Here is a 72,089-nt window from a genome sequence, read left to right on the forward strand (position 1 = left end):
GTCTACTATAGATGTCCATGTCGATGTTCTTGGAAAATCATTTAGGGCATAAGAGAGTTTTGATTCGTTACCATTTCTCCGAGGTTGGTCGGTCCGGTGATCAACTCTTTAAGCTTCGAATGCAGTTAAGCAACTGACTCTCCTTTTTCTAGTCGTAGATTGTTGAGCTTGCTATGAAACACATCTCTTTTTGCCAACTTGGTCTGTGAGGTTCTTTCATGTAACTCTAGGAAGTTTTCCCAGAGTTCTTTCACTAAATTGTAAGTACCGATTCGGTTGACATCTTGAGGTGATAGCACACTCAGGAGGTGGAATTCAACCTTACCATTTGCCAATAACTTGTTTTGTTGCTTTTTGTTCCAGTGATGCTCTTCCTTTTCTTCTCCATTCTCATCTATAGACACTTCAAAACCATATTTTATAGTTAGTAAAATATCAAATTCAGTTTTAAAGTATACTTTCATTTTTTGTTTCCATAGCGCAAATTTTTCCTTAAATTTTGGCAAGTAGATACTAGATCTGGCAATCGATTATATATTAAAAAAAATTGTTCTGTAGGTTTGAATGTGCAGATCCTACGAGGCAATCGATTGAGAGGTGACAAAAAACCTTAGAATAGGATTTTTGTAGACATTACGAACAATAATGATTCACACTAGTTCTTGAGTTTTGGGCAGCAAGTGTTGTTATACTTTCCAATCATCAATAGGCTAACCAAAGAAAGAAAAGAGCAAGCAGAGCAAGGTTCATGTTGTAAAGTTATTTTTGATTTCTTTATAACCTAATTTACATTTCTTGTTTATATTTCTCGTGTTTGAGCTTGTACGAGGCATATCCACCTCCTGAAAGAAGGTTTTAGGTACTACAAATCCGTATTTAATTATTAATAATAAATCAAAATATATTTTAAAAAATACCTCTATTTTTTCCATGTAACAAACTCCCCCTCGAACTTTGACGGGTAGATACTTGATCAGACCATTGTCTCGTTGCTTCAGTTGGCAGTTAGTTATTCTGAGATAGTTATGCTCTGATACCACTCGTTAGACCCTATAGGAGGGGGGGGGGGGGGGGGGGGGGGAATAGCCGATGAACAGAGTTAGCCAAAATCTCTTGTTAGGAACTTGACAATGATAGATAATTAATTAAGCATAAACAGTTAATATTCAAATAATAACAACTTTAAAAAGAATAAGTAAGAAAGCAGAAATTACTTGGTTATAACCTAGGTGACTGTTAATCCAAGGCAGATGAAAACACACTAAAATTTTCCTTCGTTGAAGGCGGAGAAGTTTCTTACACATTTTGAGAGCTCAGAATAATATTAGAAATTGAATATAGAAGTTGTTTTAGATTTCTAACTCCATGGGCTTTTTATAGCATCCGGAAATATGTTACCGTTGGTTGGAGGTGCCTCCAAGAATAGGCATGTTCAACCGGTCGGTTAACTGGTTTACCGGTTTATCGGTTCTGGTTAATTCCGGTTTACCATGATTTATTTAAAACTGGTTAACCAACCGGTATCTTACCGGTTCCGGTTGAACCGGTTCCGGTCGGTTAACCGGTTCCAACCGAGAATCGATAAAGACTATTGGGCTATTAGGCTATTGGGCTTGGGTAAGTGTACTTAGTGAAGATCCATGCAACTTGTTTCAAACACCACTTTATTTACACCAGTCTCCTCCCTCTGAAACTCCTGATGCTTTCTTCAATCGTATTATATATTTTTAACCTTTTTTTTATGCTTCAGCCATCATCATTGGCATACATTGTTGAAGTGGGCAAAGATTCTCTTCAAATTAGTCCAATCTCTTTTATAGTGGCGAGAAAAAGGCTACATTTCCTATAATATGAAATCAAACTTAGCAATAAATAAATCCTCATTTCCGTTTATACTTGCTACACTGAGTCAAATCTTTGATGCATGAATCAAAAGTTAGATCGTGTCGTTTCTTTTCCCCTACAAATCATATGAAATTGTTGTTCTTATTTCCACTAGCAAAAGGAAAACTTAGACTAGTTTGTCTACCTTTTTGAAAATCATAATTTGACTTGTTCTCCTCGTTGCCTGCTGCTGTGAACTGGAGACATTAACTAAATGCGGCTTCATACGCATTTAGAGATATTGCTGATGTTTAGTTTTACACATGCAAATTTAAATTATTATTATCACTGTATAGTTGAAATCATATAACTAGATAATATCAATTGTGTGATTAATGTTGAAAACAATGATTACTGCTGTTATCTCATACTGAGTAACCAACGTAATGTTGATTCGCATCCATGTTGACACATAGTAGTGTGTCTGATGACTAAGGTTGAGGCTATGGACAATATTGCACATAGTTTAGTTCATGGCTCATCAAGTAATCCTCACGAGTATTCCAGTTTTATCGGTTTACCGGTTAGACCGGTAAAAAAAATCCAAAACTGGGAACCAACCGGTAAACCAGTTAAAATCGGTTAACCGGAACCGTTTAAAACCGGTAAACCTGAATCGGTAAGCTACTGGTTCCGGTTCAATTTTCAGTTTGCCGATTTTTTTTGCATAGCCCTATCCAAGAGGGTCTAGGGCACCTCCAATAAGGGCAGAGTTTTATCCGAACTTCAACGATCATCCAACGGTAACCAACAACTTAAGGTGCCTCTAATGGAGGCATGAGGAGGCGCCTTCCACAACAAGGTGCGAGGGTGCCTCCAACCTTATTGGAGGCGCCTTCCACAACAAGGCTCGAGGGTGCTTCCAACTTTATTAGAGGCGTCTTCCACAAGACAACACTCCCAGTTAACTCTTCCTCGCTTGCTTGGGTGATACTCTGACCTTCCGGAATTGAGCTCATCTAAATCCAACTTTGACTTTCTTGAGCAGACTTCCTCCCTAGCTTCTTGTCCTTCGGATATGTCATGCGCATCCTTCTCATCCATCAGTGTATTCTTCCGTAATTTCTCGTCTCTCGAATACACCGAGCCCGTTGACTCATTTCTCGTACCATCTTTCTTGTTCACTGTGTGTTCTGCTTGACTTCTTGTATTTCTAAGTTTCTGCACACTTAGATACAAGACATCAAACACAACAAGACCTAATTTGACCTGGTTGACCATATCAAAAGCAACCCGGTACTTACAATCTCCCTTTTTGATGTGCATCAATCCAAGTTAAATTAAGAAAAAAAATTTAAAAAAAATAATTTATTATAAGTAACAAATTTGAAATAAGTGAAATCATAATTTTATAAAAATTATACAATTACCTTTCCCTTAATTTATCCTCCCCTTTGATTACGTAAAAAAATTAGGGATAATTAGTGAAAAATTTTGAAAAAAAAATATTCTAAGGTTGAATGAATAAACAGGTTAGAATAATTTTCAGAGTTTTATTTCTCAAATATTCAAATTTTGGAAATTAAAATATCAATTTATGCCAAAAATAATTTGAAAATTAGTTTTAAGTTTCTAAAAATACTTAAATTTTTTATTATGGTGGAATAGAAAATTTTAGATTAGAGAAAAAATTTTCATGAAAAATATATTTTTATTTTGATCAAAATAAATATTTTAACTAGAACTAATAATTTTTAAATTTAAATATTTTAAAAATAGATTTAAAATTGAAAAAATATTGTTGATTTTTCTCAACATTTAAAATATAACGGTAATCTCGGGGAAAAAAATCAAAATTTTCAAAATTGATTTCTGAAAAAAAATGTAAAATTTAAATTATATATGTTATTTAAAAATTTATAAAAAATTAGATAATTACCAGAAACTTTTTTAAAAATTTAATCTAACATAAAATGAATTTCATTATCACAAAAAAAAAAATTGAATAAAAACCATGAACCATAGGTATATAAAATAATTAAGTTTCCTAAACAATAACCAGATTAATATTTTAGCATGCATAAAAATTAATCAAATTAAGCTAAACATGATTTGGGCACCCAATATAAGTTTCTACCTACTGGATTAACAAGATAAATTTTTGGAATAATTTTTTGAGTCACTTTTATAATTTGATTCTTGTGATATCTAAAATATAAGTTTAGTTCTATATTGTTTGAAACATATGAAACATTTGAACATGTATGATCCTTTTTCTTTTTTCTATTTGAGTCTTCAAATTTTCATTTTCAACCTTTGTTTTATCAAAATCTTCCAATGGGCATGATTTTACTAAGGTGACTCTTAATTCTAAATTCTCCTTTTTTTTTTATTTGATATTTTTAGTTTTAAGCTTACATAAGGATTTAGGCATTAACTTAATACCTTCGCATAATTGATAAGGAGGTAGAAAACATACCTCACTTATCATGTCAGATTTGAAGTTGGATGCTTCCCCTTTCTTGCTGCTTTCCTCTAAAGTAGTTCCCCCTTTATCGATGCTTTTATCTTGGTAGTTGGTTGTAAGCACGATTCTAGTGTGGACCTCGATTACATATTCAGATGATGATGATTCGTCTCACATCACCTTAAGATAATTCTGGTGCTTTGTCTGTCTTGACCCCTTTTCCCTTTTCTTCATCTTCGGGCAATTATCCTTTATATGCCCTTCTTCTTGACAATTGTAACATCACACTTTTCTTCTTTCAAAGAGAAACTTCTTAGCCTATGTCTTATTAAATTTATTAGTCTTAAAAAAATTTATTTAACTTTCTTATCACGTATGTTTGCTCATCTTTATTCACTAATAAGTCTGAATCCGGTCCATTATTTTAGGCTTGTAGTGTTAGATTCTGAGTTGACTCCTTTTCTTTTCTTTTCTTGAGTCTGAACAATGAGATTAATGTAATTCGAATGTAGAAAAAAGATTTTCTAGTATACTTACCTCTAAGTCCTTTAAGATGTAGTAGGAGTCGACAATCAATGTTCACTCCGGTATTCTCGGAAAGGAGTTTAGCGCGTATCGGAGAGAGTCCCGATTTGTTACCATTTCATCGAGGTTTGTCAGATCGATGATCAGCTCCTTGATTCTTATGTATAGATGAGATACCGTTTCTTTCTTTTCCTTCCATAGGTTCGTCAGTTGATTCTGGAATAGGTCTCGTTTCACTAGTTTCGCCTCCGAGGTTCCTTCGTGCAACTCTAGGTATTTTTTTTTCCAGAGTTCTTTGGATGGATTATAGGCTCCGACCCGATTGACTTCCTGGGGTGGAAGTATGCTCAGCAGGTGGAATTCAGCTCGTCTGTTCATTACGAAGTCGACTTATTCCTTTTTGGTCCATAAGTATTCTTCTTTTTCAGCTCCGTACTGATCTTTAGGTGCTACAAATCGTATTTAGTTATTAATAATAAATTAAAATTTATTTTTAAAAATACCTTCATTTTCTTTTTCCATGTAATGAACTCCCCCTTGAACTTTGACGAGTAGATACTTGGTTCGGTCATTGTTTCGTTGCTTCAGTTGGTAGTTAGTCCTGAGCCGATTGAGCTTTGATACCACTTGTTAGACCCGGTAGGCCAGCTAGAGGGGGAGAGGGTGAATAGTCTGCGATCAGAGTTAGCCAAAATCTCTTGCTAGGAACTTGGCGAGGATAGATAATTAATTAAGCATAAATAGTTAATATTAAAAGAATAACAACTTTAAAAAGAATAAGTAAGAAAGCAGAAATTACTTGGTTACAATTTATGTGGTTGTTAATCCAAAGCAGATGAAAGCTCAATAAAATTCTTCTTTGTTGAAGGCAGAGAGTTTTTTTATACACTTTAAAAGCTCAGAATAATACTAACATTTGAATACAGAAGTTGTTGTTAGATTCCTAACTCCATGGGACTTTTTATAGTATTCTGAAATATATTACCATTGATTGGAGGCGCCTCCAAGAGGGTCCAGGGCACCTCCAATGAGGATAGAGTTTTATCCGAACTCCAACAGTCATCCAACGGTAACTGGCAACTCAAGGTACCTCCATTGGAGGCTCCAGGGTGCCTCCAATGGAGGCACGAGGACGCCTCTAACAAGGTTGGAGGCGCCTTCCACAACAAGGCGCGAGGGCACCTCCAACCTTGTTGGCGGCGCTTTCCACAAGGCAACTCACCCAATCAACTCTTCCTTACTTGGATGATGCTCCCGCCATCCGGAATTGAGTTCACCCTAGCTAAACTTTGACATTCTCCTCGTGCAGACTTCCTCCTCGGCTTATTGTCCCTCGGATATGTCGCGCACATCATTTTCGTCCACCTGTGTACTTTTTCACAGCTTTTCATCCCTCGGATGCACTGAGCTCTTCGACTCATTTCCCGTGTCATCCTTCTTGTTCGTTGCGTCTTCTGCTCGACTTCTTGTGCTCTTAAGTTCTTGCATAGTTAGATACAAGATATTAAATACAACATGACCTAACTTTACTTGATTAACCACATCAAAATCAACCCGAGGTACTTATAAATTGTGTGTCTAATGGGTGACGTCGGCGATTGTAGAGAGAGGACAGAGATTAGTGAGATAGGGAAAATATCGAACCAAGAAACCCTAAATTTACTAAATTAGTGAAAAAAATTTTATCACTACTTTAGCGACAGAATTAAAATTTCGGCACAAATTTAAATAGATTAAATATAATTTTTATTAATAACGGTCGACATTGCAGATGGAATTATAATTCCATTACTAATTTACGGCCATAATAATATTCGGCGGAATTATAATTTGGTCGCTAATTGGGTTCTTATAGCAAAAACATTTCATCATTATTTTTTTCCATTTTAATTATTTTTTATTTTAATTATTAGCGATTTGATTTTAAATATTGATCGTTGTTTTATGTTTGAATTTTAAAATCGACTGGAAATTACTGAGTAGACTGATTAGTAAATTCGATCATTATTTTTTTTATGATTGAACGATTAAAATAAAATTGGATTAGCAACGGATTTTTAAAATCGATAGCAAAATAACATTCAATAATTTGGGACGTTAATTTTTCACATTACAAATCGAATTAACAAACAAAATAAAATTTAGTTGTTAAATAAATATCCATTAAAATTTTACTAACGAATTAAAGATATTTGTTGTTGCTTTTGAAAAAAAAAATTATCGGGATCGATTTTAAAAATATCATTATTTGTGATTGATTTTTAATTTTTTGTCATTACCTTTCACTTCCACTGCCTTGTGTGTTTTTACTGCAGTATTGTGTTTTTCTAGCATTGACGTATATTCCGATCTTGTATCTCCTGCAATAACCTAGATCCTCCTCTTCTGTGGTAACCTCCCCTTCCCCTCGCCCTCGCCCTCGACAAAGATAGGCCCCGGCAGTACTGCAAGGCAGCCAACTGTGGATGCATCAGGCGGCGGCCTCCCTTATCCTCTATAATGAAGATATTGTGAAAGTACATATAAGTAAATATAATTTTGTTTCAAATAATTACAATTGGTACCATCACACAGTCTTATTTGCATGAGCCAATTGAGCATTATGCTAGTTCATCGTCCACCCCTATTGCTCAAGAGGAACCACCTAAAGATAATAAAATGTAATCAATGATTCACGACATGACAAGTACATTTGATCATTCGAACATAGGTGAGATTTTAACACATGCCGTCAAGAAATTATATGATATGTTAAAGACTAATATAATGAAAGAGAAGTATGAAAAGATTTTAGTTCTTGTCATTCTCAATTATCTATTGTTACGAGGTTGTTAAACATCAAAGATAGAACATCACTTATCCAAATTATCTACCATAGGTGTATGTATCAATACTTTATTACCTCTCAAATTAATAATAATATTTTCTTCTACATAAGATGATATGACTACGAGATTTAACTTCGTCAGGCAAATGAGTTTTAAAGTCTTCCCAAGCCACTCTGGTTATATCTCCTAAATAATTTTCTCCTACTCTAATCATGGCTTCGCCTATTTCAATATTCATTTCATACTTCGCTTGATAATCTCTTTTTACAGAGACTATCCATTGTTCTAAATATGTGTCATATAATTGTGGGTCGCATTCTGTAATGTTAAGTAGTACAACATCTTTTCCAAAGAAAGTCATTTCTGGTGGTCTATATTTTCCGGTTGTTCTGACTAAAGGGTTATTGTTTGTATATGATACTATCCTGGTTCTAGGTGGATGTCCTTGACCATAGTCCATAGTTTTCATAGTACTTTTTTGTAGTCTTACCTCATATGGCTTAAAGGTTGCAGATGGTTCTGCGGAATTCATCAAATTAGTTCCAACCATTCTCTGTTTTGTTGGAAGTTGTAAATATTTATTACCTAATAGTTTAAGTACTTGTTGTTGCCTTTTTAACTATGTTTGGTAAGTGATCGCTTGATTCATGAGATTTACATGAGGTACTAAGTCTTCTTCTGTTTCTATTTCAGGTACTGTTGAAGTTGGTTGATATCCAGAGAATCTAACCGAAAGTTGGTTATTTCTATCTTTATACACAAGTGAAGTAGTGGGTTTTAGAGTGGAATCATAGTTTTGTAAATTAATATTCCATTATAATCCTGATAAGGTATCTGAAGTGTATTCTCTTGGTTTTAAAAAGTGTATGTCTTTTGTTGTTAAGGCTTCAATCATGTCTGTAACAGAAATTTTAAAATGATTATGCATATGATTCATTATTTTTCCTAAAAAGATAATATCTAATTGAAGGTTATCTCCTTGGAAGTGGCCATACCCTTTTGGCTTGGATGTGAATTTGTATATGTTTTCAAAATCATGTATAGTCATATTAAAATTAGGGCATCAGTACGTAATGCCTAAATTAACATTCATATCTACCTCAATAAGTCCTATGATGGCTTTTTCAGTGCCAAAAAAGTGAGTATCATGTAATACTACTAAAACTTTTCCTCCTAATTTAGCTCGAGTTAAGTCTCTGAGGCCAAATACAATTAATCCAAGATGTATATTATTATGTTTTCTTAGATACAAACTTTTAGCGGCCTCCTTAGTCATAAGACCTAGTTTTACTTCTCCTCCATCTGGAAGATGAAGAGCTTCTTGTCTATGATGTCTATAGACAGAGGTGGAGAAATTTAAGATTCCTTGACTGTAAACTTTTTTTAGATTTAAAGCATTTAATTATTCATTTAAGAAAATTGTCATATCTTTGTCCATATCTATAACTTCCTCTAGACGAAGAGGGCCTAAAGTAGAAGTTCTATTTCTTCTAGTTAGGGTATCTAACCAAGAAGAAGAAGTATTTGCTTCTATGGATCTAATAGCTCTAGATGATCCGGAGAAAGGCTCAGTTTTTGTCAGACTCATTGACTTTGTATGTTAAAAATTCAGAAGTGACTGGTGGTGTTTTAGGAAGAGGTTTTCCTAAGGATAGGTTACTAAGATCTCTATTAATTTTACAAATGCTTCTTTTACCTCGCTAGCTCCAAAGTTACCAGCAAGTTGATTGTCTATTTGAAGTAGTTTTGATTCAATCAAAGTTAAACGATAATAAATAGAAGTAAGAAGGGCTAAAATGGTATTATTTTGTTGTATCTGAATTTGATCTCCTTTATCGGGCAGAGTAATCTGACAATAACCGTCTTCTTTAGTGGTGAAAAATTGTCTTGTATAATCTACAACATCATCATAATATGTATTTTCATATTTCAATTTGTTCATTTATATTTTAGTTCTTCTAATAAATGAGTAATTTTATCTAATTGTTCATTTAATTATGTTTTGTTGTAGTCTTTTGATTGTAATAAAAGTTGACGAGTAACTAGTTTTGTTACTGGTTTTACAATTTTTGAGCTTTTTAAGTAGTCAAGATTTTTTAAAACTTCGGCTGTTAATTTTTGTTGTTGCAAAGCAAGTGTAAGTAGATGCTCAAGTTTATATCTTAATGTTTGACAATGATTTTCTACAAAGAGACCAAGACTTAGTACTAAATTTGTTAATGTGTTTAAGTGGGGTTGATCAAAATGTAAGAGATGATCAAATTACTTACTTCTAATATATATAACAAGTATGTTCACCCCATCAGCTAATGCAATAAACGACATGTAAAAAAACTTACTTTTTGATTCCCAAGTTACAACTGTTTAATTATTTTGGATTTTTGAAATTGTACGACGGTATTAAACTTTCTAAAATGTGTGATGTGATTATAATTGCTTGACATTTGGCTGTGTTTTAGAACATAACTCTTTATGAATATTTTGGATAAATATTTGTATTATGACGTTGACTATTATAACGTTGATGTAAATGTTATTCGGTTTGGTGTAAATTTTGCAAATTTGTACATGTGCAATAAAAATCAAAGATGTATTGTAGTGTTTACAGGTTCAACAACTAGAGAGGATATATATATATATATATATATATTTTTCCATAGCAAATGATTAATTTTTTTTTATTTTCATGGTTAATTTTATGATCGATATAAAAAAAATGGGTGAGTGAGGATGGGATGAGTGAGGATATAAAATTGGATGCCCCCTGGCCCCTTCCGTTATTATGTTTCAATATTTCACCATAAAATGACCTAACTCGCCCAAGTCGAGACTAAAGTTTTTGCTAGTCTTGTTTATCATGTCGGTTCCTTTGGACGTAAGGCTCATCAAGGCAGACCCATCGGAACAACTAGATAAACATTTGACCTCACTAGGTCCATTGGAACCACCTATATATTGCATGCCATGCATGCTACATATACATTTACAAATTGCCCCTGATTACTTCCCTAAAACAAATTGATCATCTTCAAGATTAATTAGTTAATTCAAAAAGTTAAATATCTTTTATATATATATTCAAACCCAAGGTGATTAGTTATAGGGTTGTGAGAGTTTGGATGCATATTGGAACATGATCGAGCTCGACAAGTAGTGCTTACCCAGTGGTCACCCAAGTGCACAACACAATGAACTCAGTCAATCGATTAACACAACCATAGTGACATTCAAAGCCTCGTAACAAAATTACTTGGTGATGCTTTAGTTCCATCCGATAAAGGAACATGCATATATTCTACGTGCAAGGACCCCAAGTAGGTATACAAGAATGCAAATCTTAAGCACACCATTTAAAGCAGTTTTAGCTATTATGTGACACCATAGGAGCATACACAGTGCACCATCTTAGCCACAGTAAACAATAAGCACACTCCATGAACAGCAACTAAATCTTGCATTTTGACATGTTTGTAGATGATATTGCACAAAACTATATATGACATTGCGAGTGTCCAGGCAGACGAAGATGTGCTTTCATACTCCAGACAAGGATTCGGGCAGCTACTTATTTGGTCAGGAAATAGATGAGCAAGAAGAGAGCCACAAAAGAGGCGATGAGGGTCGCCGTTCGACGGCTTGATTTAGTCTCAAAAACCTAACACACAAAAAGGAGCTTGGAATTTTGGATACTGAAGTCACTGAAGATAATAAATTTTTGTGCTTCCTTACCAGCTTGAAGCGATCCACTGTTCCAGAAAGAATTCCCCTTGACGAATCCATGTCACTGCCCTGAAATATTGACATACATTAGCGGTGATAAAAATGAATTGAGGGAGGGAGGGAAATTACACGAATGATTATATACCATGTGATCCAGGACTCTGTTGTGATTCTCAACCTCTTCATGTATATCACCTGTCAACTGTAAAAGAGCATCGAATGATATCATAAGCAGTTGCTAAGCGTCAACATGAATCTAGGCACAAGAATCAAATTGAGACAAGGTATGGCTAACTTTGTCTTATGGTCCAGTCATCTAATGGGTCAAATAGTAGAGAAAGATTTATGTGTCATCCACTTAAATTGTGCATAGGACTGTAAATGAACCAAGCATTTGTAAACAAACTTGATGTTCGTTCAATATACACAAGATTAACTAAACAAACAAACTTGAACAACTCGTTAAACTAAACAAACAAACTTGAACAACTCGTTAAACTAAACAAACAAGCTTGAATACATATGTGTTCAACTCATTAACATTCGTGAACAACGTTCATGAATAATATTCACGAACCATATTCATTAATAAAACTCTTTTCAATATGTTAAATAAATAATAAAATAAACTAAATAAATAAGTTTAAATTATCAAGCTCAATAACCAATCAAACAATTAAAAGTTTCAAACAATCAAACAAGCTTGAATTGAGAGTTCGATAACATCTAAACGAACCAAGCTCGAACCAAGCTCAAGCCAAGCTTGAATTGAAAATTCGATAACATTTAAACGAACCAAACTCAAGCCAAGCTTCAAACAAACTCAAGCTCATAAAAAATAAACTAAACCAAGCTTGAACAATCATTTCAAAAGCTTGGTTCATTTTAAACTTGGCTCGGCTCGGTTACCTTATCAAACAAGCTTGAACACCCCAAAGCTCAGCTCAACTCGGCTTGTTTACAACTCTAATTGTGCATGGACCAGTTTTCGTGTTAGTGTAAGGTTAGAAGTTAAGAAAGTTGAATTCTGATCTGTATGGTCGTTGAAAGAGTACCACATTAAAAGCTTTTGAAGCCCAATGCCACCTTGGTAGTAGAGAGGCTTGGCATTCCTGCCAATCATCCATGTTTCCAACCCTGATCAGCTGATCCTACACCTAAGTGTATATTATCATGCCTAATGACATAATTTTGAAAATTTATACTAAAAGCTTCATGTTTGACAACTTTCCAAAGCTATTCTGATGCCCATTTCAAAATGTAGGTATCTATCATATCAGCTCAATTTTCAGCAGTCCTAAATAAACTCAGAAACTAGGTCAATTCATAGCCAGAGAAATTTCTCAGTTGGAAGAAAGATTTTTTCGATGTTGCAGAGATATAAGATAAACAAGGCTGTTACACCTTCTCAAACCATCATTTATCGATTCTTCAATTTAAGCAGTCCTAAAGGATCATGAAAACTCAGTTAATATATTGCTCGAGAAACTTCTCTTGCTTCTGTCTGTATGATTCGTATCTACCACTTACCATCAGTTACCTATCATTCAGTAGTCTCACTTGTTGTTCTAATAGTTCACTAGACGCACCTTGAAAAGAGTAACCAACTTAGCAACTATTTGATAACCAAAAAGATCAGCCTCAAATTTTCTTTTGCATCATTTGTCTGCTTATTACACTTGAATTACTATCTTGTACTTACCCTCTTCAATATGCTGACTCTATCTTGTAGACCTTCAATAGCCACATCATTATCATGCTCAGAAATTTCATGAGAAGAAAATTGTGAAGCTCGGATGCCACCTTCTTCAATTCCATCAAAAAGCGCAGCTCTAGTACCTCGATAGTCCCTATAATTGGCTGAGTGTCAGAATAATCAAATATGATGAACATAATATAAAAGACATCAGATACTTTTAAGGTTCAAGAAAAATTTTATAATACAAAAATAGTAACTAGTACTTGAACAAACATAGCTTATGTCCTAGAAATATAATGATTAGTAGGTTTGCAACACAACAGATGGCATGAATATGCAATAATGCAATCAAAGGAATTATGTAACAAGGAACCTCAAAACATATTGAGAACTGCAGAAGCAATTCAAATCAAACAAAAGCAACACAAATGTTAAAATTTCCAGGACTTATCCTCATAATTTTGAAGCTGTAGCTGGTACATGAAATAAACCCTGCATACAGTTCAATCAAGGGGTAAAATCCATGAAACTGACCCCAAATATTTGGCACAAACATGGTTTGCTATCGTTTTTTTTCTATTTGTTTCTTCTCTTCCCAGAAAAAAGGATCGTGTGCTCATGCAACACTAAAACACACTTGAGCGACTAAAAGAACAAATCAGAGGAATGAAACAAAAGCTAATTTCTCGTGTTGATCATAAGCAGGCACAGAGACAGGTCATGACTAACCTTCTGGAGTTCATGGCTACGCTAGATTACGACGATCTTTTTTTCCACAGTCTTCCCTCAGAATTCTCCTCTGCACAGTATTTCAGAAAGCGTATGTATTCAGTAAGGGTTCCAAAACAGAATGAAAATCGATCCAAATATCCAATCACACAACAAATTTTACAAATCTCACCACAGAATCAGCGAATGCAGAACCCGAAAGAAAGATTAGCACAAGAAAAATAGAGGACGGAATCAAATCGAACATTTTGAAAGAATACAATATTGCCAAAAAAACAAAAAAGAGCAGCGCACAGAAACATACGAAAATTGACGCCATTTAACTGATAAAATGCAGGAGAAACGAGAAACATCTTCGGATCTCACAACAATTCGCCCAATCAAAAACCCTAGGTCGATTCAAATTCAAAAGCGTTCGAATTGGGTGAATATAACCTAAATTGATAGAAAGGAACGGATCTTACTCGATCGCGTCGGCAATCTTCGTGTCACGATTCTTTCAAGGATTTCGAGCGAGATCGATTGCGAGAGAGACGAAGGGGAAGATATAATTTCCTCCCTTTTTATTATGGCCGTACGATAATTGTCGGTGGTGATCTTACCGTTCATAGTGTTTCAATAATTGCAAAGCTTCAAGTGTTATTATATTACAAATTATAGGGGGCAAAGTAAAAAACTTCTCAGACACACAGATAAACCGAGAGGACCAAGAGCGACTCCTTCCTTCGATTCCTTCTTCCTCGATTGTTAATGGCGGACGATCTATTCCAGGGCTTGCCTCCTCCCTCCAGTGCCCCTTCTCCGCCGCGGGAGAAGCGTTCACCCTCCCCGATTGAGAGGGATTCACCGCCGCCTCCGCCGCCAGCTCCTGCGCCTATCCTCAAAAGCGCCCTCAAGCGTGACAAACCCTCAGATTCCCATGACCAAGGTGCGTCGACGTCCTTATTCATAAATTTGATTTCTTTTTGTTCTCTGTATCTCCTTTTCGTACTCGTCTTCCTGCCTGATTCAGTAGCTGTGATTGTAATTTCTCTTATTTCGGCGATTAGGGTTTCTTCTGGTTCGATTGTCCACGAGGCCCCACTAATTGACTAATTGCTAAATAACTTGGTCCAATTAACTGTTTTTTTTTTCATTTTAGTGATGGACTGTCAATGTGATTGTGCCTCGCAGCTTTGATTTTCCTTGTTCACATCAATTTATCTTTATAATTTTATATCAATTTGTGTACGAGTATGAAGGTTCCATATTCGGTTTTGGGACATGGAACACTTTAGAAGTATTGAACTATGTTATAGTGATAACTAGAATGCCAGAGTTGCAATATAAAAACTTTTTGACTATTATCAATCCATAAGTTATTGAATATAAACTCTATTATCTACTTCAAAGCTTCGCTAAAGATTCATTGAGTTTAGTACCTATAGTTTAAGTGTCCGTGTAATGGTGCTGGAAGTATCATCATGCCCCAAATTTGGAAAATTTTCACATTGTGGTTAGTTTCAGAGGAAGAACTTGTTCTATGGTTAACTTTTTCGAGTCGTTCTGTTCTACTTGCCATCCAGCATGTGAAAATAGTCCATACAAACGATATTAAATGTCTTGGCTCATGAGGCTCCCTTGAGCATCACTACTTGCACGTAGATTCAGTGAACTAGGATTCTGTTCTCGCCTTTTGCAAGCCGGGGTTCCGCCGAGAAACTTCCTCAAGGCTTTTTATGAGGACCTAGCAGAACTTCTACGAGCTGGAGATAGTTGGTGCGATCTTCTGTGAGGTTCCTCTCCCATTTCTTCTTTTTCTTCCTTGGTTCCTCCTGATCAATGCCGAGTTGCACCACTTTGGTATGCAATCAGCACCATTGGTATCTCTTTCCAGATGGGACCCCAGCATGGAACAAGATTTTAAACCTTGCTTTGTTGTTTCCTTTAGGGAGGATAGATGAATAAGGATCTGTAAAGACTACCCAAATAAGTGGTCAATGCTTGATGGTTATGGCTGTGGTAATTTCATTTTTTTGTCACTGACAATACTAACTTTTTTATTACTTGCAACCTTTTGAATCAAACTCTACATATGCAGCACCCCAGAAACGTTTAAGGTTCAAAACAAGTGTGGATGCGACTGAAGCACAAGTGACGCAGGCGATGCACAAAATAGCTTCACATATAAAAAATCGTGCAAAATTTGGCAAGGCATCAAAACTTGCCATGCAATTAATCCAAGCCGGAAGTGTCAAGCCAGGAACTAGCAATCAGTTTTTTGATATTCTGGAAGCTGCAATGTCTTCTCCATTAGTTTGTAATGAGCCCTCATTGAGAATGGATTATCAAGCCTTATTTTCAGCAGTTCAAGATGTTGCAGATGTAAGTTAATATTGAGGACAATCCTGTTTTTATTGGAAAAAGTGTTTACGACAGTATCCTTGTTTTATGTTGATGCTCGATACACTTGTTCTCTGGTTGAATTCATGTTATTAATTTTCTTATAAACTGCAGGTTTTCAATAAACAGCAGAGAAATCAGCTGGCGACATGGACTTTGCGGGCAGTTGTTGCTAATGATCTCTATACTGATGATAGTTTTGTGGTATGCATTTCTAAACTACAAATTTATGTAGTGTTGCATTAAACTCCATTCAATTTCATGTGTTGTCTGAGTTCAAAAAATATTGGGAAAGTTATTCTTGATGTTTCCATGAGAGTTATTTTTACGAAGACAAACCCACAATGTTATTCTTGACTTTCCCATGAAAGGATAGCATTTGATCTATTTTGTAGTTCCCTAAGGGATGAGGACATTAGATTAGAGTTAGTTGTCGGTCTGAGTTATTGTCTATTGATTCTCATTGCCAGAAAAAGGAGGCAGGTTAGTAGCCAATAAGAAAAAACTAAGGCCGATGGCGCCCTCCCAACCAAAATTTGACTGCCATGGTCAAGATGTGGTAAAGTAAGCTCAAATCAATTAGCTTTTTATCGAACCACGTAGGTAAGTTTCCGAAATTATCAAATCGCGTAGGTTAGTTTCAAAATTACCAAATAACGTATCCACTTTCCGTTTTATCTCTAATCAGTCGATTGATAAAAAAAATCAATCGAATTAATTTCTATTTAAAAATCAATCGATTGATTTTTTTAACACCAGTCGAATCGATTTCTCTTTGTGCTGAAATTTTGAGCAAATAAGTCGACTGATAATAAAAATTAGTCAAATCGATTTGCTTCTGTATCAAAGTTGATTTTGGGTCAAATCAGTTGATGAACCATGCAACCTCGGATTGACATAAAACTAGTTCTTATGTGTTTGACTAGTTCTCCTGATTATATCCATGCCTTTAAATATTTATTTGACCCAATATATTGAGAGCGGTGATTTTTTAAACACGAATGTATTCAAAAAATTCAATTTATGTTCAAAAAAATCACTGCTCTCAATATATTAAATCAAATTAATGTTGGAGGGCATGAATATAATCAGAAGAAGTAGACGAACACATAGAAGCTAGTTTTATATCAATCCGAGGTCTTTGGTCCAAACCTATGGACCAAACATTTTCAGATTGACATGAAACTAGCTCTTATGTATTTCTCTATTTCACCTTATTATATTCATGCATTCAAACATCAATTTAACTCAATATATTGAGAGCAGTGATTTTTTTAACACGAATTGAATTTTTCAAACACATTCGTGTTCAAAAAATCACTACTTTCATTATATTGTGTCAAATTAACGTTTGAGAGTATGAATATAATCAGGAGAACTAACCGAACACATAGGAGCAAGTTTCATGTCATTCTAAGTTGTCTAGGTCCATCATCAATTTGACCCAATATATTGAGAGTAGTGATTTTTTAACACAAATTAGATTTTTCAAACATGTCTGTATTTAAAAAAATCATTGCTCTCAATGTATTAGATCAAATTGACATTTAAGGGCATGGACATAATTAAGAAAACTAGACGAACACATAGGAAATAATTTCATATTAATATGACATATATTGGTCCAGCCGGTTTTGTCCAAAACTGGCTGATAAACCAAATGATCTCGGATTGACATTAAATTATCTCTTATGCATTCGTCTACTTTTAATTATATGCATGCCCTCAAATGTCAATTTGACAAGATATATTGAGAGCAATATACAAGATTTTTTGAACCCAAATGTGTTTGAAAAATTCAATTCATATTTAAAAAATCACTCTCTCAATATATTGGGTCACAATGACGTTTGAGAGCATGAATATAATCAGGACAACTAGCTGAACACATAGGAACTAGTTTCATGTCAATCCGAAATCGTTTGATCCATCAACCGGTTTTGTCCAAAATTGACTTTGATATAGAAGTAAATCGATTCAACTGATTTTCATTATCAGCCGACTGATTTGCTTGAAAATTCGGCACCGAGAGAAATCAATTCGATTGGTGTTAAAAATCAATCAACTAATTTTCAAACAAAAATCAATTGGACTAATTTTTTTTATTCGATTGATTAGAGGTAAATCGGGAAGTGGATACGTGATTTGATAATTTTAAAATTAACCTACGCGATTTAGTAATTTCGGAAACTTACTTACATGATTCGGTAAAAAAGTTGCAAAACAATAGAACTACTAGACCTTTTAACAACAGCGTGCCAACTTGCTTTCTTTATTCACTAAAAGTCTATGCTTGCATTTTGTAGATTTGTTCACATCAGAACATATTTGCTAGTCTGTGTATTTTGAAAGTATAGTAGGCATGTTAACTTTAAGAATCTTTCTTTTTCTTGGTTTACCTACATTATAACTGACAAGTCATAATTTAGTATTCAAAAGCAGCTGGCAAGATCAAAGAAGCCATTTCTAGCCTCCCTCAAGCTACCGTAGATGATGATAACGAAGAAGCCGCAGCATTAGCACTAGCGGAGAACAACACGGTTGGCAAGGACACAGCTGAACATGAGGCTACGTCATCGGATGCCCTCACTGAAACTGACAACAATGCTTCTGATCCATTTGGATTAGATAGTCTGCTTCCAAGTAAATCCAAGAAAGACGAACAACCCAAGACAAAAGATGCATTAAGTTTAAGCAGAAAAGCTTCCGACGACGATGAACACAAGAGATTCATTAAATCTCAAAGAGAGGTCTTATTATTATGTTTGGACACTGCTGCTCGGCGCTATAAAGTTCCTTGGTAATACTTGGTCTACTGTTCTGTTCTTTGCTTCCTATACAAACCCTTCATTGGCTTGTGCTGATACCTTGCCCTCGTTGCATAACAGGTGTCAAACAGTAATCGATATATTGGTTAAGCATGCTTTCGATAACATAGACAGATTCACATCTCAACAAAGAGATGCGATCGAGAAGCTATGGGCTTCCATTAGGGAACAGCACATCAGAAGAAAACAGGGCAAATCGGTGACCGGTAAACTCGACATGAATGCATTTGAGTGGCTCCAGGAGAAGTACGCAAATGAGAAGATCAGCATTCGACATGCTGTTGGAGGCAGTGGTGAGCGACGTGCCCAACAGTGGCTAGGTTAACATTGTCGATGACATCAGAAAGTCTATATGAAACCAAAATGTGATCCCTCATTTCGGATAAAATGAGGTGGCAATGTAATTGTACGTCCAAAGCTTTGGTGATTACACTGTCAGTTCTAAATAAACTTAGCTCAGAATCTAACTGGATCGAGAGATGCACAGCCTAGTTTGTTGTTGAATTAGCAGTCGGATGAAAATTCTCAATATTAAAACTTCGTTTATTAATATCAACAACTAGAATTGTTGTCTGGTCTGCTGCAGAATTAGTCATTTGATGAGCATTCTCAATATTGTCTCATAAAGGAATTGGACCTCAAGCCCCTCAGGCACCGGCTGCGACCATGCTCTGTATATCTCCCACCTTCCATCACTCTGTGACCAAGGGGTTACTTCACACACCACCACCTTTGCAAACACCTGTAGACCCAAACTATTGGTGCGGCTCGCCAGCCAGTTTCAAGATCAACGGAGGTGAAGTTCACAAACACACTCATCAATGTCATTAGCTACAAAACAACAATACAACACTTGGCAACACAAATATTTCTAGCTTTTATCGATGAATTTAGTGAACATCAATGAGACTATATTCTCCCTGAAAACATTAACTGAGTTCCTTTCCTCACTTGAATCATGGAGGCATGGTTGAATCTGTAGACAAGGTAGCAAAATTTAATTGCAAATAAGTCATAACAAAACAGAGTACTTTTACCATCAACAAGTATCCATCTCTAAATTTTATTATTTATTTTATTGTATTGAATCTAAAGTTTTTCCATCGATAAAAAAAATTAAAGAAAAATATTGTCCAAATCCCCTTAGCCTAGTAACCTTACCAGTTTATCTTTCCAGTCCCTCCACAAGCACTGCAAGATCTAGTTGAGGAGCACTTTGAACAATAACTCCACTTCTTTGGAAGTCTGAAAAACCAAAATTCTTTAGTTAGTACAATAGATCATCTTGACTGTGTGAACAAACGTCAAGCATACCCCGCAGTGTATCGAGTGGCCATGTTCTTCGCGGTCAATCTAGCTCTTTCAGCACTTTGGTCAGACAATTTCTTGAGCACAAATCCTTCCCCGTTGCATTCCGCGCAGATACCCGAACCGCCGCAATCTTCGCAAGCTCTGGAAGCATTCTACATCTAGTCGGAGAAAGTTAGCTAGTCGACATCTAGTGCAAAAGAGTAAAACCTGTGGTGCATGCAATTCGAGAATGTACAATGACAGTTTCACTAGCTTTTGTTGTTCTTGCGAGGAGTGATGCTGCAGTACCCACAGCCACAGCAGCGATTACAACCAATGCAGCGGTTTCAGGTAATGCAGAGAACCCAAGGTGCTGATTTCGTTGCCTTTCGGTTTCACAAGGCTTGAACTTTAACAAGTTAGCAAAGCGAGCTTCATTTGCAGTTTGGATCTTGCAGTGCAAAGCTATAGCTGTTTCAGACAACATTATAGTCGAGGACACTTTAATATCATCATCATCAATTCGTGCAAGTCACAAATAATAATACAGGAGCTTATATACTTCAATAAGTGGGTATATACTTCAATAGCATGTCAAATAGGAGCAAGAATGGCACAATGTGCTCAAACTTGAAAAAATATCATCACCATCATCAAATCCTATAAGTCGCAAATAATAATACAGGCGGGTATATACTTCAGAATGTGCTCAAACTCAATTAATATCCTTATCATCACCAAATCTTGTATGTCAAATAGGAACAAGAACAGCACAATGTGCTCCAACACAAACAATATCCTCGTCGTCGTCAATCCATGTAACTCAAAGCTATTTAGGGATCTTTAAATCCATGTTATCAGTTATCTGAAACAAAACCACTTCTAGTTCACCTTCTTGGAGAAAGAACAGTTAGAACTCCGTTCTTAGTCCAGTTCAAATCATGCATTAATAATCTCAACAAAAGAAGAAACATAATGCAGAAAAGCAAAATCACCATCGCTCTTTGCTTGCTTCAGAAAAGAAATTTCTGATTTTTCTCAAGATTTCTGCATATATTACTAAATGTCAAAATATAACCAAATGATATAAAGATCCAAAAATGAAAGAAAAGAAGAGGATTTTAATGTCAACATATAGAAATTTAACATCAGAAGCTTCTGAGACCAAGAAAACACACAGAGTCCAGAGAACCAAAACCCTAAAGAAAAGAGGAAGAAAAACAACATCTAGAAATTTGAAGATTTTTCATGTTCAAAAACTAAGATTAAATTCAGAAGAAATTGAAGTATAAGTAATATATGTATATACCTCTTTTGGAACTTGGAAAACTTGGTGTTGCTGGTGTAGCTCGGAGTGGAATGAGCTCCATCTCCCAATGCAGTAGAGTTCGTCAGTGTGTCGATAAGATTTTGCTTTGGGGAAGGTATATGAGGATTTTGAGAAAATTTCAAGTTGCCCCTTGTAAGTTACCTATTTTCCAAAATGCTACTTGGCTATTTACCTTTTGAACTTACCGATTGAGAGAAATGTCCATCATTTATTTTTTTTAAAAAAAATGAATTGGGATAAATTAAGACAATTTTTATTTAGATATTTGTAATCTAAATCAAATAAAAGAATCGTTTTAATGAATAACTCGATGTTTATTCTATAATTAAAATTGTTACTGGACAGCTTAATTTTCTGAGAATTTATTTATAAAACTTAAATTTAGTAATAAAAATCCTGTTTGATTTAAATTTGATTCATTTTCTTTCACAAATAAATATATATGCATAAACTAGAGGGTACAAAATCAAAATTTTCCCAGGAGTTTTGATAGATTTGGGGCGGATCCAATCAATAGATATGCGAGAGCTGATAGATTAGGGGATCCAATTAATAGACCAATCAGGTGAAGCTATGATATTTTCTAACCGAAAATTATAATTTATCTATAATTATTGGAAATTATAACTAGTATATTAATTATTGATGATTAATTTACTCTTGCAACCTGTTTACCACAAGAGAAGAGATCCACTTATTTTCTTAAGACTTTGTTATGTTGTATTATGGGGATAAGTAACCAATAAACCCTTGATATTAACTTAAATTATTTCAACCATGATTTGCAAAATCATAATCGGGATCGTAGGATCCTACAATTTGGAAGCACTAAATCGATCCAGAATTGATTGAGATCGGGTTTTGTAGTAGAACAGTAGTAGGATCATTGAGATCGTGTATCATCGATGGGATCAGTACGATTCTATGATCATATGATTCTACACTTTGAGAGACAGTAACTTTTAACTCGGATTGAACCATCAAAGGCACAATATATCAAATCTACATTTATTACCAGGTGTATCCTGTAATCGTCCGGTCTTAAGTTTAAAAAAATATTGTTTAAAGTCTTTTCAAAGGCTTCAAACAATTTTTGTTAATAGGGTTATTTTTGTCTTTTACATCATTAGGGTTTTTAGACTATTTAAAACATTTATTTAGTTGATATTTGATAGTTTTGATCATCACGAATATTTTCTTTCGCTCCTTTCCCTAAAATTAGAGGTTTTTGATGTTTATTTTTTTGCTAAATCAACATGTCTTTAGATGATTATTTCTAACATTTGTGTTCTAATCAACAGAATCAATATCTAATCCTACTTGACATCAACAAGCTACAAACCTAATTATAACACTAGAGACCGACTAGTTTGAAGCAAACCCTATCGTTCTACATAATACCCCTCGAGGAGTTGTTTTTTTTGTCCTCTCCCCAACACCTGTGCCAACCATGATGCCTCTTCTCACTTGCCAAAAACAGAAACCAACCTAACAAAGAGCAGTCATAGATCCTTAGTGACAGTTATGCAACATCCACATTTGACCTCAGTAATCTATCATCCACCTTATAATCAGTCGCTAGTCCACATCATTGATTTAACCTTCCACGTGCAGACCCTAGTTAGGCATGCTTCCTTGCTGTTCCAGGCAACACAAACATACCTACAAAGCAATCAAATCAGGCATCCAACAGAAAAAACAAACAAAAAAAAAACAGTGCAAGGACCCCTTTGTTCTTCAAGTCAGACAAGGCCAGGATATGCATATCTCTCATGACATGGACTGCAACACTGAATTCTATATAAGGGACATGCCCTTTGGTCTTCGAGTCAGACATGGCCAGGGCATGCCTATCTCTCATGACATGGACTGCAACACAAAATGCTATATATGTGCTCACTTCAGGTATGCTGAAACAACACAGGAGGTACCTGAAGCTCAAAAGTTTGGTGACATGGGGAAAGGTGTGCTCAAAACTACAGCCAAGGCCATGTCCTGGCCAAGGAGCAGCAGTAGAGAAACTTCTTCATCTTCATCAGCAGTGAAGGTGCCAGAGGATGTGAAGAAGGGGGAGTTTGCAGTGGTGGCAGTGTGGAATGAGAAGGCAACAAGGTTTGTGGCCTCACTCAGATGCCTATCAAACCCTGTGTTTCTGAGGCTGCTGGAGTTGGCAGAGGAGGAGTTTGGATTTCAGCAAGTGGGAGCCCTTGCTGTTCCCTGCAAGCCTTCAGAGTTGGAGAGAATCATTAAGGAGATTAAGAATTATTAGTGGTTTTATTTGTATTGTGTATGTGTTGTTTTTGTTCTTTGTTTATGTTTGGATAGAATTGGACAGTCAGGTGTGGAGATTAGTTGTAGAACCTTAAACGAAAGTTAGTTAAGAAGAGAGTTTCAATCATGACTAGTTAGTTGCTTCTCTTTTTGTTTCAGGTATCCGAATTTGAAGATTATGGTCCCTGCTTAATAATATCAAAACCATGCTCTCTAGGTTTGAGAATTAATTTATCATTGAATAAGGTTGTGCATAAATGACAGTCATCAAACTTCGCATTGTGGTTATTAGTGTTATAGTGCACTTAACAGAGTAGATAATTACTTTGTGATTTGTGTAGTTGTTGCACTTATCTCTACTGGTGTGATTGCATTAGTTGTGTTGACATTAACAAATATTGGGGTTAATGTGTAGGTTATATTGTCAATATACGACTGATAGAGCATCTTCTATTAAGAAACATAAGTATTCATATTCTACATTTCTGAACAAGAGTAGAAGTTAACTTGAACTTGTTTTCTACTTCTGTGATCAATTACTCGCGTTGATATTGCAAATGTTGTCCGTTTGATCCGTCACACTACTTATGTGTTGCCTATGATATGTTCATGAACTAATCATTGCCTAGAGGAATGAATTAAGTTTCTTTTTCGTTATCAGGGAAGTTTTCTCCTAAAGTTGTGAATATGCTAAAACAAAGGAAATCATTAGCATCAGAAGTCAGAACCACATGTAGCAATTTCTTTAAATACTATCAATTTTGAAAATTTTCTAATTGTCAGCTCAACAAGTTAAAGAAGTTTGAATTACAACAGTTTTTTAACATTTATCTTGAAAAGTTCAGACATAAAAACATAGATACATACACAAGAAAAGCCTTCTATTGATTTCACACTCGTATAACTAGTTACCTCGTCTTGTCGCCTGAATCTGATAGAGTATCCTCAGTTGATGCTTCACTTGGTTCAGCTGTTGCAGAACATTTCAAACTTAAGTTTAAACTATCATTCAGACCTCTACCTGAATCACTCAGTGCAGGATTTTTAAAAGTCAACCCGATACCGGGGAACATGGATGATGATCCATTTCGCATCTGCACTTCATCTGGCGATACTACATTTCCGTGCATCTTCATGCTGCCACCGCAGTCACCAGAGACCATGCTCATCCTTTTCAATAGTCCACGGCCTTGAGAATTATTAGGTGGAGCAGGTGGATCCCCATGGTTCAGAAAAGAAGAGGTTTGCCACTCTTTCATAGGCATATACTGAATTGTTGTGCTGCTGTCGGGGTCACCATAGGCCAAGTTCTTCCTTTTCAGTAGTCCGTGACCATGAGAGTTATTAGACGGAACAGATGGATTGCCATATTTGGGAAAAGAAGACATTGGCCCCTCATTCTTAGGCATATATTGACGAAAACATGATGCAGATGGAGATTCTGAATTCTCTTGGTATTTTTTAAATGTATTAACAAACCAATCTGGAACACTTGGAGGACATTGATTTCTCCATGCTGGGGTTTCAACTGAATTTTGACACCAATTAGATGACCTGAAAGGATAAGACTGGTTCGGTAATGTGAATCTATTCAGCTGCTGCCCGATTCCTGCCATTGGATAGCCAGATCTTATTAGATTGCCAGCAAGAAAAGGGCCAGGAGGAGGTCTGAAAGAAATAGGTTCGGCTATAGTCACGTTTGATGGATTGGGACTGGTGCAGCTGAAATTGTTCATACTCCGAATGAGTATATCTCCCATCGATCTTCTAGTTTCTCCATTGCATTGTGTAAATTCTGAGTTTGTTGGTAAAATATTGCTCCCATAGTAGTGACTGTTTGCTGCACTTTTTGTAGCGAATGTAGATGGTGGATGGACTGGCCTAGTAAACTTTCTTGGCTCATAAAACACCTCATTAATAATCTTTTTTCGTTCTTTGGCCCATTGCTCAGCCAAATCCTCTGCCACTCTTGATTTCAAGAAGCAGAGATTTGTATCTGTCAAGATGGTATTCCAATTATTCTGTCCATGCCGTCTCACACCAAGCCATAGGAAATCCAACTCATCGTCTGACCATTGAATGGGAGTCTTTGCACAGTTGCCAAATAAAATGTTATGCTTATCTTTTATCACCTCTGGGCCTTTAAACATAGTCTCATATGCCGATCTTCTATGCCATGACGCTGAACTTTCACCACCATACTGCTCTTGAGTTTTTCTTTCAAGGTAATTAGCATTCTCATAACCCAAACCTGATATTGTTTCTCGTCTTTGGGGATCCTTCACAAAAGATTCATGGAATTGAGAATTCGGAGATACATGATGAAAGGAGGCATTTGATGCCTTTTCAGTTAGCTCCTTCTCATAAGTAGAGACTCCTGGATTTTTCATTTCTCCTTTTCCTTTTTTTTCGGTAATCTGAAAGGTGAACTCCCTAGATGGATCACACTGTGTAGGTGCATCCTGAATTAGGGAAACCATCAGACACAATATGAAATCAATCACCATTATTCAACCTATGCAGAACATGAATACAATGACTTGTCTCATAATTCACCTGATTGAGTTGACTTTGCATGGATGAATTAACTGGATGCTGAGAGGAACCCGTTCCATTTGGCATCCCCGTGCAACCACTACGAAGTTTCACCGCATTGAAGGATGAAGTTTCTAGAACATGTACAGGAAATACTGAAGGTTTTCTGTCAAAAGTTGGAAATTTTAGAATTTGAACATACCTGACTCATAATCATAAATACAAGTTTTTTATTAATAGTAAAACTAAAACAAAGAGCATTTGGCAAAAAGAGAAGCAGAGAAAAGTGTGGGTTACCCATTCACTTGAGGAAAGCCAGTAGGTGCAGGTTTATCCACAGCATCTATCCCAGATTCAGGCACCTATAGAAATGTTAATTGAGGCAATTTTCGTCAACCTTAAGTTCTTAGATGAGAAAATCACAGATTAGAAGAATCTAGAAAAGATTACACCCATGACAAGATAGACATTACATGTCCATAATGGCATATGAAGTGCAAAGTTTACTTTGTGAGACCTACTCGACATGGCAATGACAGTTCTTGATCAATCAACCAGAGAATTATAACAAACAAAAACCCAAAAACCTTTTTGATATTGCATTTTGGCTATTTGCTTCTAGTACAGTTATTTTTATGGGAAAAATATTCTCTAATAAATATTCAATCTGAAAACACCTATTGCATGCAAAGGAATAGCATTCACCAATCACCATTGTGTACTCGATAAATTCAATCCAGAATATTAATTAAATACTGGGGTACAATCCATACTATACAAGGTGAGATACATTAATAGGATGGATAAAGCAACATAATTGAAATTTATCATAGGTACAAGCATATACATCGGGTTAAAGTTTGCCAACGTGGATTACTTTCGGTATCAATAGAATCCCTTGACAGACTCCATATGCCAACTAATTGCATCAATACTAAATTGTCTTTCAAGTTATTAATATCGATGTTAGAAATATGTTTAGAACCTTCTTACTAAATTGATCCAATATGGAGTTTGTGCAGTTCCATTAATCTAGTCAAATATGGAAACAACATTGACAAGCTATGTTGTCTCATTGATAGAAAATTGTCATTCAGTACATCATAAAATGTGTAAAACCTAAAATGCAGCAGGTAATGAAGACTTAAACTACTACCACGAAATGGAACTCTACATGCCCACTAATTGCATCAATACCAAATTATCTTTCAAGTTATTAGTATCATTGCTAAATATGTTTAGAACCTTCTTAAAAAAAGGAGTCAATGTGGTTTTTGTGAAGTAGCATCAATCCAATCAAATATGGAAATAGCATTGACAAGCTATGATGTCTCTTTGATAGATAACTGTCACTCGATTCATCACAAAATGCGTAAACTTAGAATTCAGCAGTCAATGAACTCTAAATTACTATCCCGAAATGGAACTAAAATATTCAACACCTTTATTCTAAAATATACAAAAGAGAAGGCCGTAGTATATATAGCAAACCACATGGACCATAATACTCTCAGGTGCTAAATAACATGGTATATACGTCTTTGTTTGAATACTAGTTGAATCACTAGATAGCTGAGACCTATTAACCAAACTAGCACATCTTGGTTTAGAAATGCTTACTATTAAATTAAATGCCACCAAGAAAAGTTTGTAATTTCAAATACTGGAGTAGAATGACCAGATATCTCACATTATGACATAAAGAAGTACATGACAACATGTAGCGTATGATATTGCCAGGGCACCGCTATAACAAGTTATTCAAATTCATATTGAATTATTATCTAAACCTTACTGAATGGATCCAATGCGATGCTAGTGCCATTGACCCGATAACTATGTTACCTTATTAGCAGGCAGTCTTAATGGTTGATCACAAATTATCATATAGTAAAAAAATGAACATCATTAATAGGTAAAGAAAGAAACCTATAAGCGATGAATCATGTAGAAGGAAAAAATCATCATAAGTATGATCATTTAACACCATGATATGTGCTTAATATCGCGAGGAACTAATGGGAGAATTGTCCTATAAACTCGATAGGCCTACACCACTAATTGTCTGAACCCAACTAAATAATAGTTGATTAATCTAAGCCTTAAAAATACCCCTAACGTAGTGTACAACATCCATTATAGGATTGAGTTTAGATTCATTCAATAGTCATCTTATTTGGCAGCACATAAAGCTTAGTAAGGGATCATTGCTGCTCCCATCAATATCATCTAACCAAGTCAAGAACTGATTCATTTTTTACCATTTTCCAGCACCCAATCCAATGAGAAAAGTAATCTATTGATTTGATGAGCCTAAATAATTGCCCAAAATGTTAAAGCCAAAATTAGTAGTGATATATGCATATACGCCTTACAAAACTCCCTTTTATTAGAGCATAATCAGGATAAAACTAATTGTCAAACATAAAACTTATCAGACAATCAAGTGACAAATCTCACAAAATCGAATTATCTAACATCTATTTGTAACTTTGCAATACAAGATTTACATGCAAAATTATAAGTACTAGGAACCAACCATCTTCACTATAGGGATGAAGAGATCAACTATATGGCATCCATTAATGAGTGTCTTCAAATGCACATCATCAAGAATTTGCTAGAAGAACTTAAGTATCATTCCAGACAATTAATCAGGCAGTAGTTAATGCTATAATAGATAACACCACCTATTATTCCTTGAAACTTATCATTATTTCTTCACGTTTTTATCTTTTTTCCATTTTTAGTTCTGCATATTTATATTACCATTTCATTACTCTTCGAACAATATTTATACTCTTGCGTATTCCTGAAAAATATATCTCTTTATAAATATTTACAAACCTTATGCCAATTGTTATACTAGGCCAATCCACCCATGAAACATGTTTTTGTTACAATATCTAATAATTTATCCTTCCTCTTCTCTTAACAAATAGAGATACAACTTGTAGAACCACTAGTGTAGTATTTGAGAGACACCTTGCTTGGCAATAGGTTACAGTTTCAATCTCACATAGTAGTGCTCTATGTGCAAAAGAAATTGTACCATATGGCCTTTGTTTTAAAAGATAATTCCACCATTTACTCATTTATGAAGACACATGAGATTTCCTTCATTTTTTTGTAAAATATCTCATCAATTGAAGGTAAGTTTCTATAACCAAGGTGAACTAAATTTCCATTCTCTATGCATATAGTAGTTTTCCAAAGTTAAAACACTTAAACTCTTTCATTCTTCTCATATTGAGATAAAAACAATAACAAAGTGATTAGTTAGTTTCTAGTGCAAATAGTTAAAGACTGAGACCCTATTTCACATGTTTACCAATAATGTGTAATCTCAAGAAGGTCAATGTAGATGTTAATAGGTATGAATTAAGAGGAACTCAACCATGTAATCATTGTATTTTTAGAGAAGATTCACTTACCTGATGGTGTTCAATATACTTGAGAGTTGAACAAATATGTTCATAAAAGTGATGTTAATGGATCTACTACTATGTGTGTTTCACCTCTAGCACCTGAACTCTTCACGTACCCCTCTGTATCTGTGTAGGCTTTCAACACTCGAACACTGACACTCCTGGTGGACAATCAATATTTCTACTAATTACAAGTAAGAAATTTTAAAAATAGTCATTTTAGACCCTTGGATCTATACACGTGTCGAATACTTGTACCCTAGTATGAATGAAATAAGACATAAATTTATATGAGCAGAATATTGTTATGATGTACTAAGTAGTTTAGGTAAGTCGTAATCAATATTCTTCTACCACTTGGTTAAGTCTTTGGAAAGGATTGTTTTGTCAAGATGGCAGATCAACCATTAGACCGTATATATTACTACTAAGAATTACACTAAGCTATGAGTTGAATTTTATTGTTAACGAAAACGCTGAGCCTTGAGTGAGAAAATTGTGACATCTCTAGTAAAGTCTTATATGGAAAGTCATGCCCAATAAAGGAGCTTGTAGACCTCCTTTTGTAAGTTTCTTTGTCACTCTTGCCTTCCCTTTGTGGCATTTTCTCATGTTATTCGCCCAAAGTTAATAAATATAAGGTTTCTCTAAAGTTTGCCATCCTCTTGTTTCGTATGCCATGATACTTTCATCCCATGCTTTTTGTCATGTTACGACCTTTCAATCTCTACCGTAAACATGCTCCTACAAATTGTTCTAAAATTGGAAATGAAAGATGCCCAAAGTTTAGCATCTTCTTTTGGTTGTTATGCCTCCACAAACTTCTCACTCGTGCTCTAACAACATGTTGTTGCCACCATGTTGTAGCCCTTATGTTTATGGATCTTCAACTACAAATGTAGCGCATATTTTCTAGAGTTGCTCATTTTAGAATGATGTTCAATATAGGAAACTTGAATGACTCAAAACATTAGCATTTTCTCATGTTATTCGCCCAAAGTTAAGAAATATAAGGTTTCTCTAAAGTTTGCCATCTTGTTTCATATGCCATGATACTTTCATCCCATGCTTTTTGTCATGTTATGACCTTTCAATCTCTACAGTAAGCATGCTCTTACTGATCATTTCAAAATTGGAAATGTAAGATGCCCAAAGTTTAGCATCTTCCTTTGGTTGTTATGCCTCCAAGAACTTCTCACTCATGCTCTAAGAGCATGTTGTAGCCCTTATGTTCACGGATCTTCAACTACAAATGTAGCGCATATTTTATAGAGTTGTTGTTTTTAGTGTGATGTTCAATATAGGAAACTTGAATGACTCCAAACATTATTTTTTAATGTAGTTGTAAAATTAAGTGATCTATGAGGGATCCTCCAAATCTTCATTAAATAAGACTCGTTTCACGAATTTGTCATCTTTTGTTTTGTCCATAGTTATTAAAAGCGCTTGCCTCGTTGTGCCTAGGCCAAGGCGCAACCAGGCGAGCCTCTTGTGCCTCGTCACCTTAAGCGTGCGCTTTATGAGAGGCACCAGGGGCACATAAGGCGCGTTTAAGACGCTTGGTCTTACAAAACTGATGAAGATTCAACTATACAAATCTGAAACATCCGATGATGATGATAATGATATGATTGAGAAAGATGATGAAGATTTTGATGATTTACATATTTGAAGATTTTTTAAATTTGAATTATGTGTATAACATATTTATTTACTAGTGAATTTTATATTTACATCATTGTTTAATATTTTATCCACTATAGTTTTGTTAGTGAAATATTTTAGTAAAAATTTCCTATATGTGTTTGAATTGTAAAAATTTATATCCGGAGAGTCTTACTTTAGTAAGGCATGAGCCTCACCTTATGCATTGCACCTCAAGCCCCACAGCACTTATGGGCTTTTAGGCACCTCACGCCTTAAATAACTATGGTTTTGTCACCCACAATTGTGACTAGGCTTGTCAAAGAAAGGTCTTTCTTTCTTGATTTCCACTTTTTGTATGGATATTTTACTCTTTATTGTTGTTTGTTATGCTGCAACACTTCACACCAATGTGTCATGTTATGGACTTGGGTTCAAAATCTTAAGCCAACAGTACCGATGTTTCCGTCGTGCCGATATTTCTATGTCGGTAATAAATTGGAGGAAGAAGAAAAGACGTGGAGAAGAAAAAGAAAAAGATGCAACATTATCTCAATTTTGGCATGCTAAAGTGTGTCGAGTGTTTATCATAAAATGATATTTGTCAACACGATTGACACAACGACACAAGCAATATTGCCTCGGTGCCAAATAGCATAGAGTTTTTTGTGATTTATCGAAATGACACATTTTGATCATTTCTCCCAGCACGATTCAAGATTTCTATCAATCTCTTTTGTGATTTTCTCTCACAAATCCTTTCATAATTAAGAAATGCAAGATACCCCTAAGTTGGGCATTTTCTTTTGGTTGTTATGCCTCTAGGAACTTTTTCCACAAACTTTATTAGAATGTAGTGGCCGTCTCTCTATCTTTATAGATATCTAACTTAAGATGTGATCATGTTTCTCTGGGTTGTTGTTTCTGGTGTGATGTTCGATTCAAGCAGCTCCAAATGCTTCATTAGTCATACTCCAAAGTGATATGTTTTGTGTTGTCTTTGCAGGAATTCAGCAATCTTTGTGGAATCCTCCTATTCTTTGAGGAATACTTCTTCTTCTTCTTCTTCTTCTTCTTTTGATTTCTGCTCCTTTATAGCTGTTATTCTTTTCTATAATACTTATATTTTTTCCATTTATTTCATTTACTTTAAACAGTATGTTCTTCCAATGAGCTTAAAGGAGAAACAAAATCCATGTAGCCAACCCCAATGTTGGGACAAACATAGCTACAACATACATTTCGATAACATACAGAGCATCTTCTTAATGCTTATATAATCACTAAGTAGCATTACTATAATTGTCTAGTTGATTTATGTTTACGCGAGAAGATGGAAAAGAGCAAGAATGGAAGACATGGTGGGGATGAAAAGTCATATAGATGGAAAGGTTTAATGTGTTTGTAGAGATAGAATATCAAATTGGCATTTAGTTTTTCCTATGCTCCTACTACAAAGACTACCTTAAGGCATTCATTTACCCCTACACTAAAGACCATATTCTGAAAGAACAGTGGAGTAAACTCTCAAGAACTTCCTTTCTTCAGCACTTCATCTCAAAAGAATCTTGGGCTACACTCCTTGTGCCTATGGGTGAGAGAAGAAATCCTCTGATGTTGTCTAAGGCACTATGATATTCATAACACTATGAAAAAAAGAATATACATATTATTCCCATGGACCAGGAAAAAGAATACACCATAGCTATACAATTAGGATTCCCATGGAAAGTTGATGATCTTACACATTTTAAGACAACCTTGTGCACATGGAAAAATGAGAAAGTCTTTTCAATTTCATTGCAGCCATTCTCTCACATAGTAAACAACTTCCAAGTCAAAGTGTTAGGGATAAGTGGCATCTATCCAATTCATCATCCAGTAAAATGAGTCATGTAACTTCACATCTAGGAGCGCAAATCATCTTAAAAGCAAGGAGAATCTTTTACATCTTCTAGCTTCAGAAAACAAAAATACATGAATAGTTATTGGGAGGTTTAGTCCAACCATAGTTGCGCCTATCCATTATATCCTAACTACTATTTAAAGTTAATAATATGAGTAAAGGACAGGGCTTTAGAGCACCTAAGGCAACCTGATACTTGGTTAAATGGTAAATGTGCTATCATAAATTCAGGGAGTCTGAGAAATGACAACATTTGAAAGAATCTAGTTCTTAGGATACAGTATCCAAAAGCTTTAAAATTACTGGTTTCTAGAGGAAGATTTTATTTCATGTTATTATAGGTTGATAGGATAATGACTGAACTGAAAAAAATAAATAAATAAAGAAGCATGTTAACCAATGGGCATGCATGTTTTTTCAGCTTACTTATTTGCATTCATATCAAGATTTTGCTCTATAACTTCAAATATAGAAACAGTCAAAGTTCTACTGCCAGATCAAAGATCAAAATGCAAGGAAACAAAGAAATGGTAATAAGCAAAGAAAGACAAAACTTAAACTGTAAGAATTACTAAAAAGGTAGGATTGTTTCGCTAAAAGAAGTACTGGTATTGAATTCAAGACAGCAGATATCAAATTCTAAGGCGCATCCTAGTTGGAAAATAGGCTAGTGCTACACCACAAGCAGATTGTAGTTTTGCGTGTCCTCACCACTTTTTCTTCGTTTAGGTTATCCTTCTCGGCCGTTTCTTCGGCTGTTGTGGCTAGGTGCCTAGAAGCTGAGGCTTCTCCCTCAGTCTTGCACGATGAATCATCATTAGTGTCTGCACAAGGATTTGTTTTCTTCAGAACACGCCTTCTCTTGTACGTTATCAACACCTGGCTCATCTTTCTGATCAAACAACCAAAAAAAGACGCAAAAATTAAAAGAAAAAGGCAAACTCAAAAGCAAATTAGCAACATACTTTCTCACGCCACTAGCCACAATCATACATCCTGAGTTATATATATAAACGTCAATGACATAAAGATTTAAACTTTTTAGGTAATTCACAAGAACAAAAACCATGTAAACAGAACTTCTGACAAAACCCACGTACTCCAACTCAAACACTGACTTCACTGATGCGCTAAAACACCCAAACTACTTGCATCCCGTTTCCGATTGCTTTCCAAACCGAGTAAAAAGGCAAAAATAACGACCAAAACGTGATTTTTCTCACCGTCTCGACGACTTCGAGACGACGATTGCCGATGAAAAGGAAAAGCGAGACAGATAAAATTAGTTAGAGCAAGAAATCGGGCTTTACTCTTCTGTGACGGCGGGAGGGAGCCCCGCTGACGATTCCTGAGCCCGATCTGTACCGGGCGGAGAGCGATTCATCGGACGACGGTCGCGAGAGAGAGAGAGAGAGAGAGAGGCGCTTCCACCATTTCATTCTCACTCGTTTTATGGGGCGAAGCGGCCAGAGCGGGGGTAGCCATCGCTAAATGACATATTTGCCCCTCAGTTTTGCCAACAACGCCCTTACGTTATGGGTCTTTTGGTAATTTCAAAGTACGCCGTTTCGCAGGTGCTATTGACCCCCTAGGCCTTCCTTGTCCAGGCACAAACACGAAACGTCAATATCTCTCTCACTCGAAGCGGCTAACCACGGTCCGGTGGTCCCTGCTTGAGTCTTTGAGGAGGAATTCGTGTTCGGTGTTCCAGAAGTAACACAGAGGTCCGAGGAGGGGCACCAACGGCTGGTAGCAGCCATGCAAATGGATTTTGTTGCATGCATTTGAATTATATATAAAATTAATTTAATTCTTGCTATGTTTTCATTTTGAGGAATTTCCATACTTTCCAAATTAACAAAAGGAAGATTTTTAATTTTTTAAACATTAAATTTAGAAATAATATTTGGCAAGTAGTCTTTTATATATATATATATATTATATAGATGTATATCCTTGAAAATTTATTTAAATGAAATCAGAATATTATATATATATATATATAATATCCTTGAAAATTTATTTAAATGAATTCAGAATATCAAAATAGCAAATTAAAAATTAAATATGTGCATTTATTTATTTAATTCAAAATTTTGAATGATTTGATGATGTGAATTATGATTAAAAAATAGAGTGATTAGTGTTTCATTTTCTTTTATGTGAATTATGATTAAAAAATTTCAAGTAGTAATTTTGGTTGCACAAAATGGCCTCCAAAATTAAACACTTGCTTGTTAATAATAAGCGATTGATTATATATATTTGAGTGGTTTATATCAAGATGTTTCATTTAAATTATTTTGATAGTAAAATATTGCAGAGTAAAAATAAAGAAAAAAACATCCTTTATTATAATTTTTGTTATTTTTTAAAATATCAAACTAATATCTTATTATATTTTATTTTGAAAAATATCCTGGTGCAATCGGCTTACTAATAGTGTTATATTATATACGTAGCAGCTAAGGTTATAATTACTATAACAATATTAGTTGATGAACTACTATTAGGGTACGTTTGGTTCAAGTCATCATGTATAACCTTGGTTATGTGATTACCTGGTAATCACATAACCAAGATTATAGGGAATAAAACATAACCAAATGTTGTTTGGTTCAATTTAGGTAATGCAACAAAAACTTGTTTGTTTGAAGGTTTTAATGAATACCCTAGTTTAATATTTTACCGTATTACCCTCAGTTACAAAACCAACTATACATAATAATAATAATATTATTATTATTATTATTTATTTTTTAATGTTTTTTTACTTTTATTTTCTTTTTCCTGTATATTTTTTTAATTTTTTATGTGTTTTTTTTATTTTTTAATGTTTTTATATTTTTATATTATTTATATTTATATTTTTATATTTTTAAATTTTTAATTTTTATTTATTTATTTTATTTTTATAATTTTTTTAAAATTTTTTAAAATTTTTAAAAAATTTTAAATTTTTTTTAATCTTTTTTAAAATTTTTTTAATTTTTAAATTTTTTAAAATTTTTTAACATTTTTAAAATTTTTATTTTTTATTTTTAAATTTTTTATTTTTTATTTTAAATTTTTTTATTTTTTATTTTTAAAATTTTTATTTTTAATTTTTTTAAATTATTTATTTAAAAAAAAAATTAAAAATTTTTTAAAATATTTTTTTATTTTTTTACATTTTTTCTCTTGTTTTCATGTTTTTTCTTATCGGAGGGTATTTTTGGTAAAAAAAATTCGTTAACCCCGGAATCAACAAAAACCTTAGTTTTCTGAGGTTTTCCGATTCCAGGCTGCATGACCCTTTTGCTGACGTGTCGGGCATAGAACATTACTTGGGAATCATCGAATACCTAAACCAAACAAGGTTTTTGTTGATAACCTTGGATGGATAACCAAGATTATCAAGAATAACCCCGAACCAAACGCACCCTTAAAGTAAACGGCTAAACGCTAATACCGTTCATCTCAAACTATTTAATATCATTGATCCTAGGATAAAATATAGATAAGTAAATTACATAGGACATTTTACTCTAATATAATCCTTTGTATGGGATGTCAGACATTTAACAATATATTTTATACCCGATGAAAATTGACACTAGAATTTATTAGATCAAATATTACTCATGCAGATATTAATTATACTAACTTGTGGGAGCGTTGATGGCATACTTTTATTGTAACGCCCCGGTTCGGGCGGACCCCACCCGGACCAAATCAGAAACACCACCAGAATTGTTCATCGGCCCTGGAAAACTTCCCAGGAGGTCACTCATCCTCAGATTTTTCCAAGTCAAGCATACTTAATTTTGGAGTTCTTAAGTTTGGACTCCGAAAAAGAAGGTGCACCTTGGTGATATGGATAGTATCATCTAACTTTTTAAGACATACTTAACCAGAATCTCAGAACCGGGGCATTACAATCACCCCCACTTAAAGACACAACGTCCTCGTTGTGTAACCACGAATCTCAGAATCTCCCTCGCGCTAGGTGGTGCCCTGGGTGCTCCTGCGACAGGCGCACTCACGGTCGCAAGATCGCTCTGATACCATTTGTAATGCCCCGGCCCGGGGCGAACCCCACCCGGACCAAACCAGGAACGCCACCAGAATTTCCCATCGGGTTGACGACTAGCTCCACAGATTACCAGAGATCCTTTCAGCGCGCTTTGTCCTCACTCGCACGCACCCTGGAAAACTTCCCAGGAGGTCACCTATCTTCAGATTTCTCCAAGTCAAGCACGCTTAACTTTGGAGTTCTTAAGTTTAGGCTTCCGAAAAAGAAGGTACACCTTGGTGATATAGATAGTACCATCTAATCTTTTAAGTCACACTTAATCAAAATCTCAGAACCGGGATATTACATTTATTTGTTAGAGGGGATATGTCATTTGTGAGCATCATGGTGAACAATTAGAAATAGTTTGGTGATATGATAAGTCTATATGGAAATCGACTAAAATCCAAGATATACTTACCTAAAGTGGATGAGCAAGTTAGGGATGTGCAACTCTTAAATTTTTATGTTAAATTTTATTATCCTTATTAGGTGAATTTATTTATAAGTTAAACATGTGAATACAATCCGAATCATAGTGAACAATTAGAAGTAGTTTGTCGATATGATAGGTTTATATGAAAATCGACTAAAATCCAATATATACTTAGCTAAAGTGGACGAGCAAGTTAGGGATTTGCAACTCTTAAATTTTCATGTTGAATTTTATTATCCTTATTAGATGAGTTTATCTATAAGTTGAATATGTGAATATAATTCAAACCCTTTAAATGATATAACTTATATTTATTGGGTTTCGGGTTATTGTATATGGATTCAATGTGTAGAACCCTTTAGCCCAATCAATCATTTATGGGCTGATAACGGATTGAATTCTTATATAAAGGGGAGGTCCCCAAGAGTTCAGGATAATCTTGATAGAGTTTTTGGTCCCCCATTGACTTAGAGTTTTTCGGTGTCGTCAACCTTAACACCCAAGAACGATCTTCCCCATTTACTTCCACTGCTTCTTATTCCTCCTCAAGATCATCTAGACGACATTAAAGGACAAGGATAATGGTTTTTCAATTAGGTTCTCTTATCATGTTTATATATTTACTTTCTTATGTCATGTTCATGATGAAACTAGATCTTTCTTGTTATTATTTTCCTATGTACGAGTTCTTGTCTGATGTTTAAAATTCATGTGGCTTAGGTTTTTATAAGAAGTAACATGTGGTATCAAAGCTTTGTGTTTTATCGTTTTCATGGCTATTAGGTTAAGTTTTTCGTCGATTTATTATTTAAATGCTAGATCAAGTTTTCCTAGTATAACACAGTTTTTTATCGTCGAAAATCATATAAGAAAAAACCTAGAATATACTTGTTTTCTAAGTTTTTCATATTTCTGTGAAGAACGTGAAGAATGACGACAGAATCGTCTCTTTTAACCTAATTTTTAGGTCAAATCGTGATAGTTCAATCGATTAACTTGGTCGACCAATCGATTACCTAGCAACAAATAGAATTGATGGAAATTGATTGATCTAATCAATTCATTTGACATCAATTGATTGATGAAAATAACCAATCAATTAAGATGACGGGATTGAATAAAGGATTAATTTCTTATCGATCAAATTAATCGATTCAGGCTACCAATCAATTGACAATTTTTGCTAATCGATTAAAAGTCTTGAGTTGTAATAAAATCTTACTAACAATCGATTTTTTTAATCGATTAACATACTGAAATCGTGATAGACTCGATTGGAATAGATCAACTAATCGATTGATGCATTTAATTGATTAGGATTGATGCTCAATCGATTAGCTTAAACTCACGACAACGTCAATTATCAATTGATTAAAATGTTTCAACGATTAAGAATGATTCCAATCGATTAAAACTATTCTAATTATATGAAACAATTGAGAATTATATTTAATAATAGTTTAATTACATTAAACAGTACTTTTCAAGCAATGCGATTAAATAGTATTACATAATGTATGAGCAGGGTCAGCCTTGGAGGAGGGCAGCACTGGGCGATGGCCTTGAGCCCATGATTTGAGAGGGGCCAATTTTTCTTTTTTAATATTATGTATTATAGGCATGTAATTGGGGCCTTGAATAGTTGGACCCAAATTCATATTTCAGAATCTTTTACTTTTATCTTTTTAGGCATGTAATTAGGGTCTTGAGTAGTTGGGGTCCAAATTTATTTTGGACCTTTTTTTTCCGCCCCGGGCCTCCTTTGTAGAAGGACTGGAGTTGTGTATGAGAATGGATTAATGATCCTGTCCGAGAGTCGAGGCGATGGATGCTGGGGAGGTGGCGCTCCTATTGATTGATGTTGGACTCCGAGTCAGAGAGACCTACAACCAAAGTGGTGTTAGTGCCGAGTCAGGGAGGGATTCTCTGACGATAGCCCTCTGACGCTCAAGTCAGTTACCGGCAGAAGAGAGGAAACAAAGTAGCAGAGTAACAGTAGCTACAGTAAAAGTTATGCCTACCTCCGTCGAAGCTTGGAGCCCTTTATATAGGGCTTCGGGGAAGCGTGTACATGCTCCTCGAGGTGTGCACGCTTCTCAAAGCTTTCCCTGAAAAGACATGTCAGGAAAGTGTCTCTAACACCATATCTCAATGACCTGAGCATATCTCTGACATTACAACGGAAGTTGTTAGTGCGGTTAGCACTAATGGTCTAACTCAAGTTTTGATGAATGACAAAATAAGTTAGTTAGTTTCGTTGTTATCTAACACTCTGATCGAGTGTGCAGGAGAAGTTCAGACAGGTCGACGGGCTGACCTGATGTTTGGCACGAAGCCCAGCTAGGTCGATGGGTCGACCGGATGGCTGACACGAAGTCCAAATTGTTAGTGCAACATCCCTCAGGTCAAGGTTGACCTGTTTGACCAAGCTGAGTCTTGGTTTGGGTTTAGATGTTTGACAATAAGATATTGATTGAAGAAGAGTCAAGTAGGTCAAGGTTGACTGGATACTTGACTGGGAAGTCCTAACTGGGATGTTAGGCAAAATGAAAGACCTAGTGAGTGAAGCTAGGCAGTATGAAAGTCCTGGTGAGTGAAGCCAGGCAGAAGAAAAGTCCTGGTGAGTGAAGCCAGGCAAAAGGAAGTCCTAGTGAGTGAAGCTAGGCAGATGAAAGTCCTAGTGAGTGAAGCTAGGCAGATGGAAATCCTGGTGAGTGAAGCCAGGTGAAAGTCCTAGTGAGTGAAGCTAGGCAGATGGAAAACCCTAGTGAGTGAAGCTAGGTGAAAGTCCTGGTGAGTGAAGCTAGGCAGATGGAAAACCCTAGTGAGTGAAGCTAGGTGAAAGTCCTGGTGAGTGAAGCCAGGCAAGGGAAAATCCAGATGGATCAAGGATGATCGGACATCTGGTGCTGGGAAGTCCAAGTAGGTCAAAGGATTGACTGGATACTTGGCATGAAAGAAAAGTCCAAGTAGGTCAAAGGGATTGACCGGATACTTGGCACAGAGAAAAGTCCAAGTTGGTCAAAGGGATTGACCGGACACTTGGTAAGGGAGTCCTAGCAGTCAAGGAGTGACTAGATGCTAGGCATGACATACCAACAGTCAAGGTTGACCGGATGTTGGTTTGGGAGGTTTAGGACTTGGTTTGGACAAAAACCAGTGTGGATCGATCGATGGATCGATCCAGATCCGGATCGATCGCTGGATCGATCCGGATGTCTTCTGAGCACCGGATCGATCCGTGGATCGATTCAGAGGTCCCAATCGATCGATGGATCGATTGGGACGCTGCTGCTTCGCGATAAGCGCCTGGATCGATCCGTGGATCGATCCGTATCATTCAGACGCTCGGATCGATCCGTGGATCGATCCAAAGCCTCCCCGATCGATTGGGAACATTCGAATCGATCGGGATCCGACCGTTGGCGTCGTTTATAGCTGCAGGCGTTCGATGGCTGCGGCAATTCTTCTCCGATTCACTCCAGAGCTCTCGCCAACTCCTCCACAGCGCTCACAAAGCTCAGATCGCCAGTTCTTGAAGGATCTTGGAAGCTCTCCAAGTCAAGAGGCAGATCAAAGCCAAGAAGAGAAGCTAGGGTTAGGGTTTTGTACTCATTGTAAGCTTGTAAGCTTATATTTCTTGTATCCTTTCCCTCTCTTCTTGTATTGAGTCTTGTAGGGCTTCTCCGCCCTTGGTAGTTACCATAAAGGAGAGTTTTATTTAGTGGAGGGTGTGTGTGTTGGTGTGGATCCTTGGATTAGTCACCTCTTGTGAGGTGGATACCAAGTAAAACCAACCGTGTTAGCGTTGTGTGTTTGTTTCTGTATTTTCCGCTGCACATCTTTGAAGGAACAAGCAACGCCGAGCACCGAGCGAACGCGACGAGCTATTCACCCCCCCTAGCTACTTTTGGTCCTAACAAGTGGTATCAGAGCAAGGCTGCTCTTCACCGGAATCATCGCCGGAAGGGTCAAACATATCAAGAAAAGCTAGAGGGTGAAGAAGTTGGAGCAAATTCTTCAAGTTCAAGACTTTATCAAGCTCAACTTCAAGATGCAATTCCAAGATGGACTTGGATTTGACACAAGGGTGGCTCCACCATACACTTCTACGAGTTTCGATTCTTGGAAATCAAGAATCGAAAATTTTCTTATGATGGAGATAGAGCAATGGTTTGCTCTCATGGAAGGTTTTGAAGCTCCCACAAATTCCAAGGGCAAAGTACTCAAAAGGAGCAAGTGGAGCAAAGACCAAATTCAAAGATGTGAGGCCAATGACAAAGTGACCAAGCTTTTGGTCAATTTATTGCCAAGCAACATCTTGGAACAAATTGGAGAGTTTAAAGATGCCAAGGAGCTTTGGAGCAAATTGGCAAGAATTCATGAGATCCCCTCCACTGTATCAAATCAAGGAGAATCCAAAGAGGGCGACTCATTGGATCAAGACCAAGAGGAGGACTCCGAGGTTGAGAGATGCTCAACCTCCGAAGAAGAGGAGATCCAAGAAGCTTCATCCTCAAGGGAATGCAACGAAGGGAACAAGGAGGGAGCATACTCCTTGTTTCATATTCAAGATGATGAAGCCTCCACCTCTAGGATTGAGGGGGAGCAATCCTTGGTGACGCCGGATCAAGAAGAAGGAGAAGCTTCTACATCCGGGTCAAGTGAAGAAGAAGAAGATGGTGCCACCTCCGAAATTCAAGAAATATCAAATGGAGGAGCAAGTGTCATCCCTATACAAGAATGTATAAATGGTTCAATTAAAAATAAAAATCATATAATATGTTTTGAGTGTAGGGAAAGTGGGCACTACAAGAGCAAATGCCCTAAATTTGCCAAGAAGAAGGGCCAAGTGGCACAAAAGGGCAAGGAGAAGCCCAAGGAGACCACCCCCGGGACAAAGAAGAGCAAGGAGCACATTGTGTGCTTCTTGTGTCAACAAAAAGGGCATTACCGAAGTCAATGCCCCAAGGGGAAGAAGATGGTCAAGGCTCATGGAGGAAGCTCTAGTCAAGGGGGAGCCTCTAAGGTAAAGAAGAAGGTAACATTTATTGAGCCTACTCCTCTACATTATGGTAAAAAGCATGATAATTCAAATTTATATCATTTTAATGCTATTTACCATGAAAATAGAAAGCATGATAGTGTTAAAGAAAAACATATAGCTTTTCATGCTAAAACTACTACACCTAAGGTTAGGAATGTAGGTAAAAACCTACGCGATAGCTCTAAGGATGTAAGATACAAGCCTAGAAACAAAAATGCTCATGGATCAAATGAAAAACCAAAAACTAAGGACTTAGTGATAGAAAATCAAGTCTTGAGATCAAGGCTTGATAAAATGGAAAAGACCCTAAAAAGGATGGAAAATATCCTATTAGGGCAAAATGAGCATAACCTAGGTTTAGGGGTACAAAAGCCATCCAATGGCCATAGAGGTTTGGGATACAAACCAAAGGCTAAGAAGGATGTGCCCTCTTACCATAGAGTTCCATATAGTTATGGAACAAACCCTCGGTCTAGTGGTCAAGCCAAAAATACTAGGGAAGTCATCCCTAAGAGTATTTTTGCAATAAATGTGACTAAGACTTCTAAGAAGTCTAAGAAAGTCACAAAGAAGGTCACAAGGGAGGTTATCCCTAGAGTTGACCTAGAAAATGTGACCAAGGCTTCTAAGAAGCCCAACAAGGTCACTAGGAAGGTATCTAGGGAAGTTATCCCTAGTGAGTACCTAGAGCATCCAAGGAGCACCAATAGGTGTTGGGTTCCTAGGAGCATCTTCTCTACCCCATAGATGGGTTAGAGAGTGTCAACTCCGATTAGAAGGGTAGTTAACCCAACTTTGAGGAAATTGACACTCAAGGAGCATTTTCAGGGTTTTTGTTAACCTTTGAAAATGAAATGGAATTATTGATTACTCCTTGAAAGAGTAAAATGTGCCAAATGGTGAAATTTGATTTTAATCTTAAATGGCACATATTGGGAAATTCATAAGAGCTATCAAGTTGGGATTTTGGTATGTTCTTAGGCAATTTAAGGCAATCCGAGCCTTAATTTAAAAGTGCTACTCTTGTGGAAAAATGGAATATGCCAACATTTGAGGAATATGCTTAATTTCAATTGGCATACATTAAATCAAGGAAATTAGAAATGCCAATTTAGGTTTTGGCATTCTCTTGTAGCACTTTAGGGCAATCTAGGTTTAAGGTGTAAGTTTAGCTAAGACTTTAAGGATACTTAGATAGTTAATCTAGGTATATTTTATTTATGCTAAATCTTGCCATGATTGTTTGCCCATCATATGCCATGACATCATGTCTAGTTTTGCATTCATGTTTTATTATGAAAAATCCAAAAATACCATGTCATGACATTCATACATCATGTAGTAATAGGATATTTTCTTTTCAAAATTATTTTCTTTTGATGTATGTCATAACATAATCATGCATTAAGTTTTATTCCTTGTAATTAAGGACGAATGGCATTTAACGACACTTATTGACAAGTGACATCCTAGGTGGATGTCTAACATTTCTAAAATGCCTAGATAAATATGCATGATCCCTAGATTAGGGCAAAACCAAAATCTACATCTCACAAAGACTATAAGGTGACTTGTATATGTTTTAGTGCATATTATATACAAGTGAGATGTTAGGATGATGAACAAAACTCAAGATGTTGATTTAGTGCATTCTTTTGAGTTTTAGGTTCATCAAAACACATAGTTATGTGTTTTCCCATCATTGGGAAAGCTAATGTACAAGTCATGTGCATTATGCCCAAGGAACATGATGGGATATTGGTTTTGAAAATGTTTTTAAAATGTTTTTGGAAAACCTTGGTGAAGGCTATCTTTTGATAGTAATCACCATTGAATAGTTAGACACAAACTTGAAGAAAAACACTAAAGTTTTTGCAAGTTTTCAAGTTTGTGTCAATCTTTGAAAATATGATGTATTTTCATAGAAAGCTATTTTTCCATGATTAAGTATGCCCTAAATAATGTCTACACGAAATTTCATAATTTTTGGATTTTTGTAGAATTTTCTAGGGGTTTCTGAAGTTGACTGAAATGGAATTTCAGTAACTATCAGATCTCCGATCGATCCATGGATCGATTGGAGTTCTGAATCGATCCATGGATCGATTCAACGGCAATTCCCGAGCCGAAGCTCGCTGGATCGATCAGCCGATCGATCAGGGAGTCTGAATCGATCGATGGATCGATTCGGAAAGGTTCAATCGATTGGAACCCAACTCAATCGATCCAATTCTTGATTGGCTGGGAAGGCCTGATCTCAGCATCTTTGAACCTCTTTGAGTCTAGGTAACCATTCCAAACCCCTTAAATACATTTGTATACATAAAAAGGGTGTTTTCATGTTGAAAACAAGGATGGATTGGTTAACGAAGACTAAGTAGAAGTTTAGGTTGAGGTTGTTTCAAATTTTGAATATTTGAACCTCAAAACTTCTAAATTTGGGTTTCCTAATGTTTTAGAGATTCCAAGTCATTGTTGGTGCAATGACAGAAGTTACCACCATATCTTTAGGGGGAGGGACTCTTTAAAGACATGAAAATTATTTTTCATGAACCTTGGAAGGTGGTTAACCTTCTGTTGTGAACTTGCTCAAGGTTGAGCATTTAAACTTGAAATAGGGAGAAATGGGGAGTGGATATCCTCATTATTTCAAGTGGAAACTCAAGTGGTTGAAAATGCTCAAGGTTGGGTATTTGTCTACATTGAGGGAGAAGTTAAGGATAAATGAAGGGTATGGGACCTTCATTATCGTGTTGATCACAACGAGTGAAGTTGTGATCACGATGAGCAACTCTTCAGGGGGAGAGTCTTCAACAAATGGATTTGTTGGAAGTGTGCCCAGAATTGGAGCATAGGTTGATGTGTGTCCAACGATGGGTTGATGTGTGCCAATAGGGGGAGAATGTATGGTTAAGCTTAGTCCTTCATTACCTATGGAAAGGTCATAGGGGGAGAATGAAAGGACTCATGAAAGGGAGTAAGTTAGGCTTTCATTACCTAGAGGGAGTTTGCCCTCTTAAGGGGAGAATGAAGAGCTTAATTTATGCTTTCATTACCTAGTGGCATGAAGAAGGAGGCTATGGGATTAGCCTAACTTACATGTGGTATTGTAAGTGATAGTGTTGGTATTGTCAAACATCAAAAAGGGGGAGATTGTTGGTGCAACATCCCTCAGGTCAAGGTTGACCTGTTTGACCAAGCTGAGTCTTGGTTTGGGTTTAGATGTTTGACAATAAGATATTGATTGAAGAAGAGTCAAGTAGGTCAAGGTTGTTGGAACTTGATCTGAAGTCCTAACTGGGATGTTAGGCAAATGAAAGACCTAGTGAGTGAAGCTAGGCGTGTGAAAGTCCCGTGAGTGAAGCCAAGAGAGTGAAGTGAGGTAGTAAGGAAGTCCTAGTGGTGAAGCTAGGCGGATGAAAGTCCTAGTGGTGAAGCTAGGCGGATGGAAATCCTGGTGAGTGAAGCCGGTGAAAGTCCTAGTGAGTGAAGCTAGGCGGATGGAAAACCCTAGTGAGTGAAGCTAGGTGAAAGTCCCGTGAGTGAAGGCAAGGGAAAATCCAGATGGATCAAGGATGATCGGACATCTGGTGCTGAGAAGTCCAAGTAGGTCAAAGGATTGACTGGATACTTGGCATGAAAGAAAAGTCCAAGTAGGTCAAAGGGATTGACCGGATACTTGGCACAGAGAAAAGTCCAAGTGGGTCAAAGGGATTGACCGGACACTTGGTAAGGGAGTCCTAGCAGGTCAAGGGAGTGACTAGATGCTAGGCATGACATACCAACAGGTCAAGGTTGACCGGATGTTGGTTTGGGAGGTTTAGGACTTGGTTTTGGACAAAAACCAAGTGCTGGATCGATCAATGGATCGATCAGTGGATCGATCCAGACCTGTCCCAGCGAACAGAGAGCTTCTGGATCGATCCGTGGATCGATCCAGAGGTCCCAATCGATCAGTGGATCGATTGGGATGCGACTGCTTCGCGCGATAAGCGCTGGATCAATCCGTGGATCGATCCAGGCGTGTTTCCAGAGCACAGAGGCGCTCTGGATCGATCCGTGGATCGATCCAAAGCCTCCCCGATCGATTGGGAACATTCGAATCGATCGGGATCCGACCGTTGGCGTCGTTTATAGCTGCAGGCGTTCGATGGCTGCGGTAATTCTTCTCCGATTCACTCCAGAGCTCTCGCCAACTCCTCCACAACGCTCACAAAGCTCAGATCGCCAGTTCTTGAAGGATCTTGGAAGCTCTCCAAGTCAAGAGGCGGATCAAAGCCAAGAAGAGAAGCTAGGGTTAGGGTTTTGTACTCATTGTAAGCTTGTAAGCTTGTATTTCTTGTATCCTTTCCCTCTCTTCTTGTATTGAGTCTTGTAGGGCTTCTCCGCCCTTGGTAGTTACCATAAAGGAGAGTTTTATTTAGTGGAGGGTGTGTGTGTTGGTGTGGATCCTTGGATTAGTCACCTCTTGTGAGGTGGATACCAAGTAAAACCAACCGTGTTAGCGTTGTGTGTTTGTTTCTGTATTTTCCGCTGCACATCTTTGAAGGAACAAGCAACGCCGAGCACCGAGCGAACGCGACGAGCTATTCCCCCCCCCCCCCCCCTCTAGCTACTTTTGGTCCTAACACAAATGGGTCGACGGGCTGATCGGATAGCTGGCACGAAGCCCAGATGGGTCGAAGGGCTGACCGGACATCTGGTACGTAAGTAAAGGTAAGTCACTGGAGGGGAGTGACAGTGAGGACTCATTCCCGGGAAGGGAACTTAGGCGCCGATCCGACTTAGAACCATTTCGGAACTCTAAGTCGAGATCTTAACTAAATTCCGGTCTCGGAGAGATGGAATCTAATTAATACTCTACTTGAACTGTGCTAACACTTTATTTTGTATATGTATTATATATTTGCCTTCGGACTAACGTTTTCTTGCAGGAAGGAAGCTGTTGGAAAACTGGGGTCCGGGCGCCCAGGATGGATCAGGGCGCTCGGAGGCAAAAACTTATCCCCAACGTCGCCTCGCCAAGTGGAGCTCATTGATTGGCTCGACTACGTCACATCCAGGGCACCCTGAAGGTTCCAGGAGCCCCGAACCTCCTATATAGGTCAAGGCTGGAGCCAGAAGAACAACTCACGATTTGATCTTCTGTGCTCCTGCAACGCTGCGAAAAGCTCTCCGACAAATTTCTAGTTTGCTTTGTATTCTTTTTATTGTCGGTCTTTTCATTTTCTAATAATTCCTGTACTTTCTTTGTAATTCTCATTTCGAATTATTAGTGATTGCCCATCGAAAGCACCCTTGTGTGTGGGCCTTGGAGTAGGAGTTGACACAGGCTCCGAACCAAGTAAAAAACTACTTGTGTCACTTCTCTTTGCTTTACTCTTTCCGCTGCGTATTCTCGATAATTTTTTAATCGATATCCCCCCCCCCCCCGCTCTATCAAACGCTTATGATCCAACAAGTGGTATCAGAGCAAGTACCGCTCTGATTTGGTGCAACCACCAATCAGACAGGGGGTGTAATTTTCTTTCTTCTTTTTCGATTTTTAGTTTTTCGTCTTTATCCCAAACTGGAATTATTACCTTTTTGGGAATTCTTTTTGTTGCTATTAATCTGATTTGGTGCAACACCAAATCAGTTTTTCAGTTTATTTCTATTTTAATCCCGCACTACTAATCCAAGACCTAGTCTTGGGACTCTATTTGTCTTTTTCTTTATTTGTGTGCAGGATGTCTCAACTTGAAGGCTTCAGCACAGTACGTCCTCCCCTGTTCAACGGGGATGGCTTTTCGTACTGGAAGAAGCGGATGGAAGTCTACCTGAAGACGGACTTCGATCAATGGTTCAGTGCCACAAGAGGCTACAAGACGCCGTGTAAAATACCGAAAATGATAAGGGAATTTTTCGGAATTTTTAGAAATTTTTTGGAAAATTTTCGGAACTCGTATGGACAAGTTAATGGGGACACAAAAACAGGGTCCGGGAAAGGCCTGTTTAGGCTACCCTATTTAAGAGAGGAAATGTATATATATTTCCTTTTCTTTTTATTTATTTATTTATTTTTATTTCTTTTTTCTTTATTAGTGTCGCCGTTTCCTTCCCCTTGCCGAACCCGAGCGCGCCTCGCATCCTCTCCGCGCACCCGACGCCGCCGACGCCTTCTCCTCCTTGCCCTAACCGCCGGCCCCGGCGGTTCTCTCCTCTGCCGACGCCGGCGACCCTCCTCTCTGCCTTGGTCTCTGCCGCCGGCGACGAGAGCCACCGCCGACCCCCTGTTGCCCTAGCCGTGGGGATACCGAGCACAGGGCCGACCGAGCCCCCCATCCCGATCCTTTCCTCTTTGCTCCAAGTCGTGCCCTAGTGCTTTACTGCCGTCGCTGCTCCTCTGCACAGTGTCGGCCAGTGAACCCTAGCTCCGGTTGCCATCACCTCTGTGCCAACGGCCAACGCCACTGTTTCTCCTATGGGGCTTCTTCCAGATTCAACGAGGGACGAACCTTTGAGACACCCTCTCCTCTTCGGTATCAAGAGGAAGAGTTTTGTGTTCACCAAAACAGTACTTGGATCTCGTTCATTCTGGAGAAATTTCAGATTAGGGTAAGTTGTTTGAATTATGGGTGTGATCCTTGAGGAATTGGGTCTGATATTGATTTTTGTCGTGTTAATTGTGATTTAGGTTTATCTGTTTGGGAGATTGGCAATTTATCCTTGCTCCGACTGTTGATTTACAGAAGCAACGTTTCCAATCAGATTTGGACAAGTTGTAGAGGTAATTTTGTATATGTACTATATTTCATTTTTGTTGTGGACTGGTTAGGGTGCCCTAATTCTACATAATCGTGATATGTGGTTTGAGTGAATTTGGGTTTTAACCATTTTGTTGATGATTGATAGATAGGTTAATAACTAATGTTAACCTAAGTATACGTGTTGAATTAAGGAATGGATAAGATTATTAAATAGGTTTGGAGATTTTTATTTAGCTATATAGCTAAATACCTTATCTGTTTAATAACGCAGGACTCTGATTCGAGACCGTATCTCGACGGGTATCTTGATTCCCGGATTGGACCATTTTATCGGAGACGGGTACTTTGACTTATGTCTTTTGATATGCATGATAATATGTTTAACATATAACAATAATTGTGTTATCTGTTTGTTTCGGTTGGTCGCTACATGATTAGTTACATGTTTGTTTGTTTATTTATGCTGCACTGCATGATATCTACCTGATCACATATGCTTTAGGTAGTGAACCAACCACATGCTATGATATGTTCTGGATCTAGGGTTTATTTGATACCCTATTTGATTGGTGTACCTTCTATTTGATACTTCTTCCAGTGGTACACACTTGTATCTAGTTATATGGACTATGCCATGTTTTTAGTGTCATGCATCATGATTGCATCTTTGTGCGATTGTCGGCTCCACTTTGGTTGAGCCCATCGCCAATTACACTGCACACACCACCCATGGATTAGTTGTATATCTGGCTGTTGCTCTGTTTGGCTCCGTTGGTGCGACTCATGGGTAGTGTGACAGTTCCGTTCTGTTTGGCTCCGTTGGCATTTAGTGTAGCGTGGTAGCCGGCAGATGGTGGACTCTGTTTGACTCCGTTGGTCGAGAGTAGCTGGTAGCCGGCAGAGATATCCTCCCCGTCATTGTGTACGGAGATGAGAGCATTGAGCTCCCCATTTATGATTTGGGGCAGGAGGATAGCACTCGGTCGCCCATCAGGAGCAGTGATGTCCGAGTGCAGGTCACCATATGCATTTATTGCATTTTATTATTGTGATTGCTGCACTTATTGCTGCATTTGTATGGATGCATTTGATTGACATGCATACTGATTATGATTTCTTGATCCGACGACTGCTACCTTTGTATCTTGATCCGGTTAGTACGCTTATCTCCGATTTCGTTCAGTTGCATTTATTCCTTCTCGTATTTCAGGCACGCATGATTAGTGTTGTCTGTTATTTGTTTTATTATGCATATCGGTTGTACCTGAGTGTTGGACTCACCCGCCTCCATTGTTGATATTTTCGGGTTGAGGCTGTCAGGAGGGCCCCATCTGCACGTAGAGCCAGTTCTCTACTAGTTCGTTATTTGTTTTTATTTGGCCTTTTTCTATATCAGACTTTGTTTTAGTATTGTCTTTGGATTTTTCCTATGAATATTGTATGGAGTGATACCTTTTTGATGGATTTTTGATATGATATTGGATTTCATTCTACTACGTGCCTGCCTGGACGGCAGAAGAGGTGAGTTCGTTGGATTTGAGCTTTACGAGTGTAGTGGAGTAGGGTGGATTTCGAGTCAGAGTCCTATTGTTATTGATTACTATTATTAACTGCGTGGTTGTGACAGCCAGAGGCTGAATATCTTTATAAACTGCGTGGTGTTTGTTTTTATTTATTGTTATCATTCCAGCCGCCTGTGGCTGATGTATATGTGATATGTAGAAAGTTTCATATTGTCCGCCGTATAGGGGAGATGCTGCCGAAATTTCTTCGGACAGAGACTCCTCTGGGGCGTGACACGCCGGTCGACAACTCCAGAATCCCACTGGACCCAGAACAGTGGACTTCGAATATGAAGAAGAAAGCTTCAACGGAATTCAAAGCACTCAACACGCTCCAGTGCGGACTGACGAAGGAAGAATTGAACCGGGTAGGACCGCACCAGAATGTGAAAGAACTTTGGGACAAATTGATCGAGCTACACGAATGAACAAGCGACGCAAAGGTAACGAAACGCGACTTGTTATTAAATAAGTTATTTAACATTAAAATGCAGGAAGGAGAATCGGCAAGTCAGTTTCACACGAGGATCAAGGACATCCTCAACGGTCTCCACGCAATAAGACATCAAATGGAGAACAGAGACTTAATAAGGTATGCCTTGAACGCTTTTCCACGCAACAATTTGTGGGCATCTATCGTGAATGCCTACAAAATCTCTAAAAATTTATCCAAACTAAAATTAGACGAGCTTTTTTGTGAATTAGAATTGCATGAGCAAACTAAAGCTAGGACCGAGAAAGGTGTAGTTTTATTTATAGGTTCTTCCAAGGATAGATCTAAAAACAAGCCTGAACCCGAAGAAGAGTTGGATCAGGAGACCGAAGATGAAGAGTACCTGGTGAACCTGGTAAGGAAGATGTTCACCAGAAGAAAGAACAGCTTCAGCAAGAAGGATTTGCAGAAGATCAACTCCCCCGAACCAAAGAACGTAACGTGCTTCGGCAACAAGAAGGGGCACTACATGTTGGTGCGGGAAGCATCCGACGATCGAACCTGAGTTTTGATAATGGCAAATGTTTCAAAGTTAAGGTGTGTTGTGATCTAACATGCTTGACTAAGTGTTTCAGGAAAGTCGTAACTGTGGTTAAGCAGGTAAAAATCCTAGGGGGTGGTAACCCAATGTGGAAAGTCTTGGCAGGTCGAAGGCTTCAGGCAAAAGTCCTAGGGGGTGGTAACCCTAGGTGGAAAATCCTAGTGTCGCGAACCAGGTGAAAGACTGGACTAGCCGGGAAGCGGATGGATGTCCAGCAGAAAGTCCTGAAGCTTCGAGTGCTGAGCAAAAGTCCAGTCGATCTGGAGGATCGCACTGGCATCAGGTAAATCTCCTGAGTGGAGTAGGTGAGGACGCGTTCCCCGTAGAGGGAACAGTAGGCGTCGGGTCAACCTAGGATTTTCGATTGAAAATCCAAAGTCAGACCCGAACAGTCCGGAGACTGTCATTATCATTATGTTTTTTGAAAGATATTTAATTAAATTTGAAAAGCTCTTCAAAAGTTACTTGATAATTAGCTTGACTCTGTTCACTCTCCCTTAATTAATGCAAACATGAATCCCTAGGGTCCTAGAGTCCAAGCATGTATAAAAAATAATAGGTTTTTTATATTTTGTTTAATTTTTCATCTCACCCATTCTAGGTTTTCAGGCATGTTTAGCTTATGAGTGAGTGTCAGATAGAGTTAACTTTGTCAAAAAAACTATTGAAAATATAAATTTGAATTTCAAATTAGTAAATATTAAACTTTGAGACTATAGTAAAAATTAATTGAAGTTAACATTTGCAATCATAATATGATTTGAGAATTAAAGATTTTTAAACCCTTTTAAATTAATTAATATTTTGAAATTAATTGAATAATATTCTGAAATTAATTGACTAATATTTTGAAAAAAAAAATTAAATGATTTTGGAATTAAGTTTAAAAAGATTTTTAAAATAATTTTTTAAAATATTTTTCAAATAATTTTGAGATTAAGTTTTAAAAGATTTTTGAAATGATTTTTTAAAGTATTTTTCAAATAATTTTGAAATGAAGCTTTAAAAGATTTTTGAAATGATTTTTTAAAGGATTTTTTAAATAATTTTGAAATGAAGCTTTAAAAGATTTTTGAAATGATTTTTTAAAAGATCTTTCAAATAATTTTGAAATAAAGTTTTTTAAAAAAATTTAAAATAATTTTGAAAAGATTTTTTTAAGAGAAATTTGATATTAAGTTTTAAAGATTTTTTAAAATAATTTTGAAAATATTTTTTAAGAGCATTTTGAAATTAAGTTTTTAAAAGATTTTTAAAATAATTTTGAAAAGATTTTTAAGAGCATTTTGAAATTAAGTTTTAAAGATTTTTAAAATAATTTTGAAAATATTTTTTAAAATAATATTGAAATTAAGTTTTAAAGTTTTTTAAAATAATTTTGAAAAGATTTTTTAAGAGAACTTTGAAATTAAGTTTTAAAGATTTTTAAAATAATTTTGAAAAGATTTTTTAAGAGAATTTTGAAATTAAGTTTTAAATATTTTTAAAATAATTTTGAAAATATTTTTTAATAGAATTTTGAAATTAAGTTTTAAAGTTTTTTTAAAATAATTTTGAAAAGATTTTTTAAAAGAATTTTGAAATTAAGTTTTAAAGTTTTTTTAAAATAATTTTGAAAAGATTTTTTAAAAGATTTTTTAAAAGATTTTTGAAAAGATTTTTTAAAAGAATTTTGAAATTAAGTTTTAAAGATTTTTAAAATAATTTTGAAAAGATTTTTTATGAGAACTTTGAAATTAAGTTTTAAAGATTTTTAAAATAATTTTGAAAAGATTTTTTATGAGAATTTTGAAATTAAGTTTTTAAAAGATTTTGAGATTAAGTTTTGAAATAATTTTAAAATTAAGTTTAAAAGATTTTGAGATTAAGTTTTGAAATAATTTTGAAATTAAGTTTTTAAAATAATTTTGAACTTAATTTGAATTTGAATTAATTATTAGTTTGATTTTAATTACTTAGTCATTTCACCCGATCTAGATTTTTAATCAGGGAATCCTATAATTTTTGTGAGATGAATTGAGGTTCAATTTAAGGGTTTGGTTTAACTTTATGTTAGATTCAGGTTTAGCTTTAGGTTCAACAAGTAAGCATTCTTTGGATAAACTTCTGGGCTATGGTGAGTCACAAGGAACTCATTAAAGTAACCATGCCTTCGAGGTTTTCCAAATAGTCCTACCATTGAACTTAATACTAAACCTTGGTCTAACTAGTTAGGATATATTTAAGGGTAGTTTCGGTCAGTTCCACTTGACCAAATGCACCAGGTCGAAGCCATATCTTCTTAGACATGCGATGCCCAAGCTTCCCTAACGTACTATCATCCAAAAACTTCACCAGTACCGTGGGTCAAGTTAAATTAGCCCATTTTTTCTAACTTTAATTACCTGGTCGGGTAGTCTACTCTTGTTTACCCATTTCGGGTAGATTAAATTCAGTTACCCAGTCGGGTAGTTTAGTTAAGGGTGCCAGCTATTCTGGATCCTCCTTCTAAATTTTATTTGATTGAATTTTTAAATTTTGATTTAAGTTCGAATTTTGAATTTTAATTTCGTTTAATTTAATTTCAAATTTTTAATTTAATTTTGAGTTAATTTTAATTTAATTTCGAATTTTGAATTTCGTTTAATTTAATTTCAAAATTTTAATTTAATTTTAATTTAATTTAATTTTGAATTTTGAATTTCGTTTAATTTAATTTCGAATTTTGAATTTTAATTTAATTTCAAATTTTGAATTTTAATTTCGTTTAATTTAATTTTGAATTTTTAATTTAATTTTGAGTTAATTTTAATTTAATTTCAAATTTTGAATTTTGAATTTCGTTTAATTTAATTTTGAATTTTTAATTTAATTTTGAATTTTGAATTTTAATTTAATTTCGAATTTTTTATTTTTAATTTTGTTTAATTTAATTTCGAATTTTTAATTTAATTTTGAATTTTGAATTTGACTTTGAATTTTAAATTTTAATTTTAATGGTTTTTCTGTTAACTCCCCCTGGAGCATAGCCTCGATATGGCCTATCGAGGTAGTATATTTGATCCTTCGGGACCCAATATTGACCAAGTCCAACTTGATTGACCGATTTGGACTTGGGGACCCATGCTTGGATTACCTTACTATTTGGTTTGTTTATTAAGGATAAATAAGATTTATATTTCTTTTTGGTTTTGTATCCTAGCCCGGTTCTATTATAAACGGCTCTTTGTGTCCCAAGAATTAAGTCAAGATTCTTGGAATCTAAAGAAAACCGTTCTAAAGTATTTTTTAAATTTTTGACCTGATTTTTCAGACCAGAGTTTTCTTCCTCAAGTTTTTGAACTTGAGGTGAATTTCTAGTCTGAACTTGGTCAAGTAATGATTTAGAGTTAGTCACTTCTTTAAGGACTACTATTTCCTTTTGAAGTGACTTGACCTTAAGGTTCGACTTAGCTAGTTTGCGCAACAAATAATTGACTAGATTATTTAGACGAGGGATACTTACAGCAGGATCTGGCCCTTCAGAATCGGATACGGATCCGTGGCTTCGCTCGGACTCGGCCTCCGACTCACTCTCGCTCTCGGATCCGTCAATTTGGTCCCTGGCCATCAGAGCAAGTAGGCTTGTCTGATCAAGTTCGTCGTCGTCGTCGTCTTCCGAAGAAGATTCGTCCCACGTCGCCTTCAGGGCCTTCTTCCTTCTCTGCTTCTTAGCTTCCTTTTGATTTGGGCAGTTGACCTTGATGTGCCCCTTCTGGTTGCACCCGTAGCAGATAACTTCGAATTTACCTTTCGAACTTGGTTGAACCTCCTTGGTTTGTACCACCTTCTTTAGATCTTTCTTGTTGAAGCCCTTCTTCTTCTTGTAGAGCTTCTTTACGAGGTTCACGAGCTCGGTTGTCAGTTCATCGTTTTCATCTTCCGAGTCGGGATCTTCTTCCGATTCAGGTTTAGTTCTTCGTCGTGATCTCGGTTCGCGCGTTCGATTGGTACCTGCAACCAAAGCAAGCCCCTTCTCCGTTGACTGTGCATTAGTCTGCTCGTGAAGTTCAAACTCACAGAATAATTCATCTAATTTAATACTAGATAAATCCTTAGAGACTTTGTAGGCATCTACCATTGATGCCCATAATGTGCTCCTCGGAAACAAATTTAATGTATACCTTATGACGTCCTGATTCTCTATCTTTTGCCCTATTCCGTGGAGAGAGTTGAGGATGTCTTGAATTCTTGCGTGTAGTGAACTCGTCGTCTCACCTTCCTGCATTTTCAGATTATATAATTTATTAAGTAGTAAATCACGTTTACTCACCTTTGCGTCGGAGGTTCCCTCGTGAAGTTCAATCAGCTTTTCCCAAAGCTCCTTTGCTGATGAAAATGGACCGACTCTGTTGAGCTCCTCCTTGGTCAATCCACACTGGAGGGTGCAGGTAGCTCTGGCATTGACTTCCACTTTCTTGATGAGGGAGGGTTCCCAGTCTTCGCAAGGAGTAGGTTTGCCATCAGTGTCAGTCGGTAGTTGAAACCCAGTTCGGATAATCATCCACATCTCGAACTGGATCTTTAGAAACGTCTCCATTCGTCCCTTCCAGTACCCGAAATCTTCTCCGGAGAAGAGCGGGGGGCGGACGGTGCTATAACCTTCTTGTTGGGTCATTTTAGATCAGCTATAAAGAAAATAAACGACAAGAAAATTCCAGGACTTGGTCCTGGATTAGTAGTGCGGGAAGTATTTAAAAGAGAACGATCTCGAGTGGTGTTGCACCAACTTTGAGCAAAAAATCGATTCGAGAAAAGAAGTTAGAATATAACTATAGAGCTAAATTCTAATTGACTCCGAAAATCTGAAACTACCACGAAAAAATTGTTTTGAATGGTGGTTGTACCAATTCAAAACGACCCCGCTCTGATACCAATTGTAGGATCGAAAAGAATTTAGATATCTCCACAATAGCATGATATTGTCCACTTTGGGCCTAAGCCCTCATGGTTTTTCTCTTGGGCTCTACCCAAAAGGCCTCATGCCAATGGAGATATCTTTTCTCTTATAAACTCATGATCTTTCCCATGTGTTTCCAATATGGGACTATGTTTGTAACCTTGCAACCCCAACAATCCCCCCCCTCAAACAAAGGACCATAGGCTTCCCACGTCCGATCCTCGACCCACCAGGACTTCCCCCTCGGTCCACCCGACCTACTAGGACTTCCTTGCCTAGCCGCAACTAGGACTTCCTGCCTGGTGTCTGGTCTTCTTGATCCGAACATAGGAGCCTCCACTTTCTTTGTTCGAGGTCGATATTGTACCCGTACAGTCGGCGGTTAAACCTTCTGGTAGTCCGGGCTCTGATACCAATTGTAGGATCGAAAAGAATTTAGATATCTCCACAATTGCATGATATTGTCCACTTTGGGCCTAAGCCCTCATGGTTTTGTTCTTGGGCTCTCTCCAAAAGGCCTCATGCCAATGGAGATATCTTTTCTCTTATAAACCCATGATCTTTCCCATGTGTTTCCAATATGAGACTATTTTTGCAACCTTGCAACTCCAACACTACAAGAACGAGTGCCCGAAACTGAAGAGCGACAAGACAAAGACATCGAAGAAGAAGGCTCTCAAAGCGACTTGGGACGACTCCTCCTTGGATGAATCGGAGGCCAAAGATCAAAAGCACCAGAGCCACCTCGCGCTGATGGCCCTCGAAGAAGAGTCGGATAAAGAATCGAAAGACGGGTCCGAACCCGAATCGAGCCACGAGTCCGTACTCGTTTCCGAAGGTCCCGACGATGTAAATTCTATTTTAAATCAAAAAAATTTTAAAATTATTTCGTGCTTGAATAGTAAATTAGTTAAACTAGGAAAATAAAATAAATTGCTCCTTGAGGAAAATCAAAATCTAAAGGAACAAATTAAAAATCCAAATCCAACTCAAGACACAACACTTGAGGAGGAAAATTTATTACTAAAACTAGAAATTAACAAATTAAAAGAAATGTTAGAAAATTTTACAACTAGATCTAAGAATTTAGATCTAATATTAAATAATCAAAAAGTAATTTACAACAAAATCGGACTTGGCTACAAGTCAAGTTCGAACAAAACATTTAAATTGTTAATAACCCAACACAAACAATCAAGTAAAGCTTGGTTTCCGAAAGCGTGCTTAACTACGCAAGTAGGACTTAACCAATACTACGTACCCAAAGAAGAAATACATTATATAAAACCAAATAAATCAAATCAAAAATTAAAATACAAACCTAAACCAACAAATCAAAATCTAAATATTTTAAGTCACACCAAGACTTAGAATATCATCAAGTAAATTACAACTACAAAAAGAACAGACATAAACCAAGAATCAAAAATTAAAGGCCAATAATTCAGGGGGAGGCTCTAGAATAGTTGACACCTCCAAAACTAACCTACCTAACAGGATAACCTAAACCAACCTACCCAGCAGAGTAATAAAGACTAATTAGAAAGGGGTCAAGTTTAACTTGACCTATGGTACTGGTGAAGTTTTAGATGATAATACGTTAGGGAAACTCAGTCTATGTATGTCTAGGAAGATATGACTTCGACCTGGTGCATTTGTCTAAATGGAACTGACCGAAGCTACCCTTTATGGATCCTAACCAGTTACACCAAGGTTTTGTACTAAGTCCAATGGATATGACTATTTGGAAAACCTCGAAGGCATGATTACTCTAATGATGTCCAAGTGACTCACCATAGCCCAAAAGTTTATCCAGAGAATGCCTATTTGTTGTACCCAAAGCTAAACCTGAATCTAACACAAAGTTAAACCAAACCCTAAAATTGAACCTAATTCGTCTCACAAAATTATAGGATTCCCTGATTGAAAACGTAGATCGGGTGAGATGACTAAAGACTCAATTATAATTTAAATAAATTAAATTAAATTAAATAAAAATAAAATAAAATAAAATAAATTAAATTAAATTAAATTAAATTAAATTAAATTGAATTGAATTGAATTGAATTAATTAAATTAAATTAAATTGAATTAATTTAATTAAATTGAATTGAATTAATTAAATTAAATTAAATTAAATTAATTAAATTGAATTAAATTAAATCAAAATAAATTAAAATAAATTAAATCAAATTAAATTAAATTAAATTTCATTAACTTTAAAATTTAAAAAAAAACTCTTTTAAAAACTTTAAAAATCTTTTAAAAAATTATTTTTAAAACTCTTTTAAAAAAAACTTTAAAAATCTTTTTAAAAATTATTTTAAAAACTCTTTTAAAAAAAATTAAAAATCTTTTTAAAAATTATCGCTTTTTAAAACTTTAAAAATCTTTTTAAAAATTATTTTAAAAACTCTTTTAAAAACTTTAAAAATATTTTTAAACATTATTTTAAAAATCTCTTTTTAAAACTTTAAAAATCTTTTTAAAAATTATTTTAAAACTATTTTTTAAAAAAAACTTTAAAAATCTTTAAAACAAAATGTAATCAAGTTAAGTCATTCAGTTTAGTCAAACACTAACTGATGCTTAGACTTAACTTGACTAACCAAGTGAAAACTGCTATCCTTTGGATAGTCAGTAAGTAGCTAATTGGTTAGACAGATTTTGTAATGTCAGGTTCAGGGAAGGTTAATTATTTTTCTACTTATTTTAAATTACTTTTTACAAAATATTTTTTTAAAATAAGTCAAAACTAAGTGTTTAAAAATTTAAAAATTAATTTTCAAAATTAGTTTTGAAAGTTAAAATTATCTTCCTTGAAAATGTGCTTTATTTTAAATTTTTCAAATTTAATCTTGAAAATGACACCTTCTAAACTTGGTTTCTGATTTAAACCTTCCAAACTTAGTCTTGAAAAGTTGGCTTTGAAAATTGGATTCTTTTTTTAAAATTATATTTAGGTTTCAAAACATATTTTTTGAAAATTTATCTAAATGATTACAAAGTCAAATTTAAATTTATTTTACTTAGTTTAAAAACTTGACTTGAAAATTGAACTTAATCGTAATATTTTTGCAAATTATGTTTCCAAACTGCAAACTCTTTTTGAAAGATTAAGTTAAAATTGCAAATTATCCTTGATCCGGTGGTAAAGGGGGGCCCGTCTAGCAGGGGGTCAAGGTGGTCAACACCCTGTATATGCCCGACCAGGCGAATTACCGCCTCGATCGGAGGGAGGAAGAGCCAACCCAGCATCTCGATAGCTCGGCTCGACACCGAGTTTCAGACGCTCTTAAAGCAAAACGGGAAAGGATAATGGTCAAACGGTCATCCCGCTCGACTAACGGTAGACGGGGTATCAGTCCTACAGTTTGAGATCACTCGTCCGAAATGGTGAACTCGGACATAAAACAATCGGCCGAGCGGACATCCCTCGGGAGGGCACTAGCCGAGGTGACCGTCGCTCGGCCCAGGGAGGGCGTTGGTCGAACGGCCCGTCCGCGTAGACTGGTAAAGGACAAAGAGTGGTTAGCAATATCTTCCTAGAGACCCGTTCCGTCGACAGGAGGCATGGTCAGCAGTAGAGTCCGCGGCATGGTCAGACAGAGAATCATACGGTGGAAGCTTCTACTGTCACGTCAGAGATATGCTCGTGCTGTTGAAGTATGGAGACATGCGTGCTTTTTTGACACGCTCATTCCAGGTATGTTTTGAGGGTCATGCACACCTCGGTGAGCGTGTGCGCGCCCTTGAGAAGCTCTATATAAGAGCCTTCAGACTCCAACGGAGGTATGCATGATTCATCACTGTAGCTACAGTTCTCGTCACTCTCTTTCGATTTCTTGTCGCCAGGAGCTGACTTGAGCGTCAGAGGGTCGTCGCCGGGAACCCCTTCCTGGCCCAATTTTGTGCTTGCAGGTTCTCGCCGGAGGTCTACGTCACTTAGAGGGCCATGTAGAGTCAACGAGAGCGCCACACCCCCAGCGACCATCGACTCAACACTCGGACAGGATCAAATTGGCGCCGTCTGTGGGAACGCACCTGAATCCGAGTCTAGTAGAAGATGGAGGAAGCTAGAAGACCTCACACCGTGATGCTCTCTCAAGAGGAGCTCGATGCGCTCATCCAGGCACGGACGGCAAAAATCATGGAGCAACAGCAGCAAAAGGCATTAGCCGAACGAATGGCGCAGCAAGCGACTTCGGCGTCGGGAGGCCGAGCAGCGCACGAGGACTGGCCAGAGCAACTCTCCATACGGGGACAAAATAAAGGCTCGACCGGCACTCAGGCGGAAGCGCCGCCCGCCCCGATATTGTTTCATAGGGCTCTGTTCTAGACATCCTCAGAAATTGCGCAAGCTCACCAAGACCAAGGATCTTCGTCAGATGAAGCTCCAGCTCGGGATGCAAGGAAGGGGAAAGCTCCCCGAGCTGATTTGTCGCCCGAACGGATCATCCGCCAATTCTCTGAGGCAATTCTGCAGGATCCGCTACCCAGGCATTATGCTCCATTGGCGATTGGGGAGTATAATGGATCAACGGACCTGGACGACCACTTGGGCAAGTTCGACAATGCTGCAACTCTTCATCAGTACACGGATGGAGTCAAATGCAGGGACTCCCTCACGACGTTATCAGGCTCGGCACAATACTGGTTCCGGAGGCTGCCGGACGGATCGATCAAGAGCTTCAAGGACTTCCGAACAACCTTCCTTCACCACTTCGCTAGCAGTAGACGCTATCAGAAGACAAGTGTCATCCTGTTTTCTATGAAGCAAGGGCCGAGAGAGACCCTTCGAGCCTACATTCAACGCTTCAACCAGGCAGCAATGGACATCCCCATGGTCTCCTCCGAAACCATGATGCATGCCTTCACCCAAGGGCTTATGGACGGTGACTTCTTCCGCTCGCTCATCTGGAAGCCACCCCGCGATTATGATCATATGCTAAAGAAGGTAGCCACAACACACGAGACTGTCGAGGGTTCGCCCCGGGCGTCCAGCCAGTCCCGAGGAACTATCGTCGTCGATTGCCCTCTCCCAGTCAGCAACACCCAGATACCGAGCAGCGAACGATTAGACGGTCGCCCGATCGAAAGCACCATCATTCGCCCGGGAGCGGCGATCGACCCCGGGCCTCGCACGAGCGAGCTAGGCCCTCCGCTCGGGAAGAGGAAAACAGGAGCAACACCGCTCGGGGGGAGATCAACCTCATAGCGGCAGGACCGATCGGCGGAGATTCCAACCAAGCCCGCAAGTCACACATCCAGCAGCTAGAGATCCATGCCATCGGTTGTAGCCAGGAGAAGGCGAGCAGGCCCGAGATCAGTTTCGGCCCCAGGGATCTCGAGGGAGTTGAAGTGTCGCACGACGATGCTCTCATCATCCTAGTGGTAATAGTGAATTACACTATTCATCACATCTTCATTGACACAGGGAGTTCGGTCAACATCCTCTTCAAGAAGGCGTTTGACCAACTCCAGATCGATCGCGTCGAGCTGCTACCAATAACAACCCCCTTGTACAGGTTCACGGGCAACGAGGTCCAGCCACTCGGCCAGATCAAATTAGCCGTGTCGCTCGGAGAGGAGCCCCTCCGGAGGACGAGAGTAGCCAACTTCATCATAGTGGAGACCCTCTCAGCATATAATGTCATTTTGTGCAGACCGACCCTCAATAAATTCTGTGCGGTCGTCTTGACTTTTTGTCAAAAGATCAAATTCCCGGTCGAGGATCGAGTAGGAGAAATGAAGGGGGACCAACTGGCGGCTCGACGATACTACGTCGAGATGGTCAGAACGGAGGCTAGGTCTGCCCGGAAGACCCCGCGAATTGAGATAAACGTCATAACTGAAAAACCTCATACCTTAGTTTATGAAGAAAAGGAGGAAGTACAGATACATCCTAACCGACCAGAAGCGACAACTTTCATAGCATCTGATCTAGAAGTCGATTAGAAAGCCAAGCTAATCAGCTGCCTCCAGCAAAACCATGATGTCTTCGCGTGGTCAACGCATGAGCTGCCCGGCATCTCCCCTAGCGTCGCGCAACATGAGCTCTATTGGTTGCTACTCGGAAAACCTAGAGGTTCCACTGTACAAAAATTTTGTACAAAGGTCTGAACCTTTTCCTAGTTACCATGTGTTCTTTTAAATTAAATTTTGGATCGCCTGCGGAACTTAACACGTTTGATCCAAAACTTAATCTATTTGTTCTTTTAGGTTTTGACTTGGATCTTCTACGGAACTTAACACGTTCGACCCAAGTCACCTTAAGTTATTAATTCCATTAAATATTAATTTCCATAATTGGTTCCCAGTACTGACATGGCGAGGCACATGGCCTTCTTGGATATGGGAGCAACCACCACCGACTAGACAAAACCTTTTATGGAAAGCTAATATTTAATTTCCTAAAATAACTTTAGGTTAACCGAAAAGAACAATCAAATCACAAGGAAAAGAAAAATAAAAGAACACTATATCGAAAACAAATTCGAAACTCTAGAATCGTATGCCTCTTGTATTTAGTATTATTTCCAAAAATAACTAGTATGATGCGGAAAGAAAAAATACTAGTTATACCTTTTAGAAAAACCTCTTGATCTTCTACCGTATTCCTCTTCTAACCTCAGACGTTGTGTGGGAAACGATCTTCCGAGATGAGAAACCACCAAAGCACCTTCTCCTTTCTTCAAATTTCGGCCAAGCACAAAACTTCCAAAAGATGAAGATCTTTTCCACCAACCAAGCTCCAAGGGATGTAGGCTTTCTCTCCTTCTTCCTCAAGCTAGATCCGGCCACCAATTAAAACTCCATAAGCATGAAGAGGTTTGGCCACAAAGAGAAGAAGAAGAGAAGAAGGAAGGGCCGGCCACACCACCAAGGAAAAGAGGAAGAAAAATAGAATAGAGTCGTTCACCTTGAAGCCTCCTCTACCCCCTCTTTTATAATCCTTGGTCTTGACAAATAAGGAAAATTTAATAAAAAATTTCTTAATTCTTTTTCCATTGAAAAGAAAAATAATTTAATTAAAAATAATTTTCTTTTTCAAATACAATGGCCGGCCACCTCAAGCCCCAAATCAAGGAAAGTTTTAATTAAAACAAGAATTAAAACTTCCTAATTTGTTTCCGGAAATTTATAAAAATTTCTCCAATAATTTAATCCCTTCATGATTGGTTTATAAAAAAGAAATTTAATAAATTAAAATCTTTCTTTTAAACATGTGGATAAAAAGAAAGTTATCTCTAAAAATTAAAATCTCTTTTAATCTACAAATAAGGAAAGATATCAAGTCTTTTCTTAATCTTTTGTAGAAACTAATAAAAGAGAATTATTAATTTTAAACTTTCTTTAAATCATGAACATGGTTAAAAAGGAAAGTTTTCTTAAAATTTAAAATCCTCCTTTAATCAACAAATAAGGAAAGATTTCAAATTTTAAACTCTCTTTTAAACATGTAGATGATTTACAAATAAGGAAAGTTTTTACCAAAAATTAAAACCATCCTTTTAAACTACAAATAAGGAAAGAGATTAATCTCTTCTCTTAATCTTTTGTAGAAAGCTATAAAAGGAAATTTTTAATTTTTAAACTCTCTTTTAAAATCATGATATCCACATAAGAAATAATTTTAATAAAAATCCTTTTTAATATTCTAGTGGCCGGCCACCTAAGCTTGGGACCCAAGCTTTGGCCGACCACCTACATGGCTCATCCACTTGGTCTTGGCCGGCCCTAGCTTGGGTTCCAAGCTAGCTTGGCCGGCCCCATTGGATGGGTAAGAAGGTGGGTATGCGGTGGGTATAAATCTCTATATACTAGAGGCTATGATAGGGACCGAGAGGAGGAATTGGTTTTGGTCTCCCGATAAAATTAAGCATCCAGTGCTCGCCCCGAACACACAACTTAATTTTATCAATAATAATTCATTCCACTAGAGAACTATTATTGATCTACCGCACCAATCCCAAATTACATTTTGGGCTCCTTCTTATTATGAGTGTGTTAGTCTCCCTGTGTTTAAGATAACAAATGTCCACTAATTAAGTAAGTTACTGACAACTCACTTAATTAATATCTAGCTCCAAGAGTAGTACCACTCAACTTCATTGTCATGTCGGACTAAGTCCACCTGCTGGGTTTAACATGACAATCCTTATGAGCTCCTCTTGGGGACATTCTCAACCTAGATTACTAGGACACAGTTTCCTTCTATAATCAACAACACACACTATAAGTGATATCATTTCCCAACTTATCGGGCTTATTGATTTATCGAACTAAATCTCACCCATTGATAAATTAAAGAAATAAATATCAAATATATGTGCTTGTTATTATATTAGGATTAAGAGCACACACTTCCATAATAACTGAGGTCTTTGTTCCTTCATAAAGTCAGTATAAAAGGAACGACCTCAAATGGTCCTACTCAATACACTATAAGTGTACTAGTGTAATTATATAGTTAAGATAAACTAATACCTAATTACACTACGACCTTCCAATGGTTTGTTCCTTTCCATCTTGGTCGTGAGCTACTGTTTATAATTTATAAGGTACTGATAACATGATCTTCTGTGTGTGACACCACACACCATGTTATCTACAATATAAATTAATTGAACAACTACATTTATCACAAATGTAGACATTTGACCAATGTGATTCTTATTTCTAGATAAATGTTTTATACCAAAAGCTAGGCTTTTAGTATACATTCTAACAAGCTCCATGTCTGATCAGATGCCCGGCTAGTGAAGCAAAGAAAGAGATATTTCAGCACCGAGCAGAACCAGATTATCCGGGCAGAGGTCGAGAAGCTGTTGGAGGCTGGCCATATACAGAAAGTCCAGTTCCCGACCTGGCTAGCAAACGTAATACTCGTCTCCAAGCCGAACAACAAGTGGAGGGTCTGCATCGACTTTCAAGACCTAAACAAAGCGTGTCCGAAGGGCTTCTATCCCCTATCCAGAATCGATCAGATGGTGGACTCAACCATTGGGTGCAAGCTGATATGCATGCTGGATGCATACCAAGGATACCATCAAGTGACACTCGCTCGGGAAGATCAAGAGAAGGTAAGCTTCATCATGGCGAACGACACATATTGCTACAACGTAATGTCGTTCGGACTGAAAAACGCGGAAGCTACCTACCAACGGCTCATGAATAAGGTGTTCAAGGGCAGATCGACCGCAATATGGAGGTATACATCGATGATATCCTAATTAAATCCCTCCGACCTGCTGATCTTTGCGCAGATATCAAGGAGACCTGCTAGACCCTCCGAGCGTATGGAATCAAGCTGAATCCTCAGAAGTGTCTATTCGGTCGAGGAGCGGGCGTTTCTTGGGATATATAGTCACAGAGCGGGCGATTGAGGCCAACACTAGCAAAGTAAAAGCACTCCAAGATATGTTGCCTCCAAGAAATCTGAAAGAAGCCCAACGTCTTACCGGACGGATAATAGCTTTATCGAGGTTCATCTCAAAATCTGCCGACTGGAACTTGCCCTTTTTCAAACTCCTACGCCGAGCCACAAAGTTTCAATGGGACGAAGAATGTGATCGGGCGTTCGAAGAACTCAAGTCTTATCTCAATTCTTTGCCTGTACTCGCCAAGCCGATTGCGGGTGAGCCCCTAAGGATTTACCTATCCTCGACCGAGCATGCGGTCGACTCAACTCTTGTAAGGTCGAACTATGAGGAGCATCCTGTATACTTCTTGAGCCATATACTGGAAGACACTGAATCTCGCTACACCGGTCTCGAAAAGCTCGCATTTGCATTAATTCTAGTCATTCGGAGGCTTCACCCATACTTCCTCACGCACACTATCATAGTAAGGACCAACAGTCCTCTGGGACGAGTCCTCCTCAACCCAGAAGCGTCCGGACGGTTGATCAAGTGAACAACAGAGCTTAGCGAATTCGACATCCAGTATCAATCCCGAACGTCAATTAAGGCGCAGTCTTTAGCAGATTTCATCACCGAGGTGCAAAACCCCGAACCCGAGGCCACGTGGCAGATATATGTGGACGGGGTCGTCCACTCGGCGAGGAGGTGGAGTTGGTGTACTGCTAGTTTCTCCTCTGAACGAACGGATGCATCTGGCCGTCCGGCTAGACTATCGGGCAACCAATAACAAGGCTGAGTATGAGGCCCTCATAGCTGGCTTATAGGCCGCTCGACATGTGGGAGCCGTTAAAGTTTTGATCCACTCAGATTCTCAGCTAGCCGCTCAACAGCTTGCCGGGAACTTTGAGATAAGCAACCCAAGGCTCAGACTCTATGCCGAGGCATTTGAGAGGCTAAAGGGCAATTTCGAGGAAGTGATCATATAGAAGATTCCCCGATCAGAAAATCAAGTTGCTGATGATTTAGCCAAGCTCGCCAGTTCTATATCACCAGTTGTCATTTAGTAACCGGTCGAACAGGTAACCCTAGTAGCTCACGTAGACAGGATGGAAGGGCTCACCTTTCCCCATGATTGGCGGACGGCCATAACGGAGTTCTTGAAGTCCGAGGCCACACCCTCCGATCGGTAGGAAGCACATCTGCTTCGAAGAAGGGCTAGTCGTTTCGTCCTTATCGGAGAACAGCTTTATAAGAAAGCATTTTCCAGGCCTTTACTTAAGTGCGTCGGTCCGGAAGATGTCGACTATATACTACAAGAGGTGCATCAAGGGTCTTGCGGAGGACATCCGAGTGGTCGATCATTAGCAAGAAAAGTCCTTTTAGCCGGGTACATTTGGCCGACACTCCAGGAAGATGCCGATCGGATAGTCAGCACCTACCTGTCCTGCCAAAAATACCATAGCTTCTCACATCGACCGACGGAAGAAATGAAGGCCTCCACCGTGTCATGCCCGTTCGACCAATGGGCACGGACATCGTAGGGTCGTTTCCTATGGCACCCAGACAGCAAAAATTCTTACTGGTAGCGGTTGACTATTTCTCCAAGTGGGTCGAGGCTGAGCCGTTAGCGAAAATAACAGAACAGATGGTCAAAAAGTTCATCTGGCATCATATCATCTGTCGGTTCGGCATTCCCCGTCAACTCATTTCGGACAACGGGAGGCAGTTCTCAGGTCAGCAACTGAAGGAATGGTGCAAAGGGTACGACATCCAACAGGCCTTCACCTCTATAGCATACCCACAGAGTAACGGGCAAGCCGAGGTAGCGAATCGGGAAATCTTACGGATTCTTCGAGCTCGGCTCGATCACGAAGGGGGAAGCTAGGTGGACGAACTGCCGGGTGTATTGTGGGTGATCCGCACAATGGCTAAGGAAGGGACGGGGGTCACTCCATTCGACTTGGTATACAGGGGAGAAGTCGTTGTACCGGTCAAAGTCGGAATAGAGTCCGACCGGATCCAGCGCTACAGCGAGGGCAACGCCGAACGGAGGTAATTGGAGCTAGACCTGGTGGATGAGACGCGAGCTAGGGCGGTCGTCCCGCTGATGGCGTATCGACAGAGAATGAAGCAGAACTACAGCAGGTGAGTGATACCCAGATCCTTTCAGGTCGGTGACATCGTTTGGAAGAAAGTCAAGCCGGTCGGCGACATCACCAAGCTGGAGGCTCCCTGAGCCGGACCTTTCAAAGTTGTGGAGAAGCTCCGCTCGGGCGCTTATTACTTGGAGGACGAGGAGGGGCGGTGGCTTGAACGTCCTTGGAGCACAAACCATCTCCAGCCGTACTAAGCTAGATGAAAGGTGCGCTGATGTAATCAATGTCGTGTCTCCTATGTTCTTGTCCCTTTCAAAATTGCAGGACTGAATCAAAGGTGGAAGTTATCAAAATTATTGCCAAACGGCAAGCTTAAAGTTGAAGACCGTCGAGTGGCAACGTTAAACCCCAGGGTCGGAGCGGCGACCATAAATACCCCGCCCGGAAGACTGTCGAGCGGCGACGTTAAACCCTAGAGTCGAGACAGCGACTATAAAAACCCCGCTCAGAAGACCGCCGAGCGACGACATTAAACCCAAGAGTCAAGCGGCGACTATAAACCCCAAGGTCGGCGATCATAAATACCCTGCCCAGAAGACCGTCGAGTGGCGACATTAAACCCTAGAGTCGACGCGGCGACTATAAAAACCTCGCTCAGAAGACCGTCGAGCGGTGATCTTAAACCCTAGAGTCGACGCGGCGACGTTAAACCCAAGAGTCGAGCGGCGACTATAAACCCCAGAGTCGGAGCGACGACTATAAAAACCCCGCTCAGAAGACTGTCGAGCGGTGACATTAAACCCAAGAGTCGAACGGCGACTATAAACCCCAGGGTCTGAGCGGCGACCATAAATACCCCGCCTGGAAGACCGTCGAGCGGCGACGTTAAACCCAAGAGTCGAGCGACGACTATAAACCCCAGGGTCGGAGCGGCGACCATAAATACCCCACCCGAAAAACCGTCAAGCGGCGATGTTAAACCCAAGAGTCAAGCGGTCTGTCACCTTCTCTAGAAAGGGATCCAAGCGGAGGTATTGATGCTTCATGGCGGCAAAGCAAACCGGCTCAGCCTCCTGATAGGTCTTCAAAGCAGCACGCGATTCCAGTAGCTCATCTTCAAGGTGCTTCAGGTGGCCTTGTAGCTCAGTCTCCTTGGCCGAGTGGCTCTCCCGCTTAGCAACCAGGGAGTTCTCTGCTTCCTTCAACTTCTCGGCCAATCGCCTGGCTTCTTTGTTCTTTTCTTCTAGGTCGGCGACAACCCGTTGCTTCCTCATGGAGGTCAACTCCAGCTTCCTATCATAGGTCTTCAATTGAGCCTTGATCTGACTCAGCCTACTGGCCTGTTTGGCCGACTTCTGCTACTCCTCCGTTAGAAATTGTTGGGCCTTCTCCAGCTCTACCTTCAATCGAGTGGGTGAAGGCCCCCGGGAGGAAGAGCCTTCTCCCGAAAGTTTGAGCTTCTTCAGCTCATCCTCCACCTGTGCCAGCCGCTGGCACATGGTGATGCTTTCCACCTAGTATTGCAAAACGAATATTAGTGCCAGTCGGAGGTAAGTTATGAAGTGATAACCAAAAGTACTAACCCCGGTGGGCATCTCCAAATGACTGTCGGCCAATGGGCTCCGGGGTTTCATGGTTGCTCGCACCCTCGCCTCCTCCCATACACGGGCGAGCCGACCCCGGATGTAGACCTAATGTTGGGGAGATTCGGCCTGGTCGCCTGGCGAGCAAAGATCCTTGGTCGGCAGACAAAGGGTGGCGGTGACGAATCGTCTCCCGCCCAACGCTGATTGGGCAGAGGCAGATGGACCGGAGGACTGGGCAGGACGAATGGGATGAATGGATGAGCGAGTTATCCTCCTCCCAACCAGAGGAAGGGAGGTGAGTGGTTGCACGGGAAGTGGCTCCTGCAACTTGGCCACAGATGGGGTCCGATCGGAAGAGGTAACCTCCACTGTTGTGAGGGTTGCAGATGGGATGCCTCCCGCAGAAGTTTGCACGACTGACGTGGTGGACCGGGAGGGCACGTCAGCTCGGCGTCTCTTACGGGTGAGCGGCACATCGTCACCCGAGGACCCTGATCCCTCAACTTGAATGACGGGGGGCACCTCTTGGGCCACTCCTGGGTCAATAGTCCCACCCACGCTTGGTGTCTGTTCGGTGGTCCCATCGCCCGCAGTGGCAGTTTCTCCAATCGTGCCCTCCTGCGAGCTGACCGGGGTCAAGCCAAGCCGTTCCATGTCCTTGGCTGCAGCTGCCTCGATCTCGACCTGCTTGGCCTTCATTATACCGACAACTCAGGCTTGCAAACTCAGGCTTGCATCATAATGTTAGCTGCAAAAGAAAAACAGAATTAGTTAGACTCAAAGGAAGAAGGTTGAAGAAATTTTTTACCTAGGCTGCTCGGGAGCTTCACTCGGCTCGGACTCAGACCGAAGATGTACATTACTCCCTCTGGAAGCAATTTGTGGATATCGAACTTCAGACCGGCCAACATGTTAGCGGCGTGGAGGTAATCGGGCTGGGTCTTGTACCTCTTTAGTTTGGGCGGAGGTGGCAGAGTAGTCTGCCATCGGGTGCGAAAGCAGGGCCGCTCGGGGAATCTGATGTAGAAGAAATACTCCTTCTAGTGATTGTTGGAGGAAGACATTCTATCGAAAAACACTAAGACGATCCGGGATTGGAAGAGATACGTGCCCAGCTCGGATTGTTTGGGATAGTAAAAGTAGTGGAAGACCTGAGAGGTCAGTGGGATGTTGTGCACTCGGAACAACACCACCACGCGGCACAGCAGGCGGAAAGAATTAGGGACAAGCTGGGCGAGCGGGATTCGGAAAAAATTACAAACTTCAGTTATAAATGGATGGATAGGGAACCAGAGACCGGCCATGAACTGGTCTCGAAAGAAGCAAATAGTGTCGGTCGGCGGGTTGTGTGGTCGATCGGTTGGTCCGGCCAGAACAAGCTCGTGATCGGACAGGAGGTCGAAGGCATTTATAAGATATGTCGCGTCGCCCGCGTCAAACCTAGTCTCCATCGTGGTATACTAGGGACCCGGGGCGAGGTCGACCGGTTGGGAAGAACTAGCCATGGGCAAGAAACAAAGGAGTTCGCTTAGAAGATCGTCGGAAAACCCGCAGAAGTACGCTAGGCAAGACAACGGGACGCCGAAAAACAGTAGAAGGCGAGACAGGAAAGAAACGGGGAGCAAAGCTTATAGGAAAATGGGACGCTGGAGAAGAAGGTCGGGGGTCGTCGGAACATTGAACGCAAGCAACCGCCGGAGCACACGAGCACTAACTGTGAAGCAGAAGTCGGCGAGGCAACTTTATAAAGATAGGGTCTGGCCGAGCTGAGCTGTTCGATCTAGGGCACAAGAATCGGAGTGCACATCTGACCGTTGAATTCGAACCGCCAAACAT

At 38.2% G+C, this 72,089-nt stretch overlaps 4 protein-coding genes and 1 long non-coding RNA gene across 6 annotated transcripts; 3 read left to right on the forward strand and 2 right to left on the reverse strand.

Moving 5' to 3' along the window:
* Window positions 1–10,919: 10,919 nt before the first annotated feature.
* Window positions 10,920–14,396, reverse strand: LOC122052652 (bet1-like SNARE 1-1). The gene is made up of 6 exons (XM_042614290.1): window positions 14,257–14,396; window positions 13,793–13,862; window positions 13,067–13,214; window positions 11,510–11,566; window positions 11,374–11,433; window positions 10,920–11,299 (listed from the first exon to the last, which is right to left on the reverse strand). Exons 2-6 carry the CDS (start codon window positions 13,804–13,806, stop codon window positions 11,210–11,212), a joined length of 369 nt encoding a protein of 122 aa, XP_042470224.1. The 5' UTR covers window positions 13,807–13,862; window positions 14,257–14,396; the 3' UTR covers window positions 10,920–11,209.
* Window positions 14,397–14,500: 104 nt separating this feature from the next.
* Window positions 14,501–19,580, forward strand: LOC122052653. Of its 2 annotated transcripts, XM_042614292.1 has the most exons (6): window positions 15,431–15,634; window positions 15,723–15,793; window positions 15,873–16,156; window positions 16,289–16,378; window positions 18,604–18,974; window positions 19,063–19,580. In XM_042614292.1, the coding sequence occupies exons 2-6, from the start codon at window positions 15,772–15,774 to the stop codon at window positions 19,325–19,327; spliced, it is 1,032 nt and encodes a 343-aa protein (XP_042470226.1). In that variant the 5' UTR covers window positions 15,431–15,634; window positions 15,723–15,771; the 3' UTR covers window positions 19,328–19,580. The 2 variants fall into 2 exon arrangements, with proteins under 2 accessions (XP_042470225.1, XP_042470226.1); XM_042614291.1 differs by lacking the exons at window positions 15,431–15,634; window positions 15,723–15,793 and adding an exon at window positions 14,501–14,720.
* A 219-nt stretch (window positions 19,581–19,799) lies between these two features.
* LOC122052654 lies at window positions 19,800–21,708 on the reverse strand. Its single transcript, XM_042614294.1, has 5 exons — window positions 21,602–21,708; window positions 20,549–20,763; window positions 20,317–20,465; window positions 20,164–20,247; window positions 19,800–19,978 (listed from the first exon to the last, which is right to left on the reverse strand). Coding segments are annotated over exons 1-5 (510 nt in total). The 5' UTR covers window positions 21,663–21,708; the 3' UTR covers window positions 19,800–19,977.
* Window positions 21,709–23,478: 1,770 nt separating this feature from the next.
* LOC122054104 (auxin-responsive protein SAUR32-like) lies at window positions 23,479–24,020 on the forward strand. The gene has a single exon (XM_042615933.1). It carries the CDS (start codon window positions 23,487–23,489, stop codon window positions 23,889–23,891), a length of 405 nt encoding a protein of 134 aa, XP_042471867.1. The 5' UTR covers window positions 23,479–23,486; the 3' UTR covers window positions 23,892–24,020.
* A 25,379-nt stretch (window positions 24,021–49,399) lies between these two features.
* LOC122054105 lies at window positions 49,400–50,029 on the forward strand. Its single transcript, XR_006132563.1, has 3 exons — window positions 49,400–49,540; window positions 49,620–49,712; window positions 49,964–50,029. It is a non-coding gene; the product is annotated as an uncharacterized LOC122054105 (long non-coding RNA).
* The last annotated feature ends 22,060 nt before the right edge of the window (window positions 50,030–72,089 follow it).

The sequence above is a fragment of the Zingiber officinale genome, chromosome 3A (genome assembly GCF_018446385.1).
Source record: "Zingiber officinale cultivar Zhangliang chromosome 3A, Zo_v1.1, whole genome shotgun sequence".
In the NCBI taxonomy this organism is placed as follows: Eukaryota; Viridiplantae; Streptophyta; class Magnoliopsida; order Zingiberales; family Zingiberaceae; genus Zingiber; species Zingiber officinale.

Bases quoted from the DNA above. Each gene is read 5' to 3' on its own strand.
- LOC122054104 (XM_042615933.1), top strand. From the start codon at position 23,487: ATGGACTGCAACACAAAATGCTATATATGTGCTCACTTCAGGTATGCT.
- LOC122052654 (XM_042614294.1), bottom strand. From the start codon at position 21,662: ATGGAGCTCATTCCACTCCGAGCTACACCAGCAACACCAAGTTTTCCA. The intron at 20,764-21,601 runs GTATATACATAT...TGTCTGAAACAG, and splicing joins TTTTCCAAGTTCCAAAAGAG to CTATAGCTTTGCACTGCAAG. The intron at 20,466-20,548 runs GTACATTCTCGA...GACTAGATGTAG, and splicing joins AAGCTAGTGAAACTGTCATT to AATGCTTCCAGAGCTTGCGA.
- LOC122052653 (XM_042614291.1), top strand. From the start codon at position 14,543: ATGGCGGACGATCTATTCCAGGGCTTGCCTCCTCCCTCCAGTGCCCCT. The intron at 14,721-15,872 runs GTGCGTCGACGT...CTACATATGCAG, and splicing joins CTCAGATTCCCATGACCAAG to CACCCCAGAAACGTTTAAGG. The intron at 18,975-19,062 runs GTAATACTTGGT...GTTGCATAACAG, and splicing joins CGGCGCTATAAAGTTCCTTG to GTGTCAAACAGTAATCGATA.
- LOC122052652 (XM_042614290.1), bottom strand. The intron at 11,567-13,066 runs GTAAGTACAAGA...GCTCTTTTACAG, and splicing joins GAGTCAGCATATTGAAGAGG to TTGACAGGTGATATACATGA. The intron at 11,434-11,509 runs GTATATAATCAT...TCAATATTTCAG, and splicing joins ACAGAGTCCTGGATCACATG to GGCAGTGACATGGATTCGTC.